Here is a 72,089-nt window from a genome sequence, read left to right as displayed (position 1 = left end):
ATGATGCAGTGTACACAGTTCTTTCTCTGATTTCCGAATGGGCTCACTACATTCCCACAGTCTCTGCACAACTGTGTGGTTCTTTCATGCATCGTGGTCATGCAACCTCTTGAGCGTGAGTGATAACCAGAGCACAAAACAGGAGTGTGTCAGAAACACGGTGCACTTAGCAAATCTTCCCAGGTCTGCTTGGGTTGCATTGATTCTCACTGCCAGGTAGGTGTTTGCCCATGCCTTTTGTATATGCTTATGTACCTGATGGGACATCAGAGAAATTGTTCTTCCAGTCAGGCTTTGGTAACCCTTTGAAGCCAGCTACAGGTGCACCAGAACTGCCTTTCCCAAACTCTCCCTCGCTGTCCTCATCCAACATCCATACAGCTGCAAACTCTACAGGCTGTGACTCTCCAATGTCTGAACATCCTGGATGTGTCCTGGGTGTTCCCTGATTTGGCCTAGGTCCGTGGGAATGGCTGCAAGTCATTGTCCTGCTGGGCCCCCTAAGTGGCACTTCCTCAGGGTCTCAAGGGATGATGCCCTTCTTCCCATAAGGCAAGGGACTGGATGAAGCTCTGGGAATAGGCACCAGCTTGACTGCAGCCCAATTCGGCTCATAGCCCTCCAGGGTGCAAGTGAGTCATTCCTGGGTCACAGCTCCCTTCGACTCCACTGTCAAAGAGGGTTCATGGCTCTGTCCCCATCACCCAGCCTGGCCTGGGTCTCCAACGTGGCTGAATCTGCCTCAGCCTGGACACTTTGGAGCATCTTGCCTGGCCCAGTACACCAGCTGGTGTGCACTGATGGAACCAGAGCTAGGGGGCTCTAAATGGGACCAAGCCCAGGATCTAGGATGGTTGCCTGCTTGGGACCTCAGCACAGAGCTAATGTTCTATCTTTAACTGGGTGAGGCTCCATTAGTGCCAGGACGGCTCAGCCATGGACTTCACAGGAGCCCTAGCTTCCTTGGTTGAGCATATAATCTTTTTGGGACCCAGCCCTATTCGTCCCACGCTCTGTCCTACTCCCTAGCTAGTGGGAGCAGTGGAGGAAACCTTGCTTCTGGCAGGGCACCTTCCCTCTGTGGACACCCTAGAGGCCCCGGTGGAGGTGCGATGAGGGCATAGAGTAAACCAGAGCGCCTCACCGTGGGGGAGAACCATCCTCAGGGAGGCTCATCCTTCAGGACATCTGTGACATTAGCTGGGGTGGTAGTGCCAGAAGCAGCATCGCACTGAGAAGGTGTGTGTAGGTAGAAGGAGCTTTGCCACCCTCTATGCCTCTGTTGAACCTGGAGGCCTCAGGAGACAGAGCGTACCTTGTCCCAACTGGTGTCAGGGACTGGAGGAGAAGACAGGGAACAGTGGCCTGGGGCAAAGGGAAGGCTCAGAGTAGAGAGATGGAAGGTGGCAGAGGCACCACGGTTAGTGGTCTGTCCACAGCCACCTTTGCTATACAAGGAAGTATTTTGGGGGGTTCATTAGAGTGAAATTCTCCATGTGTGTGAGATCACCCTATCTTTTCTCAGGTGAGCTATTACCTCGCTTTGCAAATGTCTGTGGCCTGAGAGTCAGCAATCACCTGTCTCCTGGAATTGGTCTGAGGACTGATGGACTGGGAGGCCGTGGTTGCTGATGGTGCGCTCTTCACAGTTCTGTGTTGGCAGAGTGGCTGTTCTCACACAGGGCGCAGATTGTCCTGTTGCTGTAGAAGGAGCATTGGGCTAGCCCTCATCAGAACTGGTGACCTTCATGGGCAGGCTGTGCCAGCACCTGCAGGACAATTTTTCTGAGATGCAGCCTTTGGTGGCAGCTGTTCTGGACAGCCACCTAAGTGAACGTGGCCTTGGTGTGGATCCATGTTGTGGTCCAGCAGGAGCAGCAGGCGGCCTGTTGACTTCTGGAGGAAGGACTGGGGGAGGGATGAAGAGATCGGCAGCCTCCACCATCACCAGCTAAGTCCGGATGGCCCACTCTCCCTTGGCCAAATGATAACCAGCTAGGCAATCAAGTAAAACTACCCATTTATCAAGTCCGTATTTAGTGGTGACCGTGAGGCAAGGCCTTTGCCAACTAATGAACAAAGTGACTGCATAAAACATGGACTCCCTTTGCACTGCTGCCACTCTGACAAGCAGGATGGTCACACGGACCAGGATCTCCATCCCCTGTTAGGATGAAACCAGACCTTTCTTGTACTCATGTAGTGACATCTTGAACCTCAGTACATTTGGCACCAAACCCTGACATGAGGCTGGGCATTCTGGACACAGCTGTAATCTCAACACTTCCAGCATTAGGATGGCTGAGGCAGGAGGCTCACACATTTAAGGCCATCCTGAGTTACACAGCAAGTTTGATGCCAGCCTGGGCTACATAGTGAGACTATCTCAAAAAACCAAAATACAAATTAAAATTAAATAACCAAATCTGGCCTGATTTGCTGTAGAGCTACCCCTGGTATTTGTTTGTTTTCCTCTTGCTGCCTAAATGGTGGTTTGCTTGTGTAAACTGTGCTGCTGGGTTGTGCTGGCCTGGTACAAACTGTGTATGATATGCCTTTCTTCCTGAAAACCGACAAATATGAAATCTTGTAAACATCTGATACAAAGAGTCTTGGAAAAGGGATTTGGGATCTTGTTTTTCCCTCTCTTTCACCTACAGTACAACCCATGCATAATTCATTGTGAGTTTAACTCCACGACATCAGTTCCCTCCAAATCTACTTCTACCTTTCACTCCTAGAGCTAAAGCCATGTTCTGCCCCCTCAAACTGTTCAGCAGCCAGAGGGAGTTTTAAAGTGTAGAGGGATAAACCTGGCAGCGCTTGCTGTCCAGTGTCCTCCCTGTCCCATCCCAGCTGTCTCTAGGGCTTGTGACCTCCTTTCCTGCCCTGGCACTGCTAAAAAACAACCAAAAAACAATGGGGTCAACCCTCTGCTGTGATGCCCAGTGACTCCCAGACCACGAGGCTGAGCCACGTTGTCAAGAAAGCACAGGCCACAGGAATGAGGGCCCCGGTCTGTCCTGTCCTGGCCAGTGTTAGCCGTGAGTCTAGCTCTTGCAGTTGTGACGTATTAACATGGCCACTTCTGTTTCCAACAATTTTCCTAACACAGATTAGGTATTTCTAAATTAATTAAGGACCATGATTCGTGGTATTCTGACTGTGGAGCAAGTGGGAACCAGCTCTGGCAAGGCCGACTGTTTGCACACACGATGGGAGTAACAGGTGATGGGGATACACACAGGTTCTCACCTGTGAGAGAGCTGGTGGGGTTAGGAAAATCCAGGCCATGTCATAGAGCTGAGTCCTTACTCCAGAACTTTGTGATGATGGAAGGGTTTCTCTGTGATGGGCACCTGAGCACATGGGATGTGACTGACACAATCAAGGAGCTGGACTTTAAACTTCCCTTAGTTCTAACTAATTTAAATCTGAATAGCTCATGTGGATAGTAGCTTCCAGAAGGAATGGCACAGCTCCACAGAAAAAGTGAGATGTGGATTTGTTCAGTGATGTTAAGGCTTTTACCTAAACTCACAAGAGCAGCAAACTAGTTGAGTTTGTCTTTACACTTACGAAACTCCAGCCTCTGATGCCTTCCCATGATTTCTATCACTTTGCTTTTTTGTGGTGGTGGGGATAGATCCCAGAGCCTTGTGTATTCTAAGCAAGTGCTCTACCACTAAGCCACATGCCCAGCCTCAGTTTATTTCAGGCAAAATCTTGCTATGCTGCCTAGGGTGTATTCTAACTCGTGACCTTCTGCCTCAGCCTTCAGAATGAGTGCTGGGATTACAGATGTGTCCTACCATGTTCGCCTTCCTCATCCATGATTCTGGATGATAGGAAGTTTCTCTGGGACCCAATGGTCATTGTTAGTGAGACAGACACCATTAGCTGTGGTTACATCAGTAAAAAAAAAAGGTGTTTTTTATTACATACTGAATGCAAGACTTTTAATTTGTTGTCTTTTGAATTACAAAGCAGAGGCTAAGATGCATAGCCCTGAGCCAGGTCACCAGATGGTGCTCAGTGCAGGCCTCTCTCTCCCTCTCCCACTCCGACGGAATCGGACGTAATTCCCAGACCCTATGGTGAACCAGGTGCCACGCATGTTGGACACAGGTGGATCAACCATGAACAAGGTGGGCCGGCCATGGCATGACTGGGCTGAGGGATTCCGTTCCTGAAGATGGGGCTGAGTGGCGATGGTGAGCCCAGCTGGAGAAGAGCTGGGCCCTGGACTGGCTGAGGACACATTTCTCAGGGAGCCTGTAATAAAAGAAGAGAGGTGTTTTTATCTTAAATTGGGTTGTCAGACAAAAGCAAATGCTAAGTGCAGGGGAAGCAATGACCACACCTTTCTCTCCTCCCACATACATGCTACCACTCTCTGCTCCCAGGGAGAGGTGAGACCCTGGCCATCTCAGCTGGACAGGGGCTGTTCCTTGCCCTGCTGCCCCTGGAGCAGCTTGCAGGGGTGTCACTCCCACTCCAGAAGTCAATCCCATTTCTTGTAAGTTCACCCACTGGAGCTGTGAGTACCATTTCCCTTCTGTTAAAGTCTCATCAGCAAACACTTGGTTCAGGCTCTACGTGTGAAACAGGCTCCATCTGCCTGATATTCCCACTCCCCAGGGATAGTGAAGCGCTGACCAGGCTCCACTGCACGTGTCACTGGCTCCTCCTGCCTGACATTCCAAGTCCCCAGTTATGCTTGCTCATGCACCCAACAAAAGGACCACTGAAATAAACTGCACACACGCAACAAAAAATCTTCTTGCTGCTTTACTCAGAATTGCTTTCCCATCATGAGCACATCCCTGGGTCCCTTGGGCACAGAACTCTATCAGGAGGTAGCTGTTTCCTCTAGGCTGAAGTCAACATGCAGACGCAGTTTCCCTTCTAGTGTACTCTTAATCCTGCAGGATTCAGACTACACACTTTTGTATGGAATATGAAGAATTGGAGGGTGGCAAAAGAAATGAAAATCTGGCAACAGCAAGGGAGAAAAAAAAAATAACAGCTGTGCAAGGAATCATATGCCTGTCTCTCTACTGATAAAGCTTAGGCAGGAGGATCAGTTGAGCACAGGAGTTCAGGTCCAGCCTGGGCAACACTGTGAGACCCCCATCTCTCAAAAAATTTCCCCAGTGAAAAGAAAGACTCCACTTTCAACAAAACTAGCTGAAAGCAAAAAAGCATAAAATGAAAAAAATAAAAACAAAATAACAAAACCTGAAGTTTTTATCCCTTGATGAAGGGATAAAGAGACAGAAAAAGGAAGTGTATTATAGAGAGTGACTGTGAGAGGACTCTCACAGGTTTAAGGGTGCAGGGGACTCCCCTCCAGACTCCCAGTGAACAGTCCTTTGGAAATGTTCACCTTGAGTCGTCTGTGAACCTGAAATCTCCATGGTACACCCAAAGAGAAGCTGGAACAGTAGGGGGAGAACAGAAAGAACTCTGCCCATTTCACAAAAGAAACGGAGTCTCTGACTGACCACGGTGGCTCACACCTGTAATTTTTGCTACTCAGAAGGAGAAACCGAGGCCAGCCAGGCAAGCACAAGACCCTGTCTGAAAACAAACTAACAGCAAAAGGACTGGAGGCATGGCTCAAGTAGTACAGTGCTTGCCTAGCAAGTTCAAGGCCCTGAGTTCAGCTCCCAGTACTGCCAAATAAAAACCAAGTCTCTGATCATTGACTTGAGATGTAACCAGAGCAGTGATTTGGACTTGGGCAGCCTCCCCCTCCCCCAGCACATGAGCAGCACAGGCTGACAGGAGGGAGCCAAGCCTGTGAAGGACCCTGGTGCGAAAACAGGGAGCTTCCGGTCCAAATGGTAAAGAGACCCAGGGCTAATGGAAGCTGAGTGCCTGTCTGAACCTAACCCAAGATCTTCAGTGAAGGGCTGGACATGAAAGAAAAAGTACTGTTCCTTAGTAGAACCTGAAAACAAAGTCCATAGAGCTGTTTCATGCAATCAGCCCGTTCATGTCCTTAGCAGGTCAGGTTAACTTGCGGCTTCTCCTCATCCCACTACTCCCAGGAGTGACCCGGAGACAGAGCTTAAGCCATCCCAAGGCTTTGTAGCCATCGTCCACATTTTAAGAAAGCTGTTGGGGAAAGGGTTCTGGAGGGTGATATAGTGTAAATACCGTGTACACGCGTGTAAATGCAAAAATGACACCTGTTCAAACTATTCCAGGAAAGGGGGGGTAAAGGAGAATGGTGGAGGAGGTGAGTTCAAGGATGATACATTCGATATATTTTAAGAACTTTTGCAAATCCCACAATGTACTCCCACCCAGCCCAACAATAAAAAAAGAAAAGAAAGCTGCTTGATTAAAACAAAACTTATTAGGTGACCAGATTCCCCTTTCAGAAGGAAGAAAATCGGCTGCCATCATCAGAAAGAGTTCCCAAAGAACCAACTCTCTCTTAAGACAACTCATATCCTTGCTTGGCAATTAGACCAACAGACAGCTAATAAAACAACTCCTCAGAAAAGGAAGCCAAGGTCTTAAGGGAACATATCCTCTAATAGACCAAGAACTTGATAAAATATTCAGTTGATTACTTCCTACTGAGGATCTTCCTGACCACGTAACACTCCCAAATCCTCCTTCCATCACTAAGTTTGAGGAGCCCAAGCCAGCGTCTCCGACCCTGGTGATGCCTGCTGCAGACGCCCCATGAGTACGGCTGCACATCAGCGCCTCCACCAGGTGGGGACCTCTGCACCCCGGAGGCTTGCTGTTCACCTTTCCGTCCTCATCGGTTACGACAGGGATGGCACAAAGTGCTCAATAAACATAGACCGACAGAACGCGTGAATGAATAACCTGAGAAGGAGCAAATGAATCTTCCCACCAATGAAAGCAAGCCCAGAAAATGTGGATTCCACACTTTCGTTGTGCTTAACCCCTACTCAGTAAGAGCAAGGACTCAACAACATCCTCACATATGTGAGTGCTCGAAAAGGCATCTGCACCAAGGGTAACGTTTGCTGTAGCCGAAGAATGAATTTGTATTTATGTGAATACCTCTGACCAATTCAGTTAAAAGCAACTGGCTTTCTGGCAACTTTCCTCCTGGCCAGACCTATTTCCTAAAAGATGAGATATTTCCTGGGGACATTTGTAACATTTATAAAGGCACAGAGACTGGTGGGCTGGTGGCGTTGTTCTGCACAAGTTTAATTCCCATCTTCTTTTCCTTTTACCAATGAGCATGAATTATTTTCCATTAGAAACAAAATAAAGAGGAGAAACAAAACCATAAAGCCTGTAAGTGACAAAGATTTGGGGTAAACAGAAGCAAAGACTGAATCAAACAACTTTAGAGGAGATGGGCTCATTGTCCTTCTCTAAGGAAGACAAAATCCATAGAGCTCAGAGTGGGATGCACAGGGCAGGCAGTGTGGTCACACTATTTGCAGGGAGGGCCTGGAGTATGAGGGCCACAGATCCTGTTGAACCATTCACAGGAACTGGAGTACAGAGCTGAAGCCAGTGTGGCCCTCTGTGAATGACACACTTGAGACCAGCTGGCCTCACATCTTTGCCTGAAGTTGCTGCAAAGTCCAGGGGCTCCCAAACATGGCTGGTCCTAGAAACATCTGAGGAAATTCTGTATTAAAAAGACTAAGATAAAAATTCATCTACTGTAAAGGTCACCATTTTAAAGTGCAATAGTCAGTGGTTTTTAGTCTATTCACACAGGTGTACAACAGTTATCACTATCTCAGTCTAGAACATTTCTCCCCTTCAAAGAGAAATCCTGTCATCAGTAGCAGTCATCCCACTCCCCAGCCCACTGTCATTCCACTTTCTGTCTCTATGGATTTCCTAATCTGAACATGGCTCACGAAAACCCAAAGCTAAGGTACTGCTTCCTTCTCTCACCTGCCCTCCTCCCTCACAAATGGATTAAACAACCACAGTACTCACAAAGGATCTCAAAAAACAGAAGAGGAGGATAAAATTCACTAGTCACTTCAATGCCTTTAAAATGCCAAAAATTAAGGGACTGTTGGTAGAGGATAACTGCAGGATGGGTTGGAAAAAGTGGGATGGACAGACAGAGATGGAGCACTGGCCAGCACAAAAGAGCTGAATTTCAGAGGACTACCACTGGTTTCCTACTGGAGCATAATTAGGGCCAGGGATCCCTCTACTATTTACCAACCCCATCTTCCTTTTACCCTTTGACAACTCTGCTGAGGACGAAGGCTGGGCCACAGCTGCTCTCCCCACCTCAGCCCTCTGGGGTCTGCCTACCTGTGCTCGCCACGTCCTCTGTGAAGCCACAGATCTGGCAGATGCTCTGCACCCACTTATTCATATCTTCCCTTGTCTCGGCCACCAGGTAAAAGGTGCGCTCTGCGGTCTGGACGTGAAACACAAAACCATCTGGCAGCCTCTTCTTAGGGAGCGTGGCACCTTCATCCACTCGCTCACACAGGCTCAGGCTGATACTCCGCAGGGGCTTCTTGGAGTGGTCGTTCTTGAAGTATTCCAGAACATCTGGGTCACCGCTCGTCTGGCCACGCCGCAGGATAAACCAGCGTTTCCTCCAGGCCTAGATCCCATCAGGAAGACATAATGGAGGTCAGATTCTCTAGTTATTTCAAAGCTTTGAAAGGCTGCTAAGTTAAGGATAGAGGCTGCTCATGGTCTCCATCTCCCTTTGAGATGTCCCTAGTGTCAGAAATGGAGGACAATTTCAGAATGTACATTAGCACAGCATCGCTGGCAAAAGGTCTCATTTTGTAAAATAAGAGGTGGCACCCCACACTTCAGGTCAGGACATTGACTGAAGACCCAGCACCTCACAGCAACCATCTACTCAGGCGGGAATAGAGATCCATGTACACTGTACTTTCAGGCACGGTAGATCTTCCCACACTATGGGGTCTCAGTCTACAGCTAGGGACATCCCTTCCCTCAAACATGTAGAGACGAAAAAATGTCACACAATGAGAATGAAAAACTCCTGTTTCCCTTCTTTTAGTACAATGCACTTTATGCCAATTCATGATTCTTTGGAAGAATCATGGAGAAGCCCCTCTGAAACCTCACCATGTTTTCCCTGTCTGTTTCACTGCTGTGTCCCTTGTACTTACAGCAGTTCCTCATACATAGTAAATGTCACACAATGAGAATGAAAAACTCCTGTTTCCCTTCTTTTAGTACAATGCACAAAAAACATGACAACCATAAACAAAGCACACTTAAGGTATAACATACAATTCTATTAAATGTAAATTGTCTAAACACACCAATTACACAGAAGATGGCAGAGTGGATTTAAATCAGGACTCAACAATCTGCTGTCTATATGAAATGTCTAACTCAACAATGCAGATAGGTTGAAAGCAACAGATGGAAAATGATGTATCCTGTGAACACTGATGAAAGGAAACAGCTATCTTATCAAATGTAGGCTACTTTATCAAGTAGCAAGTAGACTTCAGTGCTAAGAAAATTACTATGAGAAACTCAGAGGGTTAGCATATAATGATAAAAAGGTCAGGCCTCCAAGAAGACATTATAACTCCCAACTAATATGCACCAAACGACTGAGTTCTAAAATGCATAAAGCAAAAGCTCACAAAACTGAAGTGAGGAATGAACAGCTCCTCAGGTGTAGCTGCAGATGCCAACACCTGCCTCTCAACAACTGAGAGAAGAGCTGGACAGAAATTTGACCGGCTGTAGAATTCCACAACACCATCAGTCAAAAGCACATTTTAGGACACTTTGCCCAATGAAAGCAAAATAAACAATCCAGTACCCATGGAACCTAAAGCAAATCAGGCTTACACAAAAAAATAAAACGCTACAAACTCAAAAGAGTCAAAATATTCAATTTTTCCTAATCAAACAACAGAATGACAATGAAATCAGTGCAGAAAGAGAACAGGGAAACCTTCCAATATTTGGAAATGATACCACAATCTTCCAAATTCTCCATGTGTCTAAGAAGAAATAACACAACACACTAAAGCAAAGAAAAAATTAAAAAACTACTTCACAAAATTTGGGGGGCATATGAAAACAGAGCAGAAATTTATAACCTATAATGGACAATTAAACAAGAAAAGTCTCAAATCAAAAATCTAGGAAAACAAAATCAAAGAAATCTAATACAAGCACAAGAAAGGATGTAATAAAGAGCAAAGATTACTGAAATTAAAAACAGAAAAACAACACAGAAGATAAAGGAGCAATGAAACTGACAAACCTCTAGCAAGCCTGACAATCAGAAGACACAAGCTACTGGTACAAGAATGAAGCCAGAGCCCAGTGCTGGAGGCTCAGCTGTAATCCTAGCTACTCAGGAGGCAGAGATCAGGAGAATCGTGGTTCAAAGTTAACTCAGGCCAATAGTTTGTGAAACGTATCTTGAAAACACAACTCAGTGAAAGGGCTGGTGGAGTTCCTCAAAATGTAGTATCTGAGCTCAAACCTTAGCACTACAAAAAAAAAGTATGATGTCAGGTGTGGTGGTGCACATCTGTGATCCAGCACTCAGGAGGTGAGGCAGAGGGAAAAGTGGTTTGAGGCCAGCCTGGGCTATGCAACAAGTTCAAGGCCAACCTGGGTTACATAGCAAGACCTGGTCCGAAAAACTAAGGCAGACCCTGCAGATAATGAGAGGAAAATAGGGACTGCAACTCTACACACATATAATTAACGACTGACAAAGTAAAGTGATCTCTTCAAAATTATAAACTAGGATCATTCACCCAATATCAAATAGGTAATTTACATAGCTCTATAGCTAATAAAGAACTTGAATAAATAATTTTTTAAAATCCCTAACAAAGATAATTCCAGGCCCAGATGGTTTCGTTTGGACAGTTCAATGAACTATTCAGTGACTGATACCAATTGTACCCAATCTTTTCAAGAATATAGGAGAGAAGGAACCATATCTCAGTTCAATATTCTTTTGGTGCTAGTGGGATTTAAACTCAGGGCTTCACACTTGCTAAGCAGGCACACTGTCACATGGGCCATGCCTCCTGCCCTTTTTGTTCTACGTATTTTGGAGACAGGGTCTCATTTTCTGTTCAGGCTTGCCTTGACCTTGATCTTCCTATTGTACTCTTCCTACTGTACCTTGGATGACAGGTGCACCATTCTATCAGCTGTTAGTTGACATAGGGTCTCCTGAAGTGTTGCCTATGCTGCCCTGTAACCCTATCCTCCCAAGCTCAAGCCTTCCAAGTAGCTAGGATTACAGGTGTGAGCCACTAGCACGTGGCTTAGTTCAATTTTTGAAAGTAATATTACCCTGGCATTAAAAACAAATAGTGACAGTGCAAACAAAAAATCTATAGGACGATATCTGCCATGAATAAAGGCACAAAAATGGTTAACAAAGTATTACAAAACACATTTCAGCAACACACAACTCTGCACTATGACTAACCAGGTTTCATTCCAGAGGCTCCAGTTTGTGTTTATTTGAAAAACAACCATTACATCAACGGAAACAAAACAGACACTCCACAAGATTCAACATCTATTCATCATAAAATACTCTCAGAAAAACAGGAGCAACTTCCTCAATTGATAAAGAACAGACACAAAAACCCCACAGCTGACCTTATGCTGATGGTGGAAGACTGAAAGCTTTCTCCTGAGATTGGGACTTAGGACAAGATGTCCACTTTCAACACTGTTATTCAACATCTAGCCAGCTCAAGAAGGCATGAAAATGAAACAGAGCTTACAGATTAGATAGGAAAATATAAAACCATATGCCAAATCCTATATGCAAATGACAGATTCTCTACGTAGAAAAATTCCAAAGAATTCTCTATTAAAATCCTACAACAAGTGAAGTCTTTAACATCAGAAGAGCCAAGCAAAATTCAGCACCTACAGTTTTACTTCAAGATATAGCCAAGCGCCAGTGGCTCACGCCTGCAATGCTAGCTACTAGGAAGGCGGAAATCAGCAAATCATGGTTCAAAGTCAGTCCCAGGTAAAAAGTTCCCAAGACACTATTGTTAAGAAAACACCGCACACCGCACACAAAGGAGGATACTAGAGTTTTCTCATGTCCAAAGTTTACTAAGCATGCTGGGTGGCCCAGAAGAAAAAAATGGCACAGCAGCTTTTCTCGGGGGGTCTGGCCTTAAGTAGCATTTGGGAGAAAAGAAGGGCTAGGGAGGGACAAAGAGAGGTGGCAGGAGATAAGGGGCCTTGGGGCTTTGTTCTGCAAGGGATGAACCCAGCTGCGACTCAGGCTGCAGAATGGTGGCAAGGGGCAGTTCTTAACACCTATCCAAAAAACCATCAAAAAAAGAAAAAGCAACTTTCTTCATAGAAGAACTGGCGAGTAGTGCTGCCACTTTTTTGCCCTTAAACCTTTTAATTGATTGAAATTAACGGGAACTGAGGGTACATCCTCACTTAGATCAGCAGTGGCTGTGGACTGTGGGAGGCAGACGACCTCCATCCCCCCGGGGGTGCACAAAGGGAAGGGTGGACTCAACCCGCTCCTGGCATGTCCTCAACCCACACGGCTCACGGTAAGGTGGCCTGAACTGTGACAATGCACTGTATCTGGCTCCTATATGGTACAAACTCCACATTGCAATCAGTGGTCAAGGAGGGGTCTGGGCGGGAGCTGGTGACCGTCCCCCATGGAGAAGGACCAGCCGCCCCGACCTCTGCCGGCCACACCTGCTGCTCTGTCTGTGCGCAATCCTGGAGCCCCTGGAGCTGGGACTGCGCGGCCGCCTGGTGTCCACCTGCCACTGGGTCAACCCCTCCTGAAGCCCCAGAAGACGCCACCCTGACCCCTTCCAGCCACCCGGGGTCCACCCGTCCCGGCCTCTGCTGGACCCCAAGCTGGGGACCGTGCCACCCCCTGCCCGCACTCACACAGAATCTCAGCTTCTTCTCGGGGGGCGACTTCCTCAGCCAGCCAGAGCACACCACCTGCCCTCCGTCCATGGCGAGAGCGCAGCAGGACAAGGGCGAGGCCTGGAGAGCAAGGAGCAGTGGGCCGGGTCCACCCGGGCGTGCGCATGCGCATTCCACTTGCCCCCCCCCCGCCCCCGAGCTGGGAGGGACCTCCCTCCCACACCCACACCCACAGCTGGAGCCCACATGCCAAGGTGGGAGGACCCAGAGACCCCCAGCTGCACCCCACAAGATTTTGCACAAAATGTTAAGTTTAATTATTTTCAACACCCAAGTAGTAGTTTAATAATTGGCACACATACAGAAAAGTAGCTTGATAACTTCATCCAAATTACATAAAAAATAAAAACAAATATTTTTAAACAAAATTCGAAGGGAAAAATAACCTTGAACTAGTAAGGTGCAGAAAATAAGATTGCTTACAGTGTTCAGTTTTCAAGTGCCTTTGACTGACTTTGGCAAGCTTTGCATCCAAACGCCATTCTTGTAATATTTACGGAGAATGATTTAATTTGGTTTTCTGTGTGTGTGTTAGCAATTGCATCTAGGTCCTTGCACATGTTAGGAAACCCTCTACCAACAAGCTATTCCCCAAGTCCCTAATTTTAATTTAAAAAGTCTATTCATTTCATACAATATTGGTAGCAGCTAACTTTGTTTAAGATCGGAAGTTACAGTGTTACCAATGTGCTGGCTGGGGTCCTTTTGCTCTGGCCAGATTGGAAAAAGGGGTAGGGGAGGAAAAGCACTTCAGCTCTGCAGTCTGTGGTCTCTGAGTGTCCAAGGCACAGGGCTGGACTGGAAGACCCCCGACTTTCAGCTCCAAGTCCCGAGAGCTAAGAGCCCATTGCTTCAGGCTGTAGATTGCAGGTCTGGGCACTCAGGCGGGAGGTTTATGCCTTAAATTAACTTCCAGTAGTTCCAGCGCTTGGAAGCCATTGGGATCCTTGGGTTCCAAAGGCAGTGGCAGAAGACAGCAGCCAGCAGCTACAGGCGGCACCTTATACAGAATAGGTGGAATAGCTACGGGAACCCAGAAAAATTCCTCTAGGAAGCAGACCCAGTAACAGTTGATGTTGCAAAAGAGCTGTGCACTCAAGGTTGCACAAAATGTTTCAAATCACTGGGAAAAACATCCTGCTTTCCTGGAGACTACCCCTTAGGTTAAAGGATGGTGTGTGTAAGGATAAAGGACAAAAGGTAAGAGGAGCATAAATGGGAGATGTTGGTGCCCTTGATGGTGATAAGGTAAATCTATCTCTCCAGTATGTGCTCACTATGTTGGCAATTAGCTAGTGAGCATAGCATCCCTTCAAGCACCTAATTAGCATGTATGTTGAGCCACCCCCAGAACTCGGTCTATAAAAACCCCTAGACCTGCCCTTCCCATGGGACATTTACTTTTTTTCCTTAATATCCTCTCAATTTTAGCTTGGCCTTCAGCTAGCTGTGTGACAGAAAGAACACAGAATTCAGACATTCCCTCTGGCTAAAACCCTGTGACATTTAAGCCAGCAGTTGGGGCAAAGGCTTTTGGTCCTGCACAAATCTCCCTTATCATCAGTGTGACAGCTCTCATACAGACCACAGGTGCGGGGACCATCAGCCCTGCAGTAAGAAGTGTTAGAGTTCTGCAGTTTTTAACACATTAGTCCTTAGGCTATTGGCAGCTCTCTGAACCTCTTGCACTGGCCAGGGACCACAGTTGTCCATCTTCATCTCTTCACAGCCCTTTTTGTCTCTGTGGCCTCTGCTCCCCATCATTTCTGCCCCAGCTACTCTCTATACATCTTCAGCTGTCCCCTTCATTGCTACTGCCACTGTCACCACCCTCACTGCCACTACTCTGCTGCATTTCCACTATGGTCTCTTTGTGTTGCCAGCTCAGCCAGCTCTACTAATGATAAAGATAAAAGTAAGCAATAATAGACCACTGAAGTGAAGCTATAATAACCAGAATATTTGTATTGATGAGAAAACTTTGAATGTAATGCAACCCATAAAAAGTATAATGTTGGCTTAAGTCCTGGTTGACATCAGCGTACTCATTTTCCAGAGAACCTTTGCAAAAGTAACAAATGTGGGAACATCTTTCATCACTACTCAAAGTCTTATATTCAAGTCTTATATAGAGACTTATAAATGTAAAGACTGTGGCAAAGCCTGTCATGAAATATTTAACTCTCAGACATTAGCGTTTATACTGGAGAGAAACCCCTAAAAATGTAAACAATGAGAAAAACGTTTACCAAGTGTTCAAGCCTCAGTACCCCATGCTTCATATGTTAAGAAAATCATTGAATGTGAAAAATACGGCAGAGCTTTCCAACATTGTTCCCACCTTAGTGTACACCAGACATTCCATGCTGGAGATACCCTACAAATATAAGAGTGTGTCAAAGCCCTTTCCAAATGTTCAAGGATCAGACAGCATCAAAACTCATATTGGAGAAAACCTCTACAAATGTACACAAGTCAAAGTTTTTAACCAGAGCGCAAACCTTACTGAATTACAGAGAATTCATACTGGAGAGAAATCCTACAAATATAGTGGGCAATACATCGAACAAGTATTCAACCTTTACTCAAAATTAGATCATTCATAGTGGAGGAAAACCAAAAAAATCTAAAGACGACAACAAGGCCTTTATTCAATTTTCAAAACTTATTCAACTTCAGAGAATTCATACTGTATAGAAATCTCATACATATAATTACTATGGAAAAACTTAGTTCCAAAATACACAGCTGGGAGGACAGTAAAATATTTACACAGGAGAAAATACTTTTTGCAAATGTAGTATATAGTTAAGCTATATACTAACCCTAACCCTAACCCTAACCCTTTCCCCACCCCCTCACTTACCACCCACTCCACCCCCTCCCTTTCTCCCTACTTGCTCGCTACCCAGCATAAACTATTTTGCCCTTATTTCTAATTTTGTTGAAGAGAGAGTATAAGCAATAATAGGAAGGAACAAGGGTTTTTGCTGGTTGAGATAAGGATAGCTATACAGGGAGTTGACTCACATTAATTTCCTGTGCGTGGGTGTTACCTTCTAGGTTAATTCTTGTTGATCTAACCTTTTCTCTAGTTCCTGGTCCCCTTCTCCTATTGGCCTCTGTCACTTTAAAGTTTCTGCACTAGTTCCTTTGCATTGAGGACATCAAATGCTATCTTGTTTTTTGGGGGTGTCTTACCTATCCTCACCCCTCCCTTGTGTGCTCTCACTTTGTCATGTGGTCAGAGTCCAATCCCCGTGTTGTGTTTGCCCTTGATCTGAAGTCCGCATATGAGGGAGAACATATGATTTTTGGTCTTCTGATGGTCTCCAGTTCCACCCACTTACCTGGTGGTCTCTGAAGCAGTCAGGAGCTGGCGTCTGGCGGCACGGGAGCCCTCCTAGTTTCTCCGTTTAACACGGTGTGTGGATGCCGTGCACGGGCTGGGGGTGTGGAGCTGTCACAGTTTTGCCTCTTCTTGGTGGTTGTTCCTGCCAGGTGTATCTTCAGCATCTGTCCAAGAGTTTACTTTAGGAAACACGCTTTCTGCTTCCTCCCTCTGGTCACCATCTTGGAATCTCCTGTCAAAAATGTTAAAGACAATTATTGAAACGTAAACCAATAGCTTGGGAGTATACTAAAAACATCCAGGCTTTCAGTAAACAAACACAGGCTGTGGTTGCCCAGCTTTGAAAACATTCTCTTCCAGGCAGGAGTTGAGTCTGTTGGAAATCAGATGCATGTTAGCAAGAATCAGATATTTACATTCTTGCCAGTGAACAAGGACGAAGTTTGCATTTAAGCTTCATGGAGTAATAAGAGCCTTGTTTCCAACTCTGAAAAGCAACATGAATACCATAAGCATGATTCTTGGCTTTATTGATCTTGTCTCTCTGCCACAAAGGAACTTGCATAGAGGAGGGCATTTTATGGGAGGGAATTTCCAGTTGTAAAGTCTCTGTGCAGTGGCCATGGAGCTCTATGTCAGAAACACCAGGTTGACAGCAGTAGATGAAGAAGCTTGCAGAGCTGTTAAACGTGTAAGTCACAGGCTGACTCACCGAGGTTTCAACGAACTCCATCTCATGTTGGATAAACATGATCATGTCACCATGACTGACTTCCCATTACAATGCTGAATGGTATTTCAGCAGAGGCGTAAAGTGCATTAGGAGTGTCTTCTTTCCTGCCTGTGAAAGTGAACTTTCTCCAACCATTAGTGACACCAGGAGCGAGGATTCCTTTGATATTGAAGTTTCTGTCAGCAATTACACAAAAAATGCAGACTAAGGATAAACTGCTTCATCCAGCAGCTCCAGATGGTAAAAATATTGAAACAGAGGAGGGATCTCATTTCTCATTAACTGATGAAGGGTGTGAGACAACTCAAAGCTTTGTGAGTCAGAGAGAGAAAGTGAAGTCAGGCGGGTCAGCTGTCTTCTGCTGCAGCGCCTCTGGACACCTTCAACAGCTAAAGGAAGCCAGTTCCTCAGAGCAGACTGCACATGATGTTCAAATGACAGCATGCAGTGAAGCTTTAGAGGAAACCAAAGGGCAGGTTTTCTGAGGACAAGAACACAACTGACAATGACATCACGTTCAAGGAGGAAGCCCCTGGCTCTGAAGAACACCAAGATGAATGCGCTCCCCTCAATGTCTTGTCATCATTAGCAAGGAATCCGAGTCTTTCTGACATGAGGAACACATGAGAAGAATTAGTCACCACAGGTAAGTGTTACTGGGGGTTTCTTCTGCAGGCAGTGTTGTAAGCTGGGCAACAATTTCCCCTGTCCACACCTGAGTTCAAACCCCAGTCCCACCAAACCAAAATAAACAAAGCAAGCAATTTCCCTGGACCTGGAGAAACAGACCGTGGAGCAGTTACACTGAAGAGAGGCACAGAAGGATAGGTAGGAAGCGGCTCAACATCAGCACAGGCTTTATTCGGGAAAGAGAGCCTGCGGAGGGGGTCTCCAGCTAGACCCTACTGCCACGTATGGTCTTGGGTAGATGTAGCGGCGCTGGTGGAAAAGTGCCAGGAAGGTCACTCACTGGCTGGAAGAAGCTTTTGTGGGTCACAAAGGGATGCTCTTGGTGGGCGACTAAGGAAGGTAAGTTGTAAATAAGTCATCTGTTCAACTGTCCTTCGTGCCTACCCAGAAATAAATGTTAACAACTGTCCCGTCGTCAGTCTTTGGGGTGGGTGGGGTGTTTCCAGCCACCTGTGATAGGGAGGGGTTCTGGTCCTAACATGGCTGCCATTGCTGTTAAGCCTACAAGAAATGTTAACTAACTAAAAAGGAAAGGTGGCTGTCAGATGTCGATTACAGAAAGAAGCAAATATGTTCACCAAGCAATGGAAGGAAAATAAGCAAAATATTACATTAAGTGTGGAAGCAGCAGGATTTGGGGGAAAATAATTTAGTTTAAGATCTTGGATATTTCTAATATGTATTTTTTTAAGTTACTGTAACCCTATTTTCAGCCACTTTTGGCGTTCCTTTTTTCTTTTTTTTTCCAATACTGGGGTTTCATCTCGGGGCCTTATGCTTGCTATCAGGTGCTCTACCACTTGAGCCATTCTGCCATTCTGTAATTCTGTCAGCCCTGTTTACGATCCCCTCATTTTGGTCTTTTTAGGACCAAGGCCACTATATTAATAAGTAAACCCTTTTTCATCTATAAACTTGATTCATTCTCAATGTCTTCTGAAGAACTATTGTAACAATTCTGCTAAGCAATCTATTTTTAAAGTAACAAGATAACTATGGCAAATCTAAAATAACTTTTTTCAAAATAACTTAAATAGAGGTATTGCATATTTAAAAACTTCGCATCAGCATTTTTGTTTTGTTTTGTTTTGTCTGTATGATAAACAGCTAGATCACTCGATTTCAAATCCCGGCCATGGGCACCTGGTCCCGTGGTTTAGTCACCAACATGCAGCTCTTCACTGGCACCCAGGAACTACATGCACACCCTCGAGGTGCCCGGACAGGAGACTGTGAACCAGGTGAAGGCTCATGTGGCCTCACCCAGAAGATCAGTCGTGCTCCTGGCAGGCACGCCTCTGGAGGAAGAGGCTACCGTTGGCCGGTGTGGGGAAGCCGTGCTGACCACTCTGGAGGGAGTAGGCCACGAGCCTGGAGGTAAAGTCCATGGGTCCCTGGCCTGTGCTGGAAAAGTCAAACAGGAGGAAAAGAATCCTGGCCGGGAGAAGTGGTGGAACCAGCACCTTCTCAATTCAGTGTCCTCCTTCGACTACAAGAAGGGCCACAGTGCCAACTCTTAAGTCCTATGTAATCCTGGCTTTCTCTAATAAACCCCCATCACTCCCCAAAAACCAAATGCCAGCTATAAGGGGAAATGCAAATATGATGGAGGGGGTAAGAATTATTACACTTAAATTTCCTCATATTATTAAAATATGCTAATTCATTTAAAAAGAGCAAAAAAGTAACAGCTTAAAAGAGAAACAACTTAAACAAGTCATACTTCTCTTCCTCTTTCTCTCCTTGAGCCTGAACTTTCTGAACATTATAATTGCATTGATAATTTATAAAGACCAGGCCCTTAGTAGACATTCATTGAATTAATGCAAAAGCACTCGATTTCATATATTCCCAATGTAATTAGAATAAGCAAATCACAGGACCAAGACAAGGGGAAGACCACAACTGAGCACCTTCCTACTGCCAATCAATCCCTGTGTAAGACTTGAACAATCACCTCCAGCACTGGAAAAGACCTCACAGGTCGGTTGTTCCTGGTGCTGTAGTCTTGTAATCCCAGCTGCACGGGAGGCAGACATGGGAGGAGCATGGCTTGAGGGCAGCCCAGGCAAAGTTAACTTGAGACCTATCCAGAAAGCAAACATAAAGCAAAAGAACTGGAGTGCGTCTCAAGTGATAGAGGCCCCGAGTTCAGCCTCCAGTATTGTGCAAAAAGAAGCAAGCAAACACAAAACCCTCACTCGTGGTGCTGGCAGTGAGTGGTAGGGCACTCCTGCAACCCAAGCTACTCAGGAGGCTGAGGCAGAAGGACCTCAAGTTGGAGGCCAGCCTGGGTTACACTGTGGGACCATGCCTCAAAAACCCCAAATTACTGCTCAACAGCAAAACAAGAGAAGTCATCAGCACCCCAAACGCTGCTGCTGAAAGTCTTAATTATAAACGCTGGGTCCACACTGTATCCTCAGCATGAGGCAGTAATTCAGTAGCTGACTGTGTCTCCACGGGAAATACAACCCCAAGTTCAAAAGCACCAGGTAAGGCTCCAGAGCAGAGGACCAGAAACCCTTCAAACTGAGTGTCCCCTGTTGGCGAAGTGTGTCCAAATTCCAATGCCCACTTAAAAGCAAACTGATAGCCTGTCAGGTGTTTCCGACAATTGCCTAAAAGTCAATATATCCAATAGATCGTCAACTCGCTAACAAGTTGTTACTGTCAGCAGGCATCTGATACTGTCGAGCATCGAAACAGGCTTATAAAAAAATGACTAAGGAGGGCTAAAGGAGAGGTGAAATGATTGAGGTGTTTTACATGCATGTACAAAACTAGGATAACGAAGCTTATTAAAATTATTTTAAAAGAGGGAGATAAGAAAGCAAAAGGGGTAAATTTGATTGAACTACATTCTATGCATGCACGGAAACTCACAATTAAATCCATTTACACAAGTAAGATAATGAAATAAATATTTCAGAAAAAAGAGTGTGGAAGAGAAGAGAATGCAGACAAGTGGGCTTTGGAGGCTTACTGGCAAAGCTCCCCATGTCGGTGAAGCCCAGAGGATGAGGTCTAGGCAAAGGGGAGAAGGCTGGGTGCTCAACAAGGACCCAGGAGAGGGGTGGGCCCTGAGCCAGAAAAGCCCAAACGCTGCTGCCCCCTCGTGGCTGCTTGTAGGTTCACGTGGAAGATGGGCCACAAGTCTCTGCTCATGAATGCAAACAAGGAAGTTTTCTCCCTGGGGAGTTGTGATGCGAAGTCAGCACAAGGCTTGTCCCTGCCTCAGGAAGAAGGCTGGCAATGCGGCCTGAGCTTCCATGGTTTGAAAGAACTTTGCAGCTGTTCCCGAGTGTGAACACATTCTGCTTTCAGCCACTTCTTTCAGGCCTGGGGGAAGTGGACATGGAGCGTCAAATTAGAGAAAAGCCGCCAGAGTGGCCTGGAGAGATCATCAGCTGCCTCCTGGGCAATGTCCAGTGTGTGTGCAGGAAGAAGCTGATTGCTACCTTGCAGGAGGCAGCTTGCTCGCAGAGAGGCTGACACCAACTGTCAGGGTGACCAGCCCAGGGGCAGTGCACCCCAGATCGCTGCCTGTGTCACATGTCCTTGCCTCAGCATGGCCTGTGTGCAACATGCAGTTGGACATTTGACTGTGAGCAGCAATGAGATGCCAGCACTCATGCAGTACAGCAAAGTGTCACAGCATGTGACAGACAGCCATGTGCACATGGGGAGTGACATGGGATGAGGACATGGACACAGGAGCCTGACACAGAGTACAGGGGATGTGCACATGGACACCTGGAATGAGGTGGAGATGTGTGCATGGACACCTGAGAGGGGTGGGGACATGCGTACGGCCGCCTGACTGGAGGGTGGACATTCATGTGGGCACCTGACTCAGCATGGGAACCTGCACCTAGTGGGTGGGGACATCCACACAGGTATCAGGCAGGGGAAGGGGAGCATGCATGTGGTCACAAGATGCCTTCCTGGGTGCATGGCCTGTGAGAGCTGTCTGCCTGAAAGGGCCAACCCCCTGCAGACATCTTGTTTCCTGTGCTGTGCTGAGAGGTCAGTACTGGAAAAAACATGAAATAAAAAAGGAAAAGGCAAGGAAATCTCCTGTCCTCAGTTCACCCAGGAGGAGAGCCCTGGAAACCTCAGGTTGGGGGCCCACTTTGGGTGCTGCCTCCAGCCACCATCAGGGGAGCTTAGAGCCCAGGGTGGCTCCTGCGCCCCCTCCTCACCAGGCACTGTCCTCAAAGGCAGAAGCATCACAGGCAGTGGACTTGCAGCCAGGCTTCCCCTCTCCTGTGCCGCCTTTCGGAGGAGCCCCTGACTCCCTTAGTGTCTCCTTCCTCCCGCCCCTCCTGCTGGGCAGCTCTTCTGGGCTCCTGCTCTTCCCACAGGCCCCACACTTGTCATTTCCTGCTCCGTGCCTGCTGGCCAAAGCATGCCTCATTCTTCCCTGATTTGTTCAACTGCCACTGGGCCACTGTGCCATGCACAGGCCTGCCATCTCAGGAGGACTAGGTGAGCAGCCACACAGCCCTTCTTCCTTTGCGGGAAGGAATCTTACACCTGGCACCTGCAGAGCCCCATCAGAGCCTTGACACCCAGAACAGTGCCATGGCTGTCTGACCTATTCTTCCCTGACACCAGTTTCAAATACCACTTCCTCCAGGAAGACTTCTTGGACTCTGTCAGAGCAAATCCTAGTCCTTGAACTTCGAGCATTTTCAGAACTTGCTGCTCAGGCTCTCACAGGAAGCCTATCTTCCCAATCGGAAGTGAGCTCCGAAGGATTCTCGTCTATGCTCCAGGCCACCTGTCACTTGCGTGGCCTTGGTCATTCCTTGGCTAAAGCAGATGTAAGTAGGATTCAAGACCCATGGAAACCACTGGGCACTGTCCTGCTGCCTAGCCATGCATGGCCCAAGGTCCATCTGATCTCTAGACCCTTTAAGGTCCTGGGGCTCCAGGTGGAGCCACTGTGCCTAGATACCTGCAGACGCCACCCACCCGTGTGTACAAGAGTGGCCTGCTTCCCTCCTTGGACACCAGCTGGGTTCCCAGAGGTCACTTCCTTGCTCTGCATTTTACCCTACTTTTCTGCTTTCTCTGCCCCCTGCCCTGGGATGCAGCCTCTTCACTTTGTCGTCTGTGTAACCCTTCCCTGGCCACCACACCCACACCCCGCACCCCACATGGCCTCCCACCCAGGCTCAGTCTCCAGCTCCAATGAGCACACGTGCACCAACAAGGGTACACAGCAGATGTACACAGAACATGGCTCTTGCCATGCTGCATTAACACTATTTGCCTGGTTTCCCTTTCCCATGCCTGGAAACCCTGAGTGGCGAGCTCCCATTCCTAGTCTGCTCGCCTCAAGACTGACCTCATTTAACCCTGACCAAGTTGAGCGATTCTATGGTGAACATGGTTCAGGGTGTTATCGAGGGAGTGGGGGCAGTGATCACCTCGCTGCCTCCTCTTCTGACAGGGAGGCTGGAAGAGGCAACTTTTTGCCTCGTATGGAGGGGTGACAAGGCGGGAGGGGGAGGAGGAGGTAGCCCCAACAGGCTACAGGTTGCATGCGTGGCAAGGCCACAGGAGTGGAGAAGGCAGAGGACACAAACCAGTCTTCCCTGCTCAGGTCCCCAAGGAAAACAGAAGGAGGCAGCAGAGCTGTGGCCATCCCCAAAACACTGCCCAAGGTGGAGGACCCAAGGGCCCTAAATGATGGGTAGAAAGGTGGGAGACAGGCAGTTGCCTCCTGTCCACACTAAAAAGCACTGGGACCCTTCCCTTTGAACCAACATCTTTGCGGGTGACCACTCTCATCACCTTCTCCCCAAATGCGTATTTATTTTTTGACAGTGCCATTATCTCAAGCTCTCCCACATTTGTCAAAGTAACACCTGCCAAAACTTTGGGAGCCTGGAGTCTCTTCGAGGTGATCCAGTTGGGAACCTACCCCCTTGGCTAGTGTGCCTGAGGAGCTGCCAGACCCACTGCCTCCAAGGTCCAGGCACAGGGGGCAGTTGAAGGGCTAGATAGTGGCACAGCTGGAAGTCACAGGGTGCCCAGAGAAAGCCCCAGTCTATTTTGCCCTGTGAGGCTCCTGGGGGTGGAGGGTTAAGTGGACCCAGCCCCTGTACTAAACAAGTCCCAGCCTCTGAGGTGACCAGCCCTCCCTGACATCCCATCAGCAGCTTCACGAGACCAAGCAGGTGATACCTGGCTGGACATGGGGTCAGCCCCACAGAAGTGACCCGGGTATCTCCTGATGTGGCTGGCAGGCACAGTACAGGGCAACAAATGGAGCCAACAGTCAACAGTGCTGTCACCCTGTAATCAGCTTGGGAGAATGGTGGCTGGGTGTCACTGCTGTGGGAGTAGAGCTGTCCTCAGGCAGCCAGCAGTCCCTGGAGACCACCCTCGGCATGTCACACAAGTCTGTGTGGTCACATACCTGTAGAACCCCCAGACTTATCACTTGTGTGACCCATTCCCACTACGCTTGCTTATCCAGTCCCTCCCCAGAGACAGGGAAGCTGGCTTGAGTGGAGACCAGGCAGAGCCTATGTGTTCAGCTACAGTCAGGATCACCTGTCAGAGCTGCAGGTTGGCCAGTGTGGGTCCCAGGCCACTGAGAGCACCACTCCTCCTTGCCAGTCTTCCCAGGCCTGTTTTGCTTTTTGCCAGGCTGTCCAGTCAGAGGCAGGGCCATGGTGAGCTGGCCTTGTCTTAGGAGGAAGAATGTCTTTCAGGCTGTCTACTGCTGGGACTTGAGAGGCCCAAAGACACACTCGAGGTCTCGAGACCTCCTGAGGCCACATCAGCCTCTCAGCTAGTCAGATCAGTGTGGATGAGCTCCTTTCCTACTCGGACGAGGGAAAATAGGCAGAGATGGGTGTACACCAACATCCTGCCCCTCAGCCTCCTCCATCCTGGCCCTGGGGACACAGAGAAGACCCTGGACTATTGTGTTGTGTAGCACCACGGGAGATGGTGACAGAAGAACCCTGACTTCAGGTGTGAATATGAATCCCCTGCATCTCTGCAGCACCCAGTCCATCCAGAGGAGGAGCTCTGAAGAGGGTGAGGACCAGGGCTGGGCCACACCCGCAGGTGACAACTGTGACATCCACAGAAGGTCTTTCATCTTTTCAAACAGACAAGAATTGTACGTTTATTCTGCACATGCTTCCATACAGACATTATTAAACGGCTAATCTACCTCATTAACAACTGCTTTTTATCACACACAGACCACTAGTGGGAGAGTTCTGATCCGTTTCCTGAGTGTTAGTGGAGACAGGACAGGGAGGACCCAGCCCTGGGGCCCCTGCCTCTGGCCTCTCCTTGGATGCGGGCCTCATCATGGCTTGGAGCCCTCGTAAGGGCCTGGGACTGTCGCACGGCCGTCCACTCCTCGATGGTGCGCTGTAGGCCCCGGGTCTTGACCCAGTCCACCACAGCGTACTCTGCCCGCTCACTGGAGCTAAGCGATGATGAGGATGGCTGAGGGGTACAGTGGCTGAGTCACTAGTGGGGAGGGCAGGAAGGTGCCGCCCAAGGACAGGAGGAAACCTCGCCGGTCCTTGTGAGTGTGACCTTTGAAGCCTGCCCTCCAGGACAGGTCTCTCTCTTGGAGGAAACAGCTGTGCCGACTTCTGAGGGGTTGCAGCCCTTCCTTGACCTGGGCTGTGGGTGCAGGCCTTCATTTGCGTCCCCTCCCACTCACCCAGGGGAGGGAGCATGCCTGGCGCTGGCCACAGGACTCTACCTGTGCCCGGGGGGCCCCCATGATGCCCACAACGTGGGGTGGCCTCCCTGCTGTCTAGACTGGCTGGAAAGAAAGATTCCCTTGGGGGTTTCTGAGGCCCAGAGTCTGCATGAAGGTTCCTCCTTCCCACGCACTTCACACCCATTACCCTCCCCAGAGAAGAGCACAGACCAGAATGGGGGACACTAGGCTCAACCTGCTGTTGACCCCGTGACTTCTACACAGATTAGGCCTGTGATGGGGCAACATGACTAGGGCTGGGTGAGAAGGCTGTGAGACTGAGAGGGGAAGCTGATTAAAGCAGGTTGCATCACTGGAACTGGGTATGGAGTGGGAAAGGCTGAGGGCCCTGGTCACTGCCTGCAGGACCCGCCCTAGCCTTTCCCACTCCATACCCTGCAACCCATAGACGGTCCCCAGAATCTAGGACCTCTCCCCAGCCTCTGGGACCTGTCCACAGCCTCCAGGTCCCCTCTGAGTCTTCTTCCCAGTCTTCATGACCCTCCTCCTCCTCCTCCAGGTTTCTCCCCCACCTCCGGGACTCCTCCCAGTCTCTAGGACATCTCCTCCTCCTCCGGGACACTTCTGAGACTTCTCCCCAGTATTCGAGATCTTCCCCTGCCTCTGGGAACCCTCCCTGGGCCTGAGCTCTGGCTGACCCCCCAGCCACCTTGCGGCCATGACTTGGGGAGCTTGGCGGAAAGTCCAGGACCGCATAGTTGACATCACTGGGATCCCTCCTGGGAGCGGGGCCAAAGTCACGCTTGGCAGCTGGAGATGTTGCCTTCTGCCTTTGCTATCACAAGGAGGAAAAGCCATGAGTGACTTCACGCAGGGAGCCTGGCCAGGGGAAAGTAGCCAAGCTGGCAGTGGGGCTCAAAGGACTCACATTAAGAATGCTCACCCCCTTGCTGTCTTGCGGGTCTGTGCTGCGGATCCTCGGTTTAACACGGGGACGGCAGTCCTGCGAGTAGCTGGGGTTCAAGGGTTCGCTGCTGTAGGAGGAGACAGGTGAGCAAGGGGCAGCCTCCAGCTGCCCTCACACAGCTGGGCCTGGCCTCCACTCCACGATCAGCTGGGATCTGCCCTGGGGCAAGGGTATTTACCCTCCTCAGATGAGGAAACCCACTCCCAGGAGAAGAGACTCCATCAGCCAAGGGCACCATTCGAAGGGAGTGTCTACAGCAGCATCAGTGACCTGACCCTCCTGCCACCAACGTCACATCACCTCCCCAAGCTCCACACAAGCTAATGACACTCACGTGGCACTTGCTGATCTGCAGGGGGGCTGTTCGAGGATGGCCTTGCTGTGCAGGTCCTGTGGCACTGGCTTTACTGGGATGAGAGCAGGGACTTGGTGACCAGCAAAAGCAACAGTGCCACACATACTGCACTTGCACACCACGTTCCTGCACCCCTCAGTGTCATGTGGGGAAACCAAGGCACAGCACTTGAGGTAGTCATCAGGTTCCAAACTATACGTTCTAACCACTCTATCTATGGTAATAGTTATTTTCAGAATGCAAACTGGGTGGATTCATGGGGTCAGGCCACAGCTTTTCCTCCCCAGATTTATGACTTTATATGAAACGAGAGGCCATATTTGAAGTGGTCACTGGGGCGCTACACTGCTCCGAAGCAGGCTAGGTGCCCATGTGGAGGGAGGCAAATAGCTCTGAGGGCTGAGGACTCACTTCTACACTCTGGGAGACAACTCTCCACTGGCGAGACTCAGAGGGCCAGTCACTTGCTCCTCTGTGAGTCCTGCCACTGACCTGCAGCTCACAGAATGAGGCGGAAAAAACCTGTACTTTGAAGTGCTTCCTCCCGGTCCATGCAGGAATGCCGGCCTGACTATAGCCAACGACTGCAGTGCCAGCCCCTGCCCTGGAGCTCCCTGTGGCTCTCCTTCCCATACCCTGGATAGAGGCCACTCCCACACTTTGCAGACAAGAAACCCAAAACCAATGCTCACGGAATTGACTTTGTCCATAGTCACTGACCCTAAGTCCAGGATACACCTGATACATAAGCAAATGCAAACATCCCCAGCTATTGTCCAGATATGGACAGGGCACATACACTTACTTTTCCTGCCTGGCTTAAGGTGATGGTTGACAGGAGATAGGTGGATCTCGTCTGCTTGAACGAGGCCTTGGTGCAGAGGATGGGCTGGGGGAGAGAGAGCTAATTAAGTGATAGAGATAGGGCCCTGGGTTCTTGGGTACTCTGGCTTCCTCTGGAGGATGCTGTTGGCGTTCAGGCATAGCTAAAGAGACTGTAAATGAGGAGGACAAAGGTGAGGGCACCTCCTCCAAAACAGATGAAGGCATCTGTTTGCTGTTTTCTCTCCACAAGACATGTGGATGTAAATCCTGACCCTATCTGATCTTAATCTGCTATGCTAAGTGCCTTTCCCTGTTGCTAGTGGTGTAACAGATTGGTAGCAAACATACCTTTTGACCATTTGCTGCGCTCAATAAAAGCCACAAAGCAAATGGATTCAATGAAGTAGCCTTGAGCTGTTTTCCACCTCTGTCTCTCTAACACATATTCCTGTGTCTGAATGATCGTTCATCTGCCATTTCAATTGTGCTGGACACAACCCAACAGGCTCCTCTGAGTGGGACCCAGTGCATATCCCTCCTCACACCTCTCAGGTACCCACCCAAGGCCTCCTGACTCTTGGGTTCCACCTCACTGGACTTCCGGTCCTCCAGCTGGGTGAGGAGAAGGTCAACAGGGACTGCCAGTTCTGTGAAAGGCATGTTGAGCAGCACATAGGCCATAAGCTGATTCAGGCAGGCCAGATCCATGGACTGGCAAAAATCCTCGGGGTACTTGTCTAGCCATGTTCTCAGGATGGAGCAGATGGCTCTGGGGGGAGGTGGGAGGGCAGCAGAGTCAGGGCTTGGTCTCTGCTTCCCCAGCCCCCCACCTTGCAGAGGTTGCTCAGCCCATGTGCAGCTGGGCATGGTGGGCAGAGGTGTAAAGCCTTGTGAGCAAGGTGCTCCCCTTTACCTCTGTCCAGGCCATGATGGAACACAGTGCTGGACAAGCCTGTGGTAGGGGCGGATTCTCACAGGGGCTGAATCTGAGCCCCCAGCCTCCCCTCTGCTCCCTGGGCACCCAGGACTCCATCAAATCTGTTTTTCTCTGCCTGCAGGTGAAGCCCCAGGCCTCAGCCCTCTAATGGAAATCACAAGAGGGGTTCCCAGTCTCCAAACCAAGTTCCCCAAATACTCCTACTCTGGAGATGGGAACCCTCCCCCTTGACCGAACGCCCACTCACTTCTTAACTTGCTCATCCTCCTCACAATCAGGGTGGAAGAATCCATACCTAGAGGAAGCCAGGAGAGTGTCACCTTTAATGATCTGTGTCTCCACCTGCCAGGACATATAGGGGGCAGGTTGACTCCAGATGGAAATGGAAAATTAGGAGGGACAGGAAATTTCTCTGCACTCTTCCCTGAATTATATTTTAAGTGAATTTTCTCACAGTATGTGCTTCATATATGTTTGTGCGAGGAGTGATCCCAACCAGCTCTTTCCCAGATATCTCAGTGGACACAGGCCTCTCTCAGTCCTCCCTTGGGGTCCCTGCTTTGGCTACATATGTCAGGCACTCTGCAGATGGATTTTGGAACCTCCTTACAAATGAGAAAAGTGCTACCCATGAGGCTCAGATAAGGGAACCCTAGGGAAGATGGCTTCTATGTGGAAGGGGAAAGTCACACATATCGGGCCTACAGCCCTGGGCAGCCCATTCTGCAGGGCTAGACCCAGGGCAAGCACTTCCGGGGCTCGTCCTACTTGGTTCTACAATGTCCTATGTGAGCACACGAGCTCAGAGCAGTGCAGAACATTCCTGGCCAGGAAGAGGACAGCTCCATGGGCTTGGAAGGGGCACTCACCTCCTGAACAGCAGCTCTAGCACCTGCTGGGTGGTGGCAAACCTTCGGTAGGCACACAGGAAGGCAGGGACAAAGAAGGGGTCCGCACTCTGCATGGAAGGCACCAGGTGGTTCACCAGCTTCTCCAGTGTGCCTACCTCGAGGGGCCTTACCCTGCAGGCCTCATCCAGGCTCGGTGACTCATTTTCACCCTGGGATGTCCAAGGAGGGTTGATTCAAACATGGAAATGATATCAAATTGCAAAATGACTGAATACCACACAGTGACATGAAAACTGCAAAAACACTGCTTGACATTTTCATTCCAACACACTTATCTGCGGAGGGTTGTGACTAGGGCAGGGGGAGTCAAGAGAGGTTTCCTGTCGTGTGTGAACCTTCCTTGAGTCACGTTTGAGTCCCTGTGGAAAAATGGCTAGAAACGTTGAGGTCGGGGGCAAGGGCTGACCCACCATCTCCAGATTCAGACTAGGCAGCCACTCTGGGTTTTCCTGAGGCCTGAGCAAGAAGCTGAGACACAGCAAAGAAACATCCTGCTCTCTCCAGGTCCCTGGACTAAGGGAGCTGGCCTGGGCTCGTTCTGTTATGCAGCTGTGTAGCTACAGAGTTCCAAGTTCTGTGTAGTCCACTGTCAAGGAAATGAGGTCACCATCCAGGGTCCCCTACTTGAAACTCTTCCTCACACAAGACCTCCCCAAGGACTGCTGCCTGCTGTTCCCTCCCCCATCAGCATGAGCACATCTGGACAGTTCCGCCAACTTACCCACCCCACATCTGGGCAGAGTGGGTGCAGAGAGCACCTCAGCTTCAAGCAGACAGAGCTGAGTTCAGACCTGGGCCCTCCCTTGCACCAGGTGTGTCATTCTGAACAGATCATGTAGTCTCTCAGGGCCTCTCCTGTTTCTTCTCCTGCTCCTTCAAGATTACTGCAGCACCTACTTCACACATTGTCATCAGTTGTACATGCCCATAAATGCCTGTATTATCTATGAAACCTGAGGGCTGGTGTCATCTGTTGCTATCATACAAAGTTAAGAGATGAGACAATCACAGGAAATGAATTCATTGCCACAGAGACACACGTACACACATGCAGCGACAGAAATGCAGACACAAACATACACGTGCACACATGCACGCAAATAGATGTGCATAGGAGGACCCAATGCTGTGGCTGGCCGCAAAGTGGGCCAAAATGATGGGGCCCTGGCCTGCTGGGCACCCTGGGAACTCTCACCTGCTTCCTCCGTGGCCAGTAGGGTGGAGGGAGCTGGGCCTCTGAGCACACAGTGCTCTTCAGGACTGGTGCCTTCCCGACAGACTGCAACTGTTTTCCCTTTCTGGGAAGAGGAAGAGTTACAGAAACAGCCATTACTAGCAAGAAGATCAAGAGGAAGTAAGGGTTTGTTCACAATCGAGAGTCACAGCTGGGTTGGCCACAGTTTTGATGGTAGAGACAGTGGGTCCTTCTTGCTTCCATTGCCACTGGGGTTCACTTAGAATGTCACACATCCAGAGTGCAAAACCCCTTGGTGGTTGGTCCACTTGGGTTTCTGGAAGCCTGACTGGGCAGGGATTGCTCAGAACATGGCATAAGGCTTTACTGCAAGTCCTGAATGTGTGTACTTCCTCATTTTATTTATCAAGGCCTATGAGGCTGCCCTTGGTGTGTTCTGGGGAGGCTAGGCTCTGGGGGACTTCAGTGTTGCTTGATTTGAACCCTGTTCTATGTCATTGTTCCTTGGGGAGGCCACAGGAGCTTGGACTTGGCTCTGGCTCCACTGACACATTGCCCACTCTCCTGGGAAAATGTCTGCATGACTGTGACATTCCTCATGAAGAATGAGGTTCTGGTGTCTAGTGAGAATATAGCACTCCTAATAGAAAGAAAGGACTAACATTCTGTTTTTCACCTACTCATTGCTGTCTCAGAATACCCAATGTAAATAACAAAAAAGAAAGTTTTTTCTCATGGTTTTTGTGCTTCACGTCTATCATGGTAGGGCGTGTGGCAGAGCATAGTAGCTCACATATGTCAGCTAGAAAGCAGAAAGGCAGCACATGCCTAGATTCCCAGCCTTCTCCTTTTCCCCCTTTTATTCTATCTGTGCCCCCAGTCCGTGTGATGGTCCTGTCCACATTTGGACAGGTCTTTTCCTCTTAATTAATTCCCTCTGAAAATCCCCTCACAAACACACCCAGAGTGTGCCTTTCTAATCTCCCATGCATTTCTCAATCCAAGCAAGTTGACAATCAAGGTTAACCATCAGCAGTCCACCACAAACACTTCTTAAACTGTAAGATTCCACCCTGGGCCCTTGAAAAGTTCCTGTCCTTCTCATAATGCAAATTGCATTTAGTGTGTGGGAAAACATTACATACTAAATCTCTATGTCCACTATCGGGGGCATGGGGTGTCATGATGTGAGCTCCAAAGGTCTTGGGAAGCCTTGCCCCTTGGCATTGCCATTTGCAGTCCACCTGAGAAATGTGGTTCCTCAGCTTGGCTGTATCTTCTGCCTGAGGCTTTCCTTGGCAGTTGATTCATTTTTTCCTGGCATCTCCAACATCATGGGTCTCCACTGTGGCTTAGGCTTCACACTCATAGCTTTCCTTACACATCACCCTCTTAGGGACTGGCCTCATGGAGTTCAACCCTGCCATACAATGCCTGGTTTCCAGGCCTGCCTTTGAAATCTGAGTGGAAGCCCCCATGACTCTGCAACTCTTGCATTCTGTATGCCTGCCAAACCAACAGCATGTGGGCCATGGCCAGGTCGGCTGTCAGCTCAAGCAGTAGACGGGTCCCCTTCATCCACTGCTGCAGCTGCATCTGAAGCCTGGGTTCCTGGATGTGGGGAATGCTTCTCTAGCAAGCCCTCTGCAAGCAGAGTGTTCTGTTGCACTCTTCTCAAGCAACCTTCCAAATGAGCAAAACCTCTGCACCCTTAAACCAGGGATGGGTGGAGTCCATCAATTCCCATGATGACCTGAAGGCATCTTTCTGATCATTCTAGTGGAAATTATTGGATTTCTTTAAAGGTACTGATCTGGGGTTTTTTTCTTCATTTTTTTATTCTTTTTTACAATGTTTGGGTCATTTCTCCCCCCTTGGCACTGATCTTTTTAAAGGACACTTTCCTTGTCCATCCTTTTCAATATGTTCCTTTCCTCAACAAACTGCATGTTTTTCAAATCCTTCTGCTCTACTTTCTGCTCACAATTATCAATGTAAATCATTTACAATATAAATTATAAATGTAAATTTTCAGTGTAAATGAAGCCAGAAATATCTATGTCACCGTGTTAATGCTTGGCTGCCTCGAAATTTCTGTCCCCAGATTAATTAGTCCAGTTCCTTTAAACTAAGCCTTCTACAATTCTTAGGGCATGTACAAAATGTAGTAAAGTTCTTTGCCACAATGTCATAAGTGGTCTCAAATGCAACTCTCAATAGAGTCCCCATTTCCCTCTGACCTCATGAGTGGTCCTTACTGTCCATATTCCTAAGTGTTCTGTTCTGAGATCAAACCAGAAAGTGCCCTTTAATCTCTGTATATGCATCTGGACTTCCCTAGCCTCTATCTCCAAACATTTCCAAATTCCTCCACAAAATGCCATTAGGTAGCTGTTCATTGCTGTGACAAAGAACCCAACATAAATGGCGTAAAAGAAGAACAATTATTTGGGCTCATGGTTTCAGGGCTTTCAGTCCATCATGGTGCAGAGGGTGTGGCGAAGCAGAATAGCTCACATCATGGCAACCAGGAAGGAGGGAGAGAGAGAGGGGAGAAGAGGTCGGGTGGAGAGAGGGAGGGAGGAAGGCAGAGAGAAAGACAATGAATGGATGGATGAATGAGACAATGAAAACACACGCGTCTGTGCTCTTCTCTTTCTCCTTTTTCCCTACTTATTCCATCCAGGCCCCTCGCTTATGGGATGATGCCACCCACTGAGGGCAAATCACCCTCCCTTAGTTAACCCTCTCTGGAGACACCCTCCCAGATGCACGGAGGGTGTGCTTTGTTGATCTCCTAGGCATTTCTCAATCCCAAGCTGATAATCAAGATTAGCCATCACAAACAGGGCTGGGAGGAGATCACGATGGCCAGGGAAACAGTTCGGATTTCAAGACCATAGAGTCAAGTGGTGAGGAAAAAACACAGGCAAGGCCTAGGGTGCCTGAGGGCCATCTGGGACCTTCAATTTTTCAGCTCTGATTTGACCAAGGCACTTTCTGAACCTCTGACTGCACATGTGCAGAATGGTGATTAAAAACATGCTGTGAAGGTTGTTTCTGAATCCAACTGTGGTACATCCAGTGTATGGATATTCAAACAGTATTGGTCTTTATCCTCCTCACACTCCTAGATAGCTGTGATAAGCAGGGTTGGTCTTCTCTGCACCCTCAACAGACACCATCAAGCCCTTCTCACTGCTGAGTTGCCACTGTGTGCAGACCACAGTATCATGTTTGCACTCAAAGGCTGTAAGGTTGTGGAATGAGCCCTGCAGAGGGTCAGAAGTCCTGTCAGCATAAATAAGCTAGGTAATGTGCTGCTGCTTGTTAAGTTTGAAAGAGCCATTAGAACTTAAAACACACTTCTTCTACCACACACTATGGTTTGTTGAGAGGCAGCCACAGGGGGAAATATCTATTTTCAAAACCTAAAAATCTATATGAAATAAATTTTCTGTTTGGGAGCTGTATTCAGGATAGAGTAAGTCTTTATATATATTTTTAAATACAGGATTTAAGAAGTAAAGAGTAAGTGGTAAAGAGTTGTCAGAGGGCACTGCACAGTTTCAAGGGCTGCGCTAGACAGGCTCCCTCAGCACCCCCTCCCCAGGTGGTCTCAGGATTTCTAAGGTCCATCTACAAGCTTTAACCTTTACAAGAGTGGTTTTACTCTCTGTAGGTGCTTTGGGGAATTGAAAGGGGAGTTGTAACAAAGTAGGAATCCAGGTCCTCTTTGTATTTTTCACCTTTCTACATTATGACTCTTCATAGGATTCTATTTGGATTTAGAAAACAAGTCAGTAATTTACAGCCATGATTACCAGGTACAACTCGAAGAAGCAACAGCTGTTCCTGGAGGGTCATACCTTGGACTCATGGCACCTCTGCCTCACAGCTCGTGGAGCTCACTATTTACAGAAGTGGCACAAAGAAGAAGGGAGGCAGACATGCAGGCCACATGTCCCCTGATGGCTGGGTGCTCCATTTCAGGCCTGAAGCCCAACCAGGCTTCTGGGGTCTCTGCATTCCTTCTCCATTCTGCACACCAGTCCAACAGCTATGGAAAGTTATGGTGACCTACTTTATGTTATTTAAGAGCAGGTGCAGCCTCACCGGACTGAGCTCAGCTTCTGCTACCAGTGCTCCCAGGCCCTCATGGCTGGAGACTCAAGATTCCTTCTGACCCCTCTTGCTTCTCCTGAAGATCATCCTGGCATTTCCTTAAGTCAGATCTGGAAATTCTCTTCTGAGAATATTTTCATTTAATTCCTTCTTGAAGGATCTTTTTGCAGGAAGTATCCTTCTAGGTTGACAGAGGCTTTTTTCCTTCCTTCCTTTAAATTCAAGTGTGTTCCATTATCACATAGAGTGTTGCTTTAACAAGGACTTTAGAATCTGTCTGATCATTCCAACATCTGGATTATGCCTTCCACTGAGAGTTGGTTCTATTTTGTTGGTTTTCTGTGTGTGGAGATTTTGGGTAATGTAGTGAATGCTGTCGATGTTATATTGCGCAGGTTCTCCATTCTGTTACAATCCTCCAGAGGAGAGGTGAGCATTCTTATTTCTGTAAGAAGTCAGTCTGGTTAGGTTAAGACAACAAGCTCTCTCTCTAAGTCAGAGTGTTCCCTAAGTGTGGAAGTCCTGAACACACAGCTCAGGCTACTGACTCACACCTGTGTGGCTTTGGGGGAGCCTGGAACATGATGGTATCACACACAGAGTAGGCAGACCTTCCTCCAACTTTCCCCCCTGGGATGCTCACTCCTTTCCAGCCTTCCTGGGCTCCTTTCCTGATGTCTGCACCTTGAAAGATGGGGTTTGCATGAGAACATTAGCCACTTGCTCCCCTCTGCCTTGTGATGGGACACCACCTGGGGGCAATTCAGGAGAGACAGAAAATGCACCCTATAGGTTCTGCAAGTGTTCTTCTTCTACAATATGCCATTTTTGATCTACTGTTCAGTCTTCAAGAGACTACACTATGGATTTTGTTCAGAGTCCTCCATGGAATCAGGGAAGATTTTATAGAGATGCTGCCACTGGAGCAGAGCTGGGTGGGGTATTGAAGTTGCTGGTATTCATACTGACCAAGTAGGATCTGCAGAAGAGCCACACAGCACCACTTGTAGTTGATCAGACTGGTGGCCTCTTCAGTCAGAAGGAGCATTCCAACCAGAGCCTCAGGACTTTCATGCACACAGTGGTTTTCAGACCCTAATGTTAAGTACTTATCTAGAACTGTGATGCCAAGACCTATCCCTCTACACCCAGTAGTCCCACACATGCTGGCAGGAGATGTGGCACAAGGATAATCAGAGACAAGCACTGAAGATCCACAGCTGTGCACCTAGTGTTACCATTTACACTCCTTAGTCAGCTTTGACTTAGGAATTCCAATGCTGGAGATGAAGAGACTGGAGACAGGGAGGTTAAGAGAGTGCTCTATGATCACAAAGGAAGTGGAAGGACCTGAATTTGGATCCAAACCTGACTGATCCCAAAGCCACCACTATCTGGATCTCTGTGATTTGAGAATCAGGGACCATTTTCAGTTGTGTGGCTGAGGTCAGTGGCCTTTACTGGATTAAGTGGCCTTGACTGGCTCACCCTCTCTGCTGAGAACTCACTTCACGTGTGAATGGTTGGACAACCAACCTTCACAGAACAAGGTATCAGGCTGCCTCAGGAGATGGGTCCTGAGGCAGTCTCAAGGTCTGAACTAGGCAAGTGCTTGCAATTCCAGTTACTTAGAAGGCCAGAGCAGGAGGATCCAAGTTTGAAGCTTGCCTGGGTAACCTAACAAGCCCCCATCTCAAAAAATAAAAAAAAACAAACCAACCAAAAAACAATGGGGTCAAACCCTCTGCTGTGATGCCCAGTGACTCCCAGACCACGAGGCTGAGCCACGTTGTCAAGAAAGCACAGGCTACAGGAATGAGGGCCCCGGTCTGTCCTGTCCTGGCCAGTGTTAGCCGTGAGTCTAGCTCTTGCAGCTGTGACGAGGTACTTGCCCACGTCTACATCTGTGTTTGACTGGCTCAAGTGAGGTTATGTATGAAAATGTCTTCGTGGACATCATGAGGTGATGTATTAACATGACCACGTCTCTGTTTGCAACAATTTTCCTAACACAGATTAGGTATTTCTGAATTAATTAAGGACCATGATTCGTGGTATTCTGACTGTGGAGCAAGTGGGAACCAGCTCCGGCAAGGCCGACTGTTTGCACACACGATGGGAGCAACAGGTGATGGGGATACACACAGGTTCTCACCTGTAGAGAGCTGGTGGGGTTAGGAAAATCCAGGCCATTGTCATAGAGCTGAGTCCTTACTGCAGAACTTTCTGTGATGATGGAAGGGTTCCTCTGTGATGGGGCCCTGAATACATGGGATGTGACTGACACAACCAAGGAGCTGGCTTTTAAATTTCACTTAGTTCTACCTAATTTAAAGTTGAATAGCTCATGTGGATAGTAGCTTCCAGAAGGAATGGCACAGCTCCAGAGCAAAACTGAGATGATTTTGGATGGTAGGAGATTTCTCTGGGACCAAAATGTCACTGTCAGTGAGACAGACACCTCCAGTAGCTATGGTTACATAAGCAAAACACAGAACAACCATTTTGCTGTAGATTTAAGAATCCCTTGTCTTTGGGATGATAAAGCAGAGGCTTAGAAGCCACAGACCCTAAACATGGTCACCAGCAGGTGGCCACAGAAGACCCCTACCTTGTACTTTCTGCTCTCTCACTCCAATAATCATGCAATTTGAGGTACTCCCCAGATGCTGTGGAGGACCAGGTGTGATGCACGCTGGACACAGGTGGATCAGACATGAACAAGGTGAGAAGTCCACAGCATAACAGAGCCCAGGGCTTCCGTTCTTGGAGAAGAGGTTCAGTGGAGCTGCTGAGCTCAGCTGGAGAAGAGCTGGGACCCAGACCGGCTAAGGACACATTTCTGAGTGAGCCTGCAAATGAAAAGGAGACAGAAGTCCTTATCCTAAGGTGGGTTGTCAGACAAGGGCAAATGCTAAGTGCAGAGGAAGCAACTACCACTGCTTTCTCTCCTCCCACATCCGTGCTCCTGCTCTGCACTCCCAGAGCAGAGGGGGTTGAAGTGGTGTCACTCCCAGTCCCAAAGGCAATCCTGACCCTGGCGAGCTCAGTCCCTGGAGCTGTGACTACTACCACCTGCCTTCTCTTCTGTTAAAGGCTTATCAGTAAAGCCTTGGACCGGGCTCTATATGTGCAACCAGATCCCCCTGCCTGATATTCAAGCCCCTAGGGACAGTAAAGCCTTGGACTGGGATCCACTGCATGTGTGACTGGCTCCTCTTGCTTCATCTTCCAGGTCCCCTGAGAACAGCTATGCTCACTCATGCTCCCCACCCCCAAAATCAAAGTAAACCCCACAAATATGATATAAAATCTTGCTTTACTCAGAATTGTTTTTCTTTCATGAGCATCATCCCTGGATCCCTTTGGGAACAGAAGTCTATCAGGAGGTACCTGTTTCCTCTAGGCTGAGATCAATATTCAGATTCAATTTCCCTCCTATTGTGGTTTTGAACCTGCAGGCTTTAGGCTAGACACGTTTGGATGGAATATGGAAGGAACTAAAGGGTGGCAGAAGAATAAAAATTCCAGCAATGGCAAAAAGAATTTAAAAAAACAACTGGGCGTGGAGGCATATACCTGTCCCTCCACTCAGAGAGCTGAGGCAGGAGGGTTGCTTGAGTTCAGGAGTTTAGGGCCAGACTGGGAAACACAGTAAGACACGAAATCTTAAAAAATTCTTTCATGAAAAGACAGAAAGACTCCACTTGCAGCAAAACTAGCTAAAAGCAAAAAAAGAAAAAAAAAACAAGAAGGTTGTTGATGGATCCCTATGAAACCCTTAAAAAAGGAAAAAGAAACAGAAAAAGGGAGCATCTTCTGGGGAAGAGCCTCACATGAAGGAATCTCAGAGACTGAGGAGTGCAAGGGACTCCCCTCTAGATTCCCAATGAACAGTCCTTTGGAGAATATCACCTTGACCTGAGGTAGCCATGATGCACAAACAGAGAAGCTGAAACAGAGGGGGAAACAGAAAGTACTGTGTCCACTTCACAACAGAAACGGAGTCTCTGACTGACCATGGTGGCTCACACCTGTAATTCTCGCTACTCAAAAGGAGAAACCGAGGCCAGCCAGGCAAGCACAAGACCCTGTCTGAAAACAAACTAACAGCAAAAGGACTGGAGGCATGGCTCAAGTAGTACAGTGCTTGCCTAGCAAGTTCAAGGCCCTGAGTTCAGTTCCCAGTACTGTCAAAGAAAAAAAAAGTCAAGAATCTGATCACCAATTTTCTCACATAACCAGAGTGGTGACGTGGACTTGGGCAGCCTCCCCCTCCCCAGCACGTGAGCAGCACAGGCTGACAGGGTGTGTAGGCTGACAGAACGTGTGAATGAATAACCTGAGAAGGAGCAAATGAATCTTCCCACCAATGAAAGCAAGCCCAGAAAATGTGGATTCCACACTTTCGTTGTGCTTAACCCCTACTCAGTAAGAGCAAGGACTCAACAACATCCTCACATATGTGACTGCTCGAAAAGGCATCTGCACCATAGTAACTTTCCTGCATCTCAAGGATGTGTTTGCACTGCTGTGAATACTTCCGACCCCTGAGGAAACAATTCAATTAAAAGCAACTTGCTTTCTGGCTACTTTCCTCCTGCTCAGACCTATTTCCTAAAAAGATGAGGTACTTCTTGGGCACATTTCTCACATTTATAAAGACTCTGAGGTTGGTAGGTGTGTGGAGTTTTTCTGCTGCCTTTTTTTTTTTTTTTTGCAGTACTTTTAGCCACTCCACCCTCCCTTTTTGTGTTACATATTTTCAAGATAGGGACTTTCGAACTATTTTCCCAGACTGGCTTTGAACCGTTATCTTCCTGATCTGTGCCTCCTAAGCAGCTAGGATTACAGGTGTGAGCCACTAGCACAGGCTCTGCTGCCTTTTAATCCTCTTCTTATTTCAAAATGAAGAGGAGAAACAAAATAAAATCTATGAAACCTATAAGGAAAGATTGAACCAAACAACTTAAGAGAAGATGGGGCTCACTATTTTTCTCCAAGGAAGATAAACAGCACAGAGCTCAGAGTGGGTGCCACTCCAGGCACATCTGCTTACACTATTTGCAAGGCCTGAAGTGTAAGGGACACAGACCTCTGTTCAACAGTTCACAGGAACTGGCAGCACAGTGGTGAAGCCAGTGTGGCCCTCTACACATGACACCCTTGAGATCGGCTGGCCTCACATTTATTTGTGAAGCAGCTCGTAAGTCCAATGGCTTCCAAACCTGGTTGGTTCATCTGAGGGACTTTTTTTTAACTGAGATAAAATTCATCTACTGTAAATGTGTTTATTTCAAAGTGCAACATTCACTGGTTTTCAGTCTATTCACACAGGTGTGTAATAGCCATTATTATCCAATTCTAGAATTTTTCACCCTTCGAAAGAGAAATCCTGTCATCATTAGCAGTCATCCCATTCCCCAGCCCACCACCATTCCTCTTTCTGTCTCTATGGATTGGCCTGTTCTGAGCATGGCTCACCAAACCCTAACACAAGTCACCGCTTCCTCCTCTCACCTACCTTCTCCCAGGCAAATGGATTATCTACCCACAGTAGTTATAAAGAACCCCAGACAAACAAGAAGAGGATAAAGCTCACCAATCACGTCAATGCCTTTAAAAGGCATGGAACTGCTGGCCAAGGATGGAATGGAAAAGGTGGGATGGACAGGCAGAGAAGGACCAGAGGGGAGCGTCCAAGAAAAACGTTCCCAACTAGGGCCAGCAAGTGGCTGGTAGGAAAGAACTAATGGAAGGGAGAATGACAGAAGATTGTGAAGGTGGTGTCAAGGGCCCTGGGAAGCATCAAGAATTCCTTTTGATTCATGATAGCCTACATTTCTTGCTTTTCATTGGAGCATAATTAGGGCCAGGGTCTCTCTAATATTTAACCAACCCCTTTTTCCTATTACCCTGTGATACCTCTGCCAAGGAGGAAGGGTGAGCCAGAGCTGCTCTCCCCACCTCAACCCTATGTGGTCTGCCTACCTGTGCTCCCCATGTCCTGTCTGAAGCCACAGATCTGGCAGATGCTTTGAACCCAATTATTCATGTCCTCTTTTGTCTCAGCTACAAGGTAAAAGGTGCGCTCTGTGGTCTGGATGTCAAACACAAAACCAGCCGGCAGCCTCATGTTATGGAGGGTCACTCCTGCATCCATCCGCTCACACAGGCTCAGGTTGATACTTCTCAGGGGCTTCTTGGACTGATCATTTTTGTAGTATTCCAGAACATCTGGGTCATCACAAGTCTGGCCACGCCGCAGGATAAACCACCGTTTCCTCCAGGCCTACATCCCACCAGCAAGATATAAGGGAGGGGGAATTAATTAGTCATTTCAAAGCTTTTGAAAGGCTGCAAGTTAGGGATAGAGGCTGCACATGGTCTCCATCCTCCTTCCAGATTTCCCTAGTGTCAGAAATGGAGGATAATTTCAGAATGCACATTAGCACAGCATCGCTGGCAAAAGATCTTATTTTGTAAAATAAGAGGTGGCACCCCACACTTCAGGTCAGGACAGTGACTGAAGACCCAGCACCTCACAGCAACCATCTACTCAGGCAGGAATAGAGATCCATGTACACTGTACTTTTAGGCACGGTAGAACTTGCCAAGACATGAGGTCTTAGTCTACAGATAGGGACACCCCTCCTCTAAGACACGTTGAGATGAAAAAGAAGTCACAAAATGAGTATGAAAAACTCAAGTTTCCCTTCTTTTAGTACAATGCACTATATGCCAATTCATGATTCCTTGAGGAATTGTAAAGAAACCTCTGAGAAACCTCAGCACGTTTTTCCCTGTCTGCTTCACTGCTGTGTCCCTTGTACTTACAGTGGTTCCTCATACACAGTAAATGGTCCATATAATGAGGGCTTGCACATAGTAAGCAGTCCATATGTATTGCTGACAATAAAGTCCTCACAGCATTTCACACTTTAGAACCTAACACTTCACTGAGTGAATAAAGTCTACAGTAGTAGGTTCTACTACTGCAGAACCTAAAACTTGATTGCATGACCCTTGTGCTCTATTTTACATTCCATCTCTGAAGAGGACTGAGGAACCCACACACAGACCTGAAAGAAATTTAGCACACACAGACCTGTGGGGTGAGTGTATGCTTTACCACTGTCTTGTTGTGTAACTTTTGATTAAGTCTTTAACTTTTGGGATCTGTCCTCATGCATACAATGAAAATCACTAGTACCCACCTACCTTATTGGGGTTTTCTCATGCCAAATCCCCAAAGCATACTGTATACAACACCAAAGCACGGCAAACGCCAAGATGCTGACAGCTTTCACAATTTCTTAGATCCGAGGGAAACTACTCTCTTAATCTTACCCCTTTTCACTGTCTCCTTTTCTAAGTTTGTTTCTGTGATCTATCACCATCAGCATCCCTTGCTACTTTCTCCATTCCTCATATGTGGCAGAACCACAACCCCAGCTCAGTCAAAGTCTCTTCCTGTTGTCACTTACCTGTGCACACCTGGTACATCATAAAACCATGCAAGCATCTCATCAAGTGGGCCTCACACTGCCCAACAGTCCCAAGGCACTGACCAAGGCCAACGTTGACTCCTGGTCTGTGGTCAAAGACTCAGAACTTCTCTCCATAAACCTCCAGCACCTCTGCTCTGTTGTCCTTTATTTCATGAGAAAACACAAGCAAACTAAGAGTTCACACATGGTCCACCATTACCTGGCCAATGACCCTGTGTCTGAACCATGCACAGACACTCACCCAACCAATGCCAACCTTCTACCTATCCCACTTTCATCTTCAGAGCATTGTCTGTCCAACTGCTCTTCCCCTTGGGATGTGGTCTTTTTCTTCCCTAACAGGCTCCTTGATTTCAAGATGCCAATTCTCCTTTATTAGAAAAAACTAGAAGCTGAGGTGACAACACATTCCATGGGTGGCCTAGCTTTTCCGTACTTTTCACATTGAAAACTGAAGACCCTGTCCTCTCCTCCCTTTCTTTTTTTGAAAGGCTGTTCTCTGCAGTACTACTGACCCCCAAAGCTGCCATGTGGGAACTCAGCTCATGGATTCGCTTGACCTCAGCACTAGGAGCCTAAGAACAAAATGAAGATGGAAGTGAAGAAAGTAAAGTACTATTTACTTGTAGTCCTCTAAGGTCTTATCTACTGGGAAAGCCATTTGAATGACTATAGAGTTTTCATAAGAAACAGGAGGGCAGGAGGAAGTGGCATAAAATTTTCAGGTTCTGGAAAGAAAAGAACTGTCAACCCAGACTTCTAAATCCTCTGTATCCAGAGATGTTCCCAGGTAAAGGAAAGCAGAGATTCTGTTGCAGGCTAACCTAACCTAAAAGAATGCAAAGGCAATTCTCTGAGTAGAAAAGAACAATGGGAGGAAGACTGAGACATCAACAAGGAAATCAGTGCACAACAGACACAAATATAAATAAACACCATAGGCTTTCCTTTTCTAGTTGAGTCTTCTGAATTGTTTGATGATTGAAGCAAAAATTATAGCACTATCTGATGTAGAGAAAATATACAAGACAATTATACATGGAGGAGGGCAAAGGAACACAAAGGGAGGCAAAGTGTCTATGCCTCTGTCAAACTGTCAAATGATGACAGGGACAGACTGTTGTACATACAAGGTGACATCTGAGAAGCTGCTGAAATGCTGTACAGAGAGTTCCACTCAGAACAATTAATTCAAAATAAAATTCTAACAAATGGCCAAGAAACCCTCAGAAAGAAAAAAGTGAAAACAGAAACAAAAAATCTATAAACAAAAGCAGACTTAAGCTGTAACATATAATTATATTAAATGTAAATTGTCTAAAACACACCAATTAGACAGAAGTTAGCAGAATAAATTTAAATCAGGACTCAACTGTCTGCTGTGTACATGAAACATCGAATTCGAGAAAACAGGTTGAAAGAAAAAGAGGGAATATGATGTATCCTGTGAACACTGATAAAAGGAAATGGCTAATTTTCAGATGTAGGCTACTGCATCAACTAGCAAATAGACCTCAGAGCAAAGAAAATTACTACGAGAAACTCAGAGGGTTATCATATAATGGAAAAAAGGTCAGGCCTCCAAGAAGACATTGTATTCCCAACACACACGCACCAAACGACTGAGTTCAAAAATACATAAAGCAAAATGGACAGATCCTCAGCTGTAGCTGGAGACGCCAACACCTGCCTCTCAACAACTGAGAGAAGAGCTGGACAGAAATTTGACCGGCTGTAGAATTCCACAACACCATCAGTCAAAAGAACATTTTAGGACATTTTGCCCAATGAAGGCAAAATAAACAATCCAGTACCCTGGAACATAAAGCAAAACAGGCTTGTACAAAAAAATAAAACTCTACAAACTCAAAACAGTTAAAATACGCAGTTTTTCCTAATCCCACAACATAATCAAAATGAAATCAGTCCAGAAAGACAACAGGAAAACCTTCCAATATTTGGAAATGAAACAACACACTTCCAAGTACTCCAGGTGTCAGAGAAGAAATAACACGACACACCAAAGCAAAGAAGAAATTAAAATGCAACTTTACAAAATTTATGGAGATAATGAAAGTAGAGCACAAATTTATAACGTATAATGAAAATTAGAGAAGAAAAGTCTCAAATCAAAAATCTAGAAAAACAAAATCAAAAGAAATCTAATGCAAGCACAAGAAAGTATGCAATAAAGTGCAAAGATAAGTGAAATTAAAAACAGAGAAACAACAGAGAAGATAAATGAACCAAACAGCTGGTTCTTGAAAAGAGCAACAAAACTGACAAACCTCTAGCAAGCCTGACAAACAGAAGACACAAGCTACTGGTACAAGAATGAAGCCAAAGCCCAGTGCAGGAGGCTCAGCCTGTAATCCTAGCTACTCAGGAGGCAGAGATCAGGAGAATCGTGGTTCAAAGTCAACCCAGGCTAATAGTTTGTGAGACCCTAACTCAAAAACACCCATCAAGAAAAGCACTGGTGGAGTTGCTCAACATGTAATACCTGAGTTCAAACCTAAGAGTATGATGTCAGATGTGGTGGCGCACATCTGTGATCCAGCACTCAGGAGGTGAGGCAGAGGGATCACTGGTCTGAGGCCAACCTGGGTTACCTAGCAAGACTTGGTCTCAAAAACAGGGCAGACCCTGCAGATACTGTGAGGAAAATAGGGACTGCAACTCTACACACATATATTTAATGACTTAGATGAAATAGAATTATCTCTTAAAAATATAAACTGACGTAATTCACCCAATATGAAATAGGTAATTTAAATAGCCATGTAATTAATACAGAAATTGAATAATCTAAAAAAACTCTCTAGAAAAAAATCCAGGCCCAGATGGTTTCATTTGCACAGTTCTATAAACTATTCAGTGACTTACACCAATTGTACCCAATCTCTTCAAGAAAATAGGACAGGAGGGACCACATCCCAGTTCAATATTCTTTTGGTGCTAGTGGGATTTAAACTCAGGGCTTCACACTTGCTAAGCAGGCACACTGTCACATGGGCCATGCCTCCTGCCCTTTTTGTTCTAGTTATTTTGGTGACAGGGTCTCACTTTCTGTCCAGGCTAGCCTTGGCCTCGATCCTCCTATTTTACTCTGTCTGCTGTATCTTGGATGACCGGTGCACCACTGTACCCAGCTGTTAGTTGACATAGGGTCTCCTAAAGTTTTGCTTGGGCTGGCCTGGAGCCCTGTCCTCCTGATCTCTGGCTCTCAAGTAGCTAAGATTACAGGCACAAGGTTAGTTCAATTTTTGAAAGTAGTATTACCTTGAAACTAAAAACAAATAATGACAGTGTAAACAAAAAAATCTACAGAACTATATTCCCCGTGAAGAAAGGCACAAAAATTGTTAATAAAGTATTCCTAAACAGATTTCAGCAATACACACACTATGTACTATAACTAACCAGGTTTCATTCCAGAGGCTCAAGTTTGTTTCATTATTTGAAAATCAAGCATTATGTCAACTGAAACAAAACAGGAACTCAACAAGATTCAAATCAATTCATAATAAAATACACTCAGAAAAAACAGGAACAACTTCCTCAACTGATAAAGAACAGATACAAAAACCCCACAGCTGACCTTATGCTGATGGTGGAAGACTGAAAGCTTTCTCCTGAGATTGGAACCTAGCCCAAGATGTTCACTTTCAACACTGTTCTTCAACATCTAGGAGGTAAGAAGGCATGAAAAGGAAACAAGGCATACAGATTAGACAGGAAAACATAAAACCACCCCTATATGCAAATGACAGCTTCTCTACATACAAAAATTCCAAAGAATCCTCCCCCCATTAAAATCCTAGAACAAGCAGATTCTTTAACATCACAAGAAATAAGTCAAACAAAACCCAGCAGCTTACATTTTACTTTAAGATAAAAACACAGAAATAATTGATTTCCACACCTTAGCATGAACCCAAAGACTCTGAAAGTTGTCTTTGCAACTTCTAGAAAGCAAGGAATGAAATCAGTCATGGTGGTGAATGCCTGAATAGCTGTAATTCCAACTACTCAGGAGGCTGGGGCAGGAGATCCAACCCCAAAGGAATGAACTACTGATCAGGTGGAAAGACAGCAAAACATGAAAACATGTTGAAGAGGATTTGAATGGTGAAAACTATAGAAGGCTGATGAAAGAAATCAAGAAGACAAACATGAAATAATTGCATGGATTATGAGACTCAGCATAGTAAAGATGCCATTTTTCTCCAAAGTGATACACAGGTTTAATGCAGTTCCTACCAAAATCCCATCAAGACATTTTAGACATAAACTGATTATTGCAGCCCAGTGTGGTGGTACAGGTCTATAATCCCAGCACTGGGTAGGCCAAGGCAAGAGGACAAAGAGTTTGAGGCCAACCTAGGATACACAGCAAGAGTTTGCCTCTAAAAAACCCCTCTGTTTTATAAGAGCTGGATTCAAAAATGAAAGAAGTACAATAGCTGAACACTGTAAAAAAGAAAAATAAACTAAGGCCTCAGTCTCCCAGATTTCAACTCATGACATGGCAATAGTTATCCAGCCTGAGCAGCACAGACAGAGGGCAGACACATGGGACGGGGACCAGAGCACGACACCCAGAAAGAACCCACAGAAATATGCATGGCTGATTTTTGACAGTTTTTGAGCAATTTGATGGAAGGAAAGCCTCGTCAACAAGGGTGCTGGAGCAACTGGTATCATCCATTGCAGAAAAGCAAAGAGCTTCCCTAAGTGTCACGTCTTCTACAAAAGTTAACTCAACGTGTCAGGTCATGGACTTAAAAACCATAAACTTAAAATGTTTGGAAAAACACACAGGGCCTCGGGCTAATCAAAGCATTATCAGGTTTGATCAAAAAATGTACAACCAAGAAAAGGAAAAGCTGATAAGCTGGAGTTGTCCAAATGAAAACCTTCTGCCCTTTGGATCCCTGTTCAGTAGATAAAAAGCAAACTACAGACTGGGAGGAAATGCAAACCACACACTCAGCAAAAGAGTACTATTTACCATATCAAGATCCCTCAAAACTAAAGAGTGACAAACCAAAAAATCCATACAGAAAACAGGCAGAAGACATGAAATGCATTTGGCCAATAAGGATCCGCTGCTTCTAGGTATCACATTCCAAGACGCTCAACATCTTAGTCAGGGAAAAGTGAGTTAAATCTAATGGGTGAATGGTTACGTGATCAAACTCTGGCATTCACATCTTGGAGCGCTGCTTAGCAATGACATAAATATCACAACGAAACCCTCTGTACAATTACTATATACCAACAAATTACAGAAATAACTTAAAATGAACTTTTAATACATGCAACCACTTGCATGAGTCTCCAGAGAACTATGCACAAAGTTCAGAGAATGAACACAAAATTTCAGTTTTGAACTCTCCGAATTCACTTCTGTAACATGCATGCAATGACAATTATAGAAACAGAGCAGTTTAGCAGCTGTTGTGGGTTAGGGTACAGCAGGGGTGGATGTGGCTACAAGAGGGTGACTTGGGCTCTACAGTGAGGAAACCTGTATCTTGATTGCACTGTCAGTTCCTTGATCATGTTGTCATACTGCAGTTTTTCAAGATGGTCTCATTAGGGACAACTGGATACAGGTTACCTGGGTCTATGTTCACTATTTGTTACACCTTGTCACGCATCTACACTTACTCCAAAATAAAATGTTTTTCTGACTGCCACCCGGGGTCCACCTGCGTCACCGTCCCGGCCTCTCCTGGAGCCCCAAGCTGAGGACCACGCTTCCCCGTGTCCGCACTTACACAGAATCTCAGCTTCTTCTCTGGGGGCGACTTCCTCAGCCAGCCAGAGCACATGACATCGCTGCCGTCCATGGCGAGAGCGCAGAAGCACACGGGCGAGGTCTGGAGAGCGAGGAGCAGAGGGCTGGGCCACGCGGGCGTGCGCATGCGCGTTGCCTCCCGTAGACCCCCCCCCCCACCCGCCGGAACTCCCTCCCGCACCCACAGCCGGAGCCCCAGGCCTTGCACCCGGCTCAAGGCTTTCGACCCCCGCAGGCTAAGGTGGGAGGACAAGGGGCCCCCAGCTGCCCTTGGTGAGGGTGGGGTGGACAAGGGGTGCACTCTTGCAGGTAGATGGAGTTTTCTTGGAGGGTCAACTGGGAGGGAAGTTGAGGACGGCTGAGCTTCTTACCCATTCCTACTGTAATGCTCCAGTGGGTGAGGATCCCCCCAAATTTGGTGACCTTCCCAGCAAGTCAAGTGCAGCCCTTGGAGGGAGAAAGAAGGGAACACCCCCTTGATGCTACAAGCTTTTGTGGTGGTCTTTGCCTCCAGCATTATGTCACACAGCCACCAAGCAGACAGGCAGTGGTACTTGCACTTCACAGGTAGCCAAAGTTCCCAGATGTGCAGAGCCAAGTTCTAAGTCAGCGGTGTGGGAAGTGGGGAAGGGTCCTGCTTGTCTATTTGCAGTGTATTTTTTACAGGGGGGCCTTGAAATGTGACAGTTGCAGAGTGTGACACCCCCCTTCCAAATGGCCTTAGAAAGAAGCTCTTCTTAGCTTTCCTGCCTTTCTCACTACTATCAAACTGAATTTGTCTTGAGTCTCTGTGCTAGAAACGTCCATTTAACTAGAAGTCTCACTCAGGTGAGACTCTGTAACAATCTGCTCAGTCTCTGCGAGGCTGGGTGGCAGTGATTCAGAGGAGACAGCACTTGCCATCTTTGTGTCCAGTTAAGCTGTTCTGTCCTCACTTCTGTGTTCAGGGCATAAAGTGTACATCACCATGTTCCCACGGGAGTTCTGTGCCCCTGTCCTGATATAGTGGATCTTTTTACCTTGTTCAAATAAACTGCTGAATTGACTTTCTCTAAGGGTTCCTGTTAACATGACTGTAGGATGAAACTAAAATTTAATTTTAACACAATTATGGATCTGAGTCTTTCTTTTATGCTTACAATAATATGTTAAACAAATCTAGGAGTGACACTGAAAATAAAACTGATCACATAGGGTTTGTGAGGCATATTGTACTTTTTAAGATTTTTGCCTTTAAGCCAGCACTTGGGAGGCTGAGACAAGAAGATCCAGGGCAGACCGAGCAAGCTTGAGTCAGCACTGTAGACAGAGTGAGAGCCTCTCTCCAAAACACCACCACCACAAGATTTTCCCTTTAAAACAAGTAAGTGTAATTATTTTGAAATGAAGGATTTAAAAATTAGTTAGTGGCATATATACAGAAAAATAACTTTGAAATATTTAAGTGCAGAAAATCATATTGCCCATAGTCTACGGTTTTCAGCTTTGACTGATTTTGGCCAGTTTTGCATCCAAATGTCATGCTTGTAATAGAATGATTTATACTTAATTTTTTTTTGGTGCCATCCATTGAATGCAGGGCCTTGTACATGGTAGGAAGCCCTGTGCCACTGAACTATTCCCTCAGCCCCTAATTTTAATTAACACAGTTCTGGTCAATGTCATCATAGGTAATACCGGTAGTTTGTAATGATGTTTGTTTAACATTTGAAGCCACAGTCTTACCGCCAATCCGCTGGCTGGGGTTGGTTTCTGGCCAGATTGGAGTACTGGGTAGGGGAGGAAAAGCACTTCTAGCTCTGGCAGTCCCGGTCCTTGAGTGTCCAAGGCACAGGGGCTGAACCCAGAGCCTTACAGCTCCCAGGCCTGAGAGCTAAGAGCCCATTGCTTCAGCTGTAGGTCGTGGCTCTAGGCACTCAGCTGGGAGGTTAACTGGTTCTGGCTTAAGTAGAAGCACTTGGAGGCGGTGGGATCCTTGGCTTCCAACAGCAGTGGACAGAAGACAGCAGCAAGCAACAGGCAACACCTGAGAGAGAATAGGTAGAATAGCTAACGGGCCCCAGGAACATTCCACTCGGAAGCAGACCCAGTAACATTTTATCTTGCAAAACAGCTTTGCACTCAAGGTTGCACAAAATGTTTGAAATCACTGAGGATCTCTCAACGTCTTCCCCAGACCAGGAAAAAAATGTTTTCTTGGAGTTTTTCCCTCTGGCCTGAAAAGGGGGGGGTGAGGAGGGAGAAAAGGCAGCAGGGACCTAAATGGGACAGTTGGTTGCCCTTGATGCGAATGAGGCAAACCTAGCTCTGTGATCTGTGCTTGCCGTGATGGCGATCAGCCATGAGCATAGCTCATTTCATGCACCTAATGATCATGTATGTTGAGCCATATTTAGAACCAAGTCTATAAAAACCCTAGGCCTCCCTTCCCAAGGGAGCTTTTGCTTGTTTGATTCATAAACTTTGCTACTTTTACACTAACCCGTTGTGAAGTTCATTCTTCGGCTTCCCGAGACCAAGGAAGAACCTGGAATGCCAACGCTCACCACTGGGTCAAAGTCTTTAAGTTGGTTACAATTTACTGCACATCATTAGTTGATGTGGTAGAAATAAGAAAATCCTAACAGATCAGAGAAAGTGCAGATAACTCACTTCTGAAAGGATATAAATTTATTATAAAACCAAAGTTACCTTTGACCTTACTTTGAAAAATTGATGGAAACACAACACTCACATAGATTATTACATCAGAGAAACAACATTCTCAGTGGGTGCCATTTAAGTGCCTTGGGCAGATAGCATTTAGATTCTTAATGTTCTGTATGGTCCTTCTTTGAGTGTGACTCTTTACAGAGTCTGCTGGGAATTTGCTGTTATTGACCCAGGACAGCACTGCAAACCAGAAGATGAGTGGCTACTTTAGGGTGGGTGCTTGGGGAAGGCAAGCTGAGGCTGAGTCACTAAAGTGAGCCATCCTTGAGTAGCGCATATGGAAACGGATCCAGGATGGGAAGAGCCAGAGCCAGGCCAGGAGGCAACAGGAGATTGGAGCTTTGTTAGATGAAAGGAAGGCCTGGGTGGTCAGAGGCAGTGGATGAAGGAGAAGAACACAGAGGTAGCCAGAGGCCAGGTCAGGTGGAAAGCTGCCTGTGGTTGTTAAGAAAGGGATCAACATGGCCTGCTTAGAGTTTTGCATCACCCTCTGGCTGCTGAGTGAAAATGAACTGGTGGATAAATGGATCATGGTAGGTACAGGAAGTTCTCTTGCCCGCCCCCACCTTGTCTTTTAGCATCTCTGTCATCTTCCATTGTGTGATGACTTATTCAACCACCAGTGGAATCACACATATTTGGCATGTGGGTTATAATAATTCTTCTGTGAATATCTTCTTCACGAGTCACTTCGCTTGCTGTTTATTTCTTCTGCTGATCGTCCCCGCTTTCCGTTTTCCTTTCTTTTGCTTTTGCAACGGTGCAATTATACCCAGGCCCTGTGCATGCTAGGCTGGCCCTCTGCCATCCCCAGATGAAGGCATCTGCTTCCTAGGCCCTTCTTTTTGTGATATGTGTGTCCTTTCCAAGTTATGTTTCCCTAGTTTCATTTGATCAGAAATTTCCATTGTCAGGAAACCATTGTAGGCCAAGAGACCCCTGACTAGAGGCCCCTCCCTGGAGAGGGCAGGCAGCTCCATGACAGGACAAATGCCAGTGGCTGATGATTTCCACAGGACAGCGAGAAATTAAGTCCTGGGTGGGTGGCTTGTTTCTTTATGACTTTTTTTGTGGGAAGGGTGTGAGGATCCTTACTGAGATCAAAGGGTTAATTGATCGCATCTCAGTTCACAGCCCTTTATACATAACTGGGTCACGTAAGACACCTTACTATCTTTATGTATTCCCTTGTTTTCCCATGCTCGATTGCCTTTTCTTTCCTCATCCCCCCAGTTACGCTGTGCTTTATTAGTAGTCTTTTACTGCTGTGTGTTTGCAAAATGTGGATTGTTCTGGAAGCTGTTAAAGATGCAGACTCTGAGTCCATCTCGCTCCATAATGGTACTGTACATCTTCAAAAGAACTAGTGTCAGAACCTCAATCCTTACAAGATGCTTTGTTTCATGCTTATTAAAGTTTAAAACAAACTTGATACACAAAACTACCTCGGTGCTTCTTTTACCATTTGCGTTTATGTTTGAGACACAGTCATGCTCTGTAGCCCAGCCTGGCCTCTAACTCACAGTCTTCCTGCCTCAGCCTCCTGATTGCAGGCATTACAGACGTGTACCTCACATCCCACCTGTTAACCATTTCTGTTATGAAAATTCAAACACAGGTCGGCGTTGAAAGAACACTACCAGTGGCCATCACCCAGAACTTGCTACTGGCATTTTACTACAATTGCTTTATCCCAGTGTCCATGTTTTCATCCCCTATGCGACCACGAGTGCGTCTTATTTTTGGTATATCTCATGGTATAATTTAGATGTCAGCAATCTTTCTTTACACACTTCAGCTTGTCAGCGTGTATATCGCTAACTCGTGTTCAGTGTTTGTTAGCAGTTGTGTGTGTGTTTTGCTGGTATCGGTATTTGAACTTGGGTCTCGCTCTTGCTAGGCAGATGCTCTGTACTTGACCCTCACCCCCTGCCCCTTGTGTTTTTTTCTTTTTGGCTTGGCCCTCCTCTCTGTTAATGCCTACTCTCCAGGGCTGCTGAATGATTCATGTGGTAGAGTGCCTGTCTCGAAAGCATGAGGCCCTGAGTTCAAACCCCAGTGTTGCCAAAAAGAAAATAGAATTGAAAATGTTTACCTTTCCTCCTTCCCTTCCTTCCACATGCTAAGCAGGTGCTTTCCCAGCAATCCATGCGCAGCCCTCTCAACGCTTCCTTTTGAGAAGCAGCTATTTCTGCCTTTACGTCTCTCTGTTTAATAATTTTCCTTCAACTGATTTTTGTGTCAAATCTGGTAACTTGCTTTGGGTTTGTAAGTCTTTAGTGTTCTGCTGGTTTACTTTTCTGTACTTACGCCAGCACTATATGTGCAGCACCTCTTGCTATGCAGTTGCTGTCATTTTCAAACAGACTGTGTTTACACCTATGAGCATGATTACTGGATTGTGTGGTCATCTAACTTAGCTTCATAAGAAACTCTTCCAAAATTGCTGTACCATTTTGTGTCCCCCAGCAGTGGATAAGAATCGTTTTGCTCTACATCCTTGTCAGAGCTCGGTGTTTTCTATTTTGCTATCCGAATGGTAACGGGTGTGTAATGTATCTGCAATAGGTTTTCTAATAGGCATGGGACATCATTTCAGTGTGCTTTTCAGCCACAGCTCCCTAGTTGCTAGCATTACTGAGATCTGCTCATGTGTGGTTTCACTCTCTGTATATGTGCCGTGCAGCGTGTTTGCAGAGATTGCCTCGTTTTTAAGCCAGTTGTTTCACTGTAACCGAGTTTTAAGAGTTCTTTGCATAATGTGCCTGAAATCCTTCATCAGAAAATGATTTGCTAATACACTCACCCCATCTACGGCACGTCGTAGATTTTCATTGTCATAACCCTCCTGTTTTCCATGCAGTAAAATATTTTCACTTTGATGAAGTTCATTTTCTGAATTTTAACTTTATAAATGGATCATACCTCTGGTATCATATTTAAAACCCATCGCCCAAACAAAAGCACAGAAATATTGTCTTGTTTTCTAGGACTTTGACAGCTTAACTTTTTACCCCAAAGTCTATGATCCATTTTGCGTTAGTTTTTATATAGGGCATAAATTATGTGTAGAATTTCATTTTTTTGTGTATAGATTTACAAGTATTCCAGTGCCATTTGCTTAAAAACATGTGTTTTTTCCATTGGATTGTCCATATAAAAACTCAGGAGAAATGTGTTTTTTGAAGATAGTTTGTTTCTAGATCAACTATTCTGTTCATTCACCTGTGTGTTTAATTTTTCACCAGAACCACAGTGTGTTGCTTATATAGTAAGTCTTAAAAGTGATGATGGGGCTATCTTTCCTTTGTTTTTCTTTAGAATTGCTTATATTCTTTAGAATTTCTGAAATTTCTTTCAGAAAGCTTAGAGCAGTTTTCTTTAGAAACTATGGGCTGGGCACTGATGCATCATTCTGCAATCTTAGATATTTTGGAGGCTGAGATTGGGAGGATTGCATATTGAGGCCAGTCCTAGAGACCAGAACAAATTGGACTAGAGGTGTGGCTCAGGCCATAGAACACCTGCTTTGCAAGTATGAAGCCCTGAGGTCAAACATCAGTACCACCAAAAAAAGAAGCCATTGAAGGTTTTATATTGCCTTTCCCTAGAAATTCTAGAAAACTTGTAAATAGCTAATAAAATGCCTTCTTGCTCACATTTTGGTTAGTTTCCATTGAATCAACAGAACACATTCAGGGGATTTTACATATGAATACTACTGAGTTTTCCAATCCATAGACACAGTGTGCCCCCCTCAGGAGACAGAGGGTACCTTGTCCCAACTGGTGTCAGGGACTGGAGGAGAAGACAGGGAACAGTGGCCTGGGGCAAAGGGAAGGCTCAGAGTAGAGAGATGGAAGGTGGCAGAGGCACCACGGTTAGTGGTCTGTCCACAGCCACCTTTGCTATACAAGGAAGTATTTTGGGGGGTTCATTAGAGTGAAATTCTCCATGTGTGTGAGATCACCCTATCTTTTCTCAGGTGAGCTATTACCTCGCTTTGCAAATGTCTGTGGCCTGAGAGTCAGCAATCACCTGTCTCCTGGAATTGGTCTGAGGACTGATGGACTGGGAGGCTGTGGTTGCTGATGGTGCGCTCTTCACAGTTCTGTGTTGGCAGAGTGGCTGTTCTCACACAGGGCGCAGATTGTCCTGTTGCTGTAGAAGGAGCATTGGGCTAGCCCTCATCAGAACTGGTGACCTTCATGGGCAGGCTGTGCCAGCACCTGCAGGACAATTTTTCTGAGATGCAGCCTTTGGTGGCAGCTGTTCTGGACAGCCACCTAAGTGAACGTGGCCTTGGTATGGATCCATGTTGTGGTCCAGCAGGAGCAGCAGGCGGCCTGTTGACTTCTGGAGGAAGGACTGGGGGAGGGATGAAGAGATCGGCAGCCTCCACCATCACCAGCTAAGTCCGGATGGCCCACTCTCCCTTGGCCAAATGATAACCAGCTAGGCAATCAAGTAAAACTACCCATTTATCAAGTCCGTATTTAGTGGTGACCGTGAGGCAAGGCCTTTGCCAACTAATGAACAAAGTGACTGCATAAAACATGGACTCCCTTTGCACTGCTGCCACTCTGACAAGCAGGATGGTCACACGGACCAGGATCTCCATCCCCTGTTAGGATGAAACCAGACCTTTCTTGTACTCATGTAGTGACATCTTGAACCTCAGTACATTTGGCACCAAACCCTGACATGAGGCTGGGCATTCTGGACACAGCTGTAATCTCAACACTTTAAGTATTAGGATGGCTGAGGCAGGAGGCTCACACATTTAAGGCCATCCTGAGTTACACAGCAAGTTTGATGCCAGCCTGGGCTACATAGTGAGACTATCTCAAAAAAACCAAAATACAAATTAAAATTAAATAACCAAATCTGGCCTGACTTGCTGTAGAGCTACCCCTGGTATTTGTTTGTTTTCCTCTTGCTGCCTAAATGGTGGTTTGCTTGTGTAAACTGTGCTGCTGGGTTGTGCTGGCCTGGTACAAACTGTGTATGATATGCCTTTCTTCCTGAAAACCGACAAATATGAAATCTTGTAAACATCTGATACAAAGAGTCTTGGAAAAGGGATTTGGGATCTTGTTTTTCCCTCTCTTTCACCTACAGTACAACCCATGCATAATTCATTGTGAGTTTAACTCCACGACATCAGTTCCCTCCAAATCTACTTCTACCTTTCACTCCTAGAGCTAAAGCCATGTTCTGCCCCCTCAAACTGTTCAGCAGCCAGAGGGAGTTTTAAAGTGTAGAGGGATAAACCTGGCAGCGCTTGCTGTCCAGTGTCCTCCCTGTCCCATCCCAGCTGTCTCTAGGGCTTGTGACCTCCTTCCCTGCCCTGGCACTGCTAAGATATTTCTGTCAGGACCTTTCTAAGAATGACACCCTCTGCTAGAGGCTCGAGCTGTGACTCGTTCCATGTGACCCTTTGGATTCTGCATGAGTGTCAGCCCCACAGGGAGATCCTGCCTGCTCCTGTGAACCCCGGTTGCCCTTCGGTGTACTTCCTCAGTTGTTAAAGGCCTTGTCTTTTGTCATCCCTGTGCAAGGGAGGGGCACTCAGTTCTGCTCTTTGCAGGATCTGTAAATAAAGACGTGTACACTACTGATACTGGCTGCCACAGCCATGTGCCAATGTAGTGCTTTCAACTCAAACCCTTGAGGCATTTCTGCTATTCTGTTAAAAGCAGGATTTTAGCGCTTGCCATTATCAGATGAGAAGTTCAGAAGCAGCGTTTCTCTGGAAAGTAAGAATAATTTGTACAAAGCAGAGAAATAGCCAATTATATAAAAACTTTTGTATACTTTAAACTTAGTTTTAAAACGAGCAAAGTGACATTGAGGCATGTCAGTTAAATGGGAGCTGGGAAATGTGTCCCAGGGGTCACATAGCAAAAGGTGAAGACAGAGGAAGAGGAAGAGCAGGAGCAGCCTCACCAGACTGAGCTCAGCTTCTGCTACCAGTGCTCCCAGGCCTTTGCTGGGGAACCTGTCTACTCTGGTGCTCCTCCCTCATGGCTGGAGACTCAAGATTCCTTCTGGCCCCTCTTGCTTCTCCTGAAGATCATCCTGGCATTTCCTTAAGTCAGATCTGGAAATTCTCTTCTGAGAATATCTGCATTCTTCTTCCTTCCTGAAGGATCCTATTGCAGCAAGTATCCTTCTGGGTTGTCAGAGGGTTTTTTCCTTCCTTCCTTTAATTTCAAGTGTGCTTCTTAATCACATAGAGTGTTGCTATAACAAGGACTTTAGAATCTGTTTGATCATTCCAACATCTGAATTATGCCTTCCACTGAGAGTTGGTTCCATATTGCTGGTTCTCTGTGTGTGTAGATTTTGGGATATGTACTGAATGCTGTGGATGTTATGTTGTATAGATCCTCATTTCTGCTACAGTCCTCCAGGAGATGAGAGGATTCTTCTTTCTGCAAGAAGTCATTATGGTTAGGTTGAGATGAGTTCTGTCTCCTGAGTCACAGACTGAGGCTCTCCTAAGTGTGGCAGTCCTGAACACGTAGTTCAGGCTACACAGAACTTTAGTGCTGGTTTGGGTCAGCCCCATACCTGTGGCTTTCAGGGAGCCTGGGATATGATGGTGTCACATCCAGAATAGGCAGTACGTTCTCCAACTTTTCCCTCTCCGGGATGCTCACTCCTTTATAGTCATATAGGTCTCCTTTCCTGGTCTCTCCACCTTGAAAGATGGGGTTTGTATGAGAACATCAGCCATTTGCTCCCTTCTGCCTTTTGATGAGGCACCACCTCCTGGAGATAATTCAGGAGAGACAGAAAATTCACCCTATGGGTTTTCCAAATTTTCTTCCTCCACAGTCTGCCTTCTCTCATCTACTGTTCAGTTTCTGAGACTATACTATGGATTTTGTCTGGATTCTCCATGGTATCAAGGAAAATCTTTCAGTGCAGCTGCCACTGTAGAGGAGGTGGGTGGGGTATTGCAATTGCTGGCATTACACAAAGTCCAAGTGAGATTTGCAGACGAGCCACACATCACCACCTGTTTTCGAGCATTCCGGTGGCTTCACTGGTCAGGAGAGTGACAACAACCTTAGGAACTCCATGTGTATAGTGATTTTCAGGCACTGATATCAAATACTTTGTCCAGAACTGTGATGCTGAGGCCTGTTCCTCTACACCCAGCAGTCCCACAAATGGTGGAAAGGAACAGAGCATGAGGATAATAGGAAAGCAGAAGTGAGGATCCACTGCTGTACACCTGGTGTTGTCATTTTACACTCCTTAGTTGGCTTTGAGTTAGGGATCATCATGCTGAAGATGAGGAAACTGGAGACATAGATGTCAAGATAGTGGCCAAAAATTCCAAAGGAAGTTTCAGGATCTGAATTTGGACCGAAACTTGACTGATCCCAAAGCATACACCTGTGGCTTACTAGGCTACTGTCTGGATCTCTGTGATTTGAGAATCAGGGACCATTTTCAGTTTTGAGCCGAGGTCAGTGGCCTTGACTGAAGCATCCTCTCTGCTGGGAACTCACTGCATGGTGTGAATAGTTGGACCATCAACCTTCACAGAAATGGGTCCAGAGGCAGCCTCAAGGTCTGAACTAGGCAAGTGCTTGCAATTCCAGTTACTTACGAGGCCACAGCAGGAGGATCAGAGTTTAACATGCCTTGGAAACATAGCAAGCAGCCATCTCAAAAATAAAAACAAGTTAACCAAAAAACAGTGGGGTCAAACCTCTGCTGTGATGCCCAGTGACTCCCAGACCACGAGGCTGAGCCACGTTGTCAAGAAAGCACAGGCCACAGGAATGAGGGCCCCGGTCTGTCCTGTCCTGGCCAGTGTTAGCCGTGAGTCTAGCTCTTGCAGCTGTGACGAGGTACTTGCCCACGTCTACATCTGTGTTTGACTGGCTCAAGTGAGGTTATGTATGAAAATGTCTTCGTGGACATCATGAGGTGATGTATTAACATGACCACGTCTCTGTTTGCAACAATTTTCCTAACACAGATTAGGTATTTCTAAATTAATTAAGGACCATGATTCGTGGTATTCTGACTGTGGAGCAAGTGGGAACCAGCTCTGGCAAGGCCGACTGTTTGCACACACACGATTGGAGCAACAGGTGATGGGGATACACACAGGTTCTCACCTGTAGAGAGCTGGTGGGGTTAGGAAAATCCAGGCCATGTCATAGAGCTGAGTCCTTACTCCAGAACTTTCTGTGATAATGGAAGGGTTTCTCTGTGATGGGGCCCTGGGCACATGGGATGTGACTGACACAACCAAGGAGCTGGACTTTAAGTTTCACTTAATTTTAACTAATTTAAATCTGAATAGCTCATGTGGATAATAGCTTCCAGAAGGAATGGCACAGCTCCAGAGCAAAAGTGAGATGTGGATTTCTTCAGTGATTTTAAGGTTTTTTAACTAAACTCACAAGACCAGAAAATCAGTTGAGTTTGTCTTTACAATTATGAAACTCCAGCCGCTGATGCCTTCCCATTTCTTTTTGCCTTTTTGAGGTGGTGGGGATAGATCCCAGGGCCTTATGTATTCTAAGCAAGTGCTCTACCACTAAGCTACATCCTCAGCCCTTGGTTTATTTGAGAAAGAACCTTGCTTTGTTGCCTAGGCTTTATTCTAGCTCGTGATCTTCCTGCCTCAGCCTTCAGAGTGACTGCTGGCATTACGGATGTGTCCTACCATGTTCAACTTCCCCTCCATGATTCTGGTTAATAGAAAGTTTCTCTGGGACCCAATGGTCATTGTTAGTCATACAAACACAATTAGCTCTGGTTACATAAGTTTAAGAAAGTGTTTTTTATTATGCACTGAATAAAAGACTTTTAATTCGTTGTCTTTTGAATTACAAAGCAGAAGCTAAGATGCACAGCCCTGAGCCAGGTCAACAGATGGTGCCCACCGCACCATCTTTTTCCCTCTCCCACTCCGACGGAATTCGATGTAATTCCCAGACCCTCTGGTGAACCAGGTGCCATGCATGTTGGACACAGGTGGATCAACCATGAACAAGGTGGGCCGGCCACGGCATGACTGGGCTGAGGGATTCCGTTCCTGAAGATGGGGCTGAGTGGCGATGGTGAGCCCAGCTGGAGAAGAGCTGGGCCCTGGACTGGCTGAGGACACATTTCTCAGGGAGCCTGTAATAAAAGAAGAGAGGTGTTTTTATCTTAAATTGGGTTGTCAGACAAAAGCAAATGCTAAGTGCAGGGGAAGCAATGACCACACCTTTCTCTCCTCCCACATACATGCTACCACTCTCTGCTCCCAGGGAGAGGTGAGACCCTGGCCATCTCAGCTGGACAGGGGCTGTTCCTTGCCCTGCTGCCCCTGGAGCAGCTTGCAGGGGTGTCGCTCCCACTCCAGAAGTCAATCCCATTTCTTGTAAGTTCACCCACTGGAGCTGTGAGTACCATTTCCCTTCTGTTAAAGTCTCATCAGCAAACACTTGGTTCAGGCTCTACATGTGAAACAGGCTCCATCTGCCTGATATTCCCACTCCCCAGGGATAGTGAAGCGCTGACCAGGCTCCACTGCACGTGTCACTGGCTCCTCCTGCCTGACATTCCAAGTCCCCAGTTATGCTTGCTCATGCACCCGACAAAAGGACCACTGAAATAAACTGCACACACGCAACAAAAAATCTTCTTGCTGCTTTACTCAGAATTGCTTTCCCATCATGAGCACATCCCTGGGTCCCTTGGGCACAGAACTCTGTCAGGAGGTAGCTGTTTCCTCTAGGCTGAAGTCAACATGCAGACGCAGTTTCCCTTCTAGTGTACTCTTAATCCTGCAGGATTCAGACTACACACTTTTGTATGGAATATGGAAAGAATTGGAGGGTGGCAGAAGAAATAAGAATCCGGAAATGGCAAGATGGATTAAAAAAAATAACAGCTGTGCAAGGAGTCATATGCCTGTCCCACCACTCAGAATGCTGAGGCAGGAGGATCAGTTGAGCCCAAGAGTTCAGGTCCAGCCTGGGCAACACTGTGAGACCCCCATCTCTCAAAAAATCTCCCCAGTGAAAAGAAAGACTCCACTTTCAACAAAACTAGCTGAAAGCTAAAAAGCATAAAATGAAACAAACAAACAAAAATAACAAAACCTGAAGTTTTTGGACTGGTTCCTACAAAACCCTTGAAGAAGGGATAAAAAGACAGAAAAAGGAAGTGTATTTTAGAGAGTGTCCCAGAATGACTCTCACAGGTTTAGGGGTGCAGGGGACTCCCCTCCAGACTCCCAGTGAACAGTGCTTTAGAAATGTTCACCTTGAGTCTCCGTGGTACACCCAAAGAGATGCTGGAACAGTAGGGGAGAACAGAAGGCACTCTGCCCATTTCACAATAGAAATGGAGTCTCTGCCTGACCACGGTGGCTCACACCTATAATTCTTGCTATTCAGAAGAAACCGAGGCCAGCCAGGCAAGAATGAGACTGTGTCTGAAAATAAACTGAAAGCAAAAGGACTGGAGGCATGGCTCAAGTAGTACAGTGCTTGCCTTGCAAGTTCAAGGCCCTGAGTTCAGTTCCTAGTACTGACAAAAAAAAAAAAAAAGAAGCGAAGAATCTGATCACCAAGTTTCTCACATAACCAGAGTGTTGACTTGGACACATGAGCAGCACAGGCTGACAGGAGGGAGCCAAGCCTGTGAAGGACCCTGGTGCGAAAACAGGGAGCTTCCGGTCCAAATGGTAAAGAGACCCAGGGGTAATGGAAACTGAGTGCCTGCCTGAACCTAACCCAAGATCTTCAGTGAAGTGCTGGACATGAAAGAAAAAGTACTGTTCCTTAGTAGAACCTGAAAACAAAGTCCATGGAGCTGTTTCATGCAATCAGCCCGTTCATGTCCTTAGCAGGTCAGGTTAACTTGCGGCTTCTCCTCATCCCCCTAAACCCAGGAGTGACCCGGAGACCGAGCTTAAGCCATCCCAAGGCTTTGTAGCCATCGTCCACATTTTAAGAAAGCTGTTGGGGAAAGGGTTCTGGAGGGTGATATAGTGTAAATACCGTGTACACGCGTGTAAATGCAAAAATGACACCTGTTGAAACTATCCCAGGAAAGGAGGGGTAAAGGAGAATGGTGGAGGAGGTGAGTTCAAGGATGATACATTCGATATATTGTAAGAACTTTTGTAAATCCCACAATGTACTCCCACCCAGCCCAACAATAAAAAAAGAAAAGAAAGCTGCTTGATTAAAACAAAACTTATTAGGTGACCAGATTCCCCTTTCAGAAGGAAGAAAATCGGCTGCCATCATCAGAAAGAGTTCCCAAAGAACCAACTCTCTCTTAAGACAACTCATATCCTTGCTTGGCAATTAGACCAACAGACAGCCTATAAAACAACTCCTCAGAAAAGGAAGCCAAGGTCTTAAGGGAACATATCCTCTAATAGACCAAGAACTTGATAAAATATTCAGTTGATTACTTCCTACTGAGGATCTTCCTGACCACGTAACACTCCCAAATCCTCCTTCCATCACTAAGTTTGAGGAGCCCAAGCCAGCGTCTCCGACCCTGGTGATGCCTGCTGCAGACGCCCCATGAGTACGGCTGCACATCAGCGCCTCCACCAGGTGGGGACATCTGCACCCCGGAGGCTTGCTGTTCACCTTTACGTGCTCATCGGTTATGACAGGGATGGCACAAAGTGCTCAATAAACATAGACCGACAGAACGCGTGAATGAATAACCTGAGAAGGAGCAAATGAATCTTCCCACCAATGAAAGCAAGCCCAGAAAATGTGGATTCCACACTTTCGTTGTGCTTAACCCCTACTCAGTAAGAGCAAGGACTCAACAACATCCTCACATATGTGAGTGCTCGAAAAGGCATCTGCACCATAGTAACTTTCCTGCATCTCAAGGATGTGTTTGCACTGCTGTGAATACCTCCGACCCCTGAGGAAACAATTCAATTAAAAGCAACTTGCTTTCTGGCTACTTTCCTCCTGCTCAGACCTATTTCCTAAAAAGATGAGATATTTCCTGGGCACATTTCTAACACTTATAAAGGCTGTTTTTACCAATGAGCATGAATTATTTTCCATTAGAAACAAAATAAAGAGGAGAAACAAAACCATAAAGCCTGTAAGTGACAAAGATTTGGGGTAAACAGAAGCAAAGACTGAATCAAACAACTTTAGAGGAGATGGGCTCATTGTCCTTCTCTAAGGAAGACAAAATCCATAGAGCTCAGAGTGGGATGCACAGGGCAGGCAGTGTGGTCACACTATTTGCAGGGAGGGCCTGGAGTATGAGGGCCACAGATCCTGTTGAACCATTCACAGGAACTGGAGTACAGAGCTGAAGCCAGTGTGGCCCTCTGTGAATGACACACTTGAGACCAGCTGGCCTCACATCTTTGCCTGAAGTTGCTGCAAAGTCCAGGGGCTCCCAAACATGGCTGGTCCTAGAAACATCTGAGGAAATTCTGTATTAAAAAGACTAAGATAAAAATTCATCTACTGTAAAGGTCACCATTTTAAAGTGCAATAGTCAGTGGTTTTTAGTCTATTCACACAGGTGTACAACAGTTATCACTATCTCATTCTAGAACATTTCTCCCCTTCAAAGAGAAATCCTGTCATCAGTAGCAGTCATCCCACTCCCCAGCCCACTGTCATTCCACTTTCTGTCTCTATGGATTTCCTAATCTGAACATGGCTCACGAAAACCCAAAGCTAAGTTACTGCTTCCTTCTCTCACCTGCCCTCCTCCCTCACAAATGGATTAAACAACCACAGTACTCACAAAGGATCTCAAAAAACAAAAGAGGAGGATAAAATTCACTAGTCACTTCAATGCCTTTAAAATGCCAAAAATTAAGGGACTGTTGGTAGAGGATAACTGCAGGATAGGTTGGAAAAAGTGGGATGGACAGACAGAGATGGAGCACTGGCCAGCACAAAAGAGCTGAATTTCAGAGGACTACCACTGGTTTCCTACTGGAGCATAATTAGGGCCAGGGATCCCTCTACTATTTACCAACCCCATCTTCCTTTTACCCTTTGACAACTCTGCTGAGGACGAAGGCTGGGCCACAGCTGCTCTCCCCACCTCAGCCCTCTGGGGTCTGCCTACCTGTGCTCGCCACGTCCTCTGTGAAGCCACAGATCTGGCAGATGCTCTGCACCCACTTATTCATATCTTCCCTTGTCTCGGCCACCAGGTAAAAGGTGCGCTCTGCGGTCTGGACGTGAAACACAAAACCATCTGGCAGCCTCTTCTTAGGGAGCGTGGCACCTTCATCCACTTGCTCACACAGGCTCAGGCTGATACTCCGCAGGGGCTTCTTGGAGTGGTCGTTCTTGAAGTATTCCAGAACATCTGGGTCACCGCTCGTCTGGCCACGCCGCAGGATAAACCAGCGTTTCCTCCAGGCCTAGATCCCATCAGGAAGACATAATGGAGGTCAGATTCTCTAGTTATTTCAAAGCTTTGAAAGGCTGCTAAGTTAAGGATAGAGGCTGCTCATGGTCTCCATCTCCCTTTGAGATGTCCCTAGTGTCAGAAATGGAGGACAATTTCAGAATGCACATTAGCACAGCATCGCTGGCAAAAGGTCTCATTTTGTAAAATAAGAGGTGGCACCCCACACTTCAGGTCAGGACATTGACTGAAGACCCAGCACCTCACAGCAACCATCTACTCAGGCGGGAATAGAGATCCATGTACACTGTACTTTCAGGCACGGTAGATCTTCCCACACTATGGGGTCTCAGTCTACAGCTAGGGACATCCCTTCCCTCAAACATGTAGAGACGAAAAATTGTCACACAATGAGAATGAAAACTCCTGTTTCCCTTCTTTTAGTACAATGCACTTTATGCCAATTCATGATTCTTTGGAAGAATCATGGAGAAGCCCCTCTGAAACCTCACCATGTTTTCCCTGTCTGTTTCACTGCTGTGTCCCTTGTACTTACAGCAGTTCCTTATACATACTAAAAGGTCCATATAATGAGGGCTTGTACATAGTAAGCAGTCCATATGTGTCACCAAGAATAAAGTCCTCACAGCATTTCACACTTTAGAACCTAACACTTCACTGAGTGAATAAAGTCCTTGTGGCATCCCATACTGCAGAACCTAAAACTTGATTGCATGTCCCTTGAGCTCTATTTCATATTCCACACATAGACCTGAAAGAAGTGTAAGAAACTCAGCACACAAAGAGCTGTGGGTGAGTCTACACTTTATCACTGTCTTATCGTGTGACATGGATTAAGTCTTTACCTCTTGGGATCTGTCCTCATCTATATAAGGAGAATCACCAGTACCCACCTAACTTACTGGGCTTTTCTTATGCCAAAACCACAAAGCACATTGTACACAACTCCAAAATACTGCAAATGCTAAGATTCTGACAGTTTTTGCAATTTCTCAGATCCCAATTAGTCTCTCATTCCTGCCCTCTTTCATTGTCTCCTTTTCCAAATTTCTTTCTGTGATCCATCACCATCAGCGTCCCTTGCCACTTTCTGCATTCCTCATATTTGGCAGAACCACAACCCCATATCCGTCTAGGTCTCGTTCTAGTCCCACTTATGTGTGCACACCTGGAACATCATAAAACCATGCATGCATCTCACCTGACCTTTAAGTGGGCCTCATACTGCCCAACAGTCCTAAGGCGCTGACCAAGGGCAAGGCTGACTCCTGGTCTGTGGTCATAGACTCAGAACTTCTCTCCATAAGCCTCCAGCACCTCCACTCTGTTGTCTCTTATTTCCTTAGGAAACACAAGCAATCTAAGAGTTCACACATGGTCCAGCTCCACATGGCCAAAGAACCTGTGTCTGGATCGTGCACAGATACTCGCCCAACCCATGCCAACCTCCACCTGTCCCACTTTCACCTTGAGAGCATCATCTGCTCAACAGACTCTCCCCGAGGATGTGGTCTTTTTCTTCCCTAACAGGCTCCTTCCCTTGAAGATGCCATCTTCTCTGCTCTTCGAAAAAGCTGATAGCTTGAGTTGACAACACAGTCCCTCCATGGGTGCTCTAGTTTTTCCGAACTTCTAACATTGAAAACTTAACAGTTTTCTGTGTTAACCCTTGCGTCCTCTCCTCCCTTTCTTTTTTTTTTTTTTAGAGGTCGGAAAGATTTTATTTGCAGAGAATTTAGTTGGAGAAAAGAGAAGAGAAAGACTGCATATTGGAGAATGCAGGGGGACCCGGAAACCAGTGATCCCCTCTTTTATTTTTAAAGACTGTTTTCTACAGCACAGCTGACTCCCAAAATTACCATGTGGGAAACTAGCTCATGGCCTCATTGATCTCAGCATAAGTAGCTTGAGAGCGACACGAAGATGGAGAAGAAGAAAGTAAAATAATATAGATAGCTAAGATCTTATCTACTGGGGAAAAGCTATTTGAATGACTATGGAGTTTCCATCAGAAAAAGGAGGCCAAGAGGAAGTGACAAAAAATTTCAGGTTCTGAAATAAAAGAACCGTCAACCCAGACTTCTACATATACTGTCAGTATGCAAAGATGATCCCAGGTAAAGGAGAGCAGAGAATCTGCTGCAGGCTGACCCAGCCTAAAAGAATGTAAAGGGAATTCTCTGAGTATAAAGGAACAATGGAAGGAGGACTGAGACATTAGCAAGCAAAGCAGTTCATAGCAGACACAAATATAAGTAAACATCATAGTCTTTCCTTTTCTGAAACGAGTCTTGTGAATTCTTTGATGATTGAAGCAAAATTATAATACTATGTGATGTGGAGAACATATATAAGACATTTATACATGGAGGAGGACAAAGGAACAAAAACAGAGGCAAAGTGTCTATGCCTCCCTCAAACTGTCAAATGATGACATGAACAGGCTGTTGTACACACAAGGTGAAATCAGAGTAGCTGATGAAATGTTGTACAGAGTTCCACTCAGAACAATTAATTCAAAATAAAATCCTAACAAATGTCCAAGAAACCCTCAGAAAGAAAAAGATGAAGGCAGAAACAAAAAAACCCTAACAACTATGAACAAAAGCAGACTTAAACTGTAACATGTAATTATATTAAATGTAAATTACCTAAACACAAATTAGACAGAAGTTACCACAGTGGATTTAAATCAGGACTCAACTATATGTTGCGTATATGAAATGTCTAATTCAACAATGCAGATGGGTTGAAAGAAAAAGATGGAAAATGATGTATCCTGTGAACACTGATAAAAGGAAACAGCTGCATTTTCAGATGTAGGCTACTGCATCAACTAGCAAGTAGACTTCAGAGCAAAGAAAATTACTACGAGAAACTCAGAAGGCTAACATGTAATGAAAAAAGGTCAGGCCTCCAAGAAGACATTGTAATTCCCAACACACACGCACCAAACGACTGAGTCCCAAAATACGTAAAGCAAAACCTGACAACACTGAAGTGAGGAATGGACAGATCCTCAGGTGTAGATGGAGACGCCAACATCTGCCTCTCAACAACTGAGAGAAGAGCTGGACAGAAATTTGACCGACTCTAGAAGAATTCCACAGCACCATCAGTCAAAAGCACATTTTAGGACACTTTGCCCAATGAAAGCAAAATAAACAATCCAGTACCCTGGAACATAAAGCAAAACAGACTTGCACAAAAAAATAAAACTCTACATACTCAAAACAGTCAAAATATGCAGTTTTTCCTAATCACACAACAGAATCAAAATGAAATCAGTCCAGAAAGACAAGAGGAAAACCTTCCAATATTTGGAAATGAAACAACACACTTCCAAGTACTCCAGGTGTCAAAGAAGAAATAACACGACACACCAAAGCAAAGAAGAAATTAAAATGCAACTTTACAAAATTTATGGAGATAATGAAAGAAGAGTACAAATTTATAATGTATAATGAAAATTAGAGAAGAAAAGTCTCAAATCAAAAATCTAGAAAAACAAAATCAAAAGAAATCTAATGCAAGCACAAGAAAGGACGTAAAAAAGAGCAAAGATAACTGAAATTAAAAAGAGAAAAAAACAGAGAAGATAAATGAAACAAACAGCTGGTTCTTTGAAAGAGCAAGGAAAGTGACAAGCCTCTAGCAAGACTGACAAACACAATGAAGCCAGAGCCCAGTGCCGGAGGCTCAGCCTGTGATCCAGCTACTCAGGAGGCAGAGATCAGGAGGGTCATGGTTCAAAGTCAACCTAGACCAATAGTTTGTGAGACCCAAACACCCATCCAAAAAAGGGCTGGTGGAGTGGCTCAAGATGTAGTCCCTGAATTCAAACCCCAGCACTACAAAAAAACCAAAAAACAACAACAAACAAAACAATGAAGTCACGTGTGGTGGTGCACATCTGTGATCCAGCACTCAGGAGGTGAGGCAGAGGGATCACTAGTTGAAGGCCAGCCTGGGCTATGCTGCAAGTTCAAGGCCAAGTTGGGCTACATAGCAAGACTTGGTCTGAAAAAACATAGGACAGACCCTGCAGATACTCAGAGGAAAACAGGGACTGCAACTCTACACACATAGAGTTAGTGACTGAGACGAAGTAGAGTGATCTCTTTGAGGATCATTCACCCAATATGAAATAGGTACTTTACACAGCTCCATAACTAATTCAAAACTTGATCAAATGATGTTTAAAAATCCCTAGTGAAGATAATTCCAGGCCCAGATGGTTTCATTTGGAGAGTTCGATCAACTATTCAGTGACTGATACCAATTGTACCCAATCTTTTCAAGAATATAGGAGAGAAGGAACCATATCTCAGTTCAATATTCTTTTGGTGCTAGTGGGATTTAAACTCAGGGCTTCACACTTGCTAAGCAGGCACACTGTCACATGGGCCATGCCTCCTGCCCTTTTTTTCTACTTATTTTGGTGACAGGGTCTCATTTTCTGTTCAGGCTTGCCTTGACCTCGATCTTCCTATTTTACTCACCTACTACACATTGGATGACAGGTGCATCACTGTGCCCAGGTGTTAGTTGACATAGGGTCTCCTGAAGTGTTGCCTATGCTGTCCTGTAACTGTATTCTCCTAAGCTCAAGCCTTCCAAGTAGCTAGGATTACAGGTGTGAGCCACTAGCACGTGGCTTAGTTCAATTTTTGAAAGTAATATTACCCTGGCACTAAAAACAAATAGTGACAGTGCAAACAAAAAAATCTATAGGACGATATCTGCCATGAATAAAGGCACAAAAATGGTTAACAAAGTATTGCTAAACACATTTCAGCAACACACACAACTATGTACCATGAGTATCCAAATTTCATTCCAGAGGCTCCAGTTTGTTTCATTATTTGAAAATCAACCATTACATCAACGGAAACAAAACAGACACTCCACAAGATTCAACATCTATTCATCATAAAATACTCTCAGAAAAAGAGGAGCAACTTCCTCAATTGATAAAGAACAGACACAAAAACCCCACAGCTAACCTTAAACTGATGGTAGAAGACCGAAAGCTTTCTCCTGAGATTGGGACCTAGGCCAAGTGTGCATTTTCAACACTGTTATTCAACATCTAGCCAAGTCAAGAAGGCATGAAAATGAAACAGAGCTTACAGATTAGACAGGAAAATATAAAACCATATGCCAAATCCTCTATGCAAATAACAGATTCTCTACATAGAAAAATTCCAAAGAATCCTCTCACTATTAAAATCCTAGCACAAGTGAAGTCTTTAACATCACAAGAAATAAGTCAAAGAAAATTCAGCACCTAACATTTTACTTCAAGATAAACATACAGCCAAGTGCCAGTGGCTCATGCCTGTAATCCTAGCTACTCAGAAGGCAGAGATAAGGAAAATCTTGGTTCAAAGCCAGCCCAGGAAAATAGTTCATGAGACCCTATCTTGAAGAAACCCTTCACATACACACAAAAATAGGGCCAGTTCTATTGTTCAAGGTGTAGGCCCTAAGTTCAAAACTAAGTACCAAAAAAAAATATAAACCACACAGAAATCATTGCATTTCCACATCTTAGCATGAACATGAAGACCCTGAAATTAAAAATGCAATGCCTTTGCAACTTCTGGAAAGAAGGGAATGAAATCTGTCATGGTGGTGAATGCCTGAATAGCTGTAATTCCAGCTACTCAGGAGGCTGGGGCAGGAGATCCACCCCCAAAGGAATGAACTACTGATCAGGTGGAAAGACAGCAAAACATGAAAACATGTTGAAGAGGATTTGAATGGTGAAAACTATAGAAGGCTGATGAAAGAAATCAAGAAGACAAACATGAAATAAATGCATGGATTATGAGACTCAGCATAGTAAAGATGCCATTTTTCTCCAAAGTGATACACAGGTTTAATGCAGTTCCTACCAAAATCCCATCAAGACATTTTAGACATAAACTGATTATTGCAGCCCAGTGTGGTGGTACAGGTCTATAATCCCAGCACTGGGTAGGCCAAGGCAAGAGGACAAAGAGTTTGAGGCCAACCTAGGATACACAGCAAGAGTTTGCCTCTAAAAAACCCCGGTTTTGTAAGAGGTGTATTCAAAAACCAAAGAAGTAGAATAGCTGAACATTGTGAAAAACAATAAACCACAGGCCTCCGTCTCCCAGATTTCAACTCATGACATGGCAATAGTTATCCAGCCTGAGCAGCACAGACAGAGGGCAGACACATGGGACGGGGACCAGAGCACGACACCCAGAAAGAACCCACAGAAATATGCATGGCTGATTTTTGACAGTTTTTGAGCAATTTGATGGAAGGAAAGCCTCGTCAACAAGGGTGCTGGAGCAACTGGTATCATCCATTGCAGAAAAGCAAAGAGCTTCCCTAAGTGTCACGTCTTCTACAAAAATTAACTCAACGTGTCAGGTCATGGACTTAAAAACCATAAACTTAAAATGTTTGGAAAAACACACAGGGCCTCGGGCTAATCAAAGCATTATCAGGTTTGATCAAAAAATGTACAACCAAGAAAAGGAAAAGCTGATAAGCTGGAGTTATCCAAATGAAAACCTTCTGCCCTTTGGATCCCTGTTCAGTAGGTAAAAAGCAAACTACAGACTGGGAGGAAATGCAAACCACACACTCAGCAAAAGAGTACTATTTACCATATCAAGATCCCTCAAAACTAAAGAGTGACAAACCAAAAAATCCATACAGAAAACAGGCAGAAGACATGAAATGCATTTGGCCAATAAGGATCCGCTGCTTCTAGGTATCACATTCCAAGACGCTCAACATCTTAGTCAGGGAAAAGTGAGTTAAATCTAATGGGTGAATGGTTACGTGATCAAACTCTGGCATTCACATCTTGGAGCGCTGCTTAGCAATGACATAAATATCACAACGAAACCCTCTGTACAATTACTATATACCAACAAATTACAGAAATAACTTAAAATGAACTTTTAATACATGCAACCACTTGCATGAGTCTCCAGAGAACTATGCACAAAGTTCAGAGAATGAACACAAAATTTCAGTTTTGAACTCTCCGAATTCATTTCTGTAACATGCATGCAATGACAATTATAGAAACAGAGCAGTTTAGCAGCTGTTGTGGGTTAGGATACAGCAGGGGTGGATGTGGCTACAAGTGGGTGTCTTGGGCTCTGCTGTGATGGAAACCTTCTGTTCCTTGACTGCACTGCTGTTGGTTCCTTGACAATGATGTTACACTACAGGTGTCCCTGATGCAATCATTAGGGACTTCTGGATACCAGGTACCTAAATCTGCTTTCACTATTTGTTACACCTGGTTGTGCATCTATAATCTCCTCAAAGTAAAATGTTTTTCTTTACAAAACTCAGGCCTTGGGCCAATGCTAGACCACTTTGGGCACGACACCTCCCTTCTCAAAGTGTGCAATGGATGTAGTTCCATATAAATATAAATGGTCTAAACACAAGGCCTGGCATAGGAGTGTCCAGCGGGTGGCTGTTAAAAAATGGCCACAGATGTTAAGAGTCAGGGAACTGAGGATGGAATTGTGTCAGCAACGGCAAATCTTGTGGGTCTGTTGATGGTTTAGATGTGGGAAAACTACTGCTCTGTAATGAGCTAAAATCTGGGAGACTGGGGCCTCTGGTTGATTTTTCTTTTTCACAATGTCCAGCTATTCTACTTCTTTTGTCCCTCAATACAACTCACATATCCTCGTCTTTTATTGGAGTGAGTGGCTGGCGAGGGGCACCATTCACTGAGAGGATGGCGGGGAGGAGAGGCGGGAAAGACAGGGTTTAGCTCTGGGTGTGGTGAGTTTGTATTTACTGAAGACACCTAGCAGGGCTGTCCAGCTCACAGTTGGATACACAGGAGTGGGATTCAGAACACACCCTCAGGTGGAAATTTA

The 72,089-nt window shown here is 46.1% G+C and overlaps 1 protein-coding gene and 1 pseudogene across 1 annotated transcript; one reads left to right on the top strand and one right to left on the bottom strand.

The window, feature by feature from the left end:
* The first annotated feature begins 18,928 nt into the window (after positions 1 to 18,928).
* LOC141420228 (ubiquitin-like protein FUBI pseudogene) lies at positions 18,929 to 19,249 on the top strand (annotated as a pseudogene).
* A 1,816-nt stretch (positions 19,250 to 21,065) lies between these two features.
* Positions 21,066 to 48,124, bottom strand: Gab4 (GRB2 associated binding protein family member 4). The gene is made up of 13 exons (XM_074064498.1): positions 47,993 to 48,124; positions 40,747 to 41,047; positions 33,757 to 33,880; positions 30,631 to 30,733; positions 29,394 to 29,584; positions 28,772 to 28,819; positions 28,133 to 28,356; positions 26,742 to 26,814; positions 26,384 to 26,474; positions 26,150 to 26,275; positions 25,050 to 25,214; positions 23,665 to 23,739; positions 21,066 to 21,071 (listed from the first exon to the last, which is right to left on the bottom strand). The coding sequence occupies exons 1-13, from the start codon at positions 48,122 to 48,124 to the stop codon at positions 21,066 to 21,068; spliced, it is 1,659 nt and encodes a 552-aa protein (XP_073920599.1).
* Positions 48,125 to 72,089: the final 23,965 nt, after the last annotated feature.

This window comes from Castor canadensis, unplaced genomic scaffold (assembly GCF_047511655.1).
Source record: "Castor canadensis unplaced genomic scaffold, mCasCan1.hap1v2 HAP1_SCAFFOLD_65, whole genome shotgun sequence".
NCBI lineage: Eukaryota > Metazoa > Chordata > Mammalia > Rodentia > Castoridae > Castor > Castor canadensis.
This window is presented reverse-complemented; position numbering and strand designations above follow the sequence as displayed.

Excerpts from the sequence above, each read along its gene's own strand:
- Gab4 (XM_074064498.1), bottom strand. The coding sequence starts at position 48,124 with ATGGACGGCAGCGATGTCATGTGCTCTGGCTGGCTGAGGAAGTCGCCC. Across the intron at positions 30,734-33,756 it reads TATCACAGCTATCTAGGAGT|AAAGGGAAAACAGTTGCAGT; the intron begins GTGAGGAGGATA and ends TCCTCTTCCCAG. Across the intron at positions 29,585-30,630 it reads ACTGGCCACGGAGGAAGCAG|GGTGAAAATGAGTCACCGAG; the intron begins GTGAGAGTTCCC and ends TGGACATCCCAG.